General features: G+C 32.2%; 1 protein-coding gene across 2 annotated transcripts; it reads left to right on the forward strand.

The window, feature by feature from the left end:
• Positions 1 to 27,371: 27,371 nt before the first annotated feature.
• On the forward strand, positions 27,372 to 36,654 carry LOC127730442 (chitin synthase chs-2-like). 2 transcript variants are annotated; one of them, XM_052238861.1, is made up of 6 exons: positions 27,372 to 28,327; positions 30,147 to 30,302; positions 30,490 to 30,984; positions 32,652 to 32,863; positions 33,121 to 33,199; positions 35,816 to 36,654. In XM_052238861.1, the coding sequence occupies exons 1-6, from the start codon at positions 27,460 to 27,462 to the stop codon at positions 36,205 to 36,207; spliced, it is 2,202 nt and encodes a 733-aa protein (XP_052094821.1). In that variant the 5' UTR covers positions 27,372 to 27,459; the 3' UTR covers positions 36,208 to 36,654. The 2 variants fall into 2 exon arrangements, with proteins under 2 accessions (XP_052094821.1, XP_052094822.1); XM_052238862.1 differs by lacking the exons at positions 27,372 to 28,327; positions 30,147 to 30,302 and adding an exon at positions 28,830 to 29,757.
• Positions 36,655 to 72,089: the final 35,435 nt, after the last annotated feature.

The raw sequence follows: 72,089 nt of genomic DNA on the forward strand, positions 1-72,089 counted from the left end.
TTCTAATATCTTTGTTTTATTTTCATCAATAGAGAATTTAAGATTGAAACATTCATTTTTTTTTCATTTATCATGATTTTTAAGGAAACTTTGATTATAATATCTTAAATGAAAATAGTGTAATTCATTAAATGGTCTGTTTTTTTAATTTGTATTGATGGTCAACTGCCTCATTTACATATGTCCTACATATCTTAATCATATATAGAGAAAGATAATTGCATCCAAGTTCACATTATGTAATGGACTAATTTTATCATTTTTTACTGTCCCTATTTTTTTTATCGATGGACATTCCACTCCCTTTGAAAATACTAAATCGAAAATGGAGTACATGCAGGAAAAAGTTTGTCTGACGTGAAAATACTTTGTCCAATATCTCGCCGCTTCATTTACACACACAGTGCACTGATTCTATAAAATATTTTTACGAAATCATTATTTTGTTTTTTTTTTAAGAAAGACCTATATTACAGTATAGTACAATCCGCATATTTAGAGTACGTCGACATGCCGCTGTATGATAATTCATCATTTTATGAAGGCATGTCAATCTGTCACTAGTATCAAAAGATCTAGAAATTGATTTCTGCTATTATCCAATCATCTGTTCTATCGCACATAGATGGTTGATAAAATGGCATTATCATAGTTTTAGGACACTGTTGTTATCTGTATATTTTTCTGTACCAACATCAAAGAATAATGTATTTTATTGTCGAAGTTGTGGACTTCTGATTCAAATAAATGTTGATTTCGACAACGAGCTTTGTAACTGCTGAGAAAAAATGACAATTTGTCGCACCTGGGACTTACATGAAACCACTATTTTATTATTATGCTTATTGTATTTCGATATTATGCGAATAAAAGTCTTTGGTGTGTTTATCAAAGGAAAGATTTTATTGTATTGTGTGTAACATATATGATTTATATTGTACAGTGAATTATGAAGTCTTTTAAAAAAAAATTAAATTGTGATCCCGGTTAAATGCCTGTTAGATATTGACATCGACAGGACACGTACTTCAAACACTTAAGAATCTTCAACGAAAGATTATTTATGAAATAAATGTGTGTGCACTTATAAAGACACACAATCTGTGGTGAGTAAAATAATATTACAAAAAAAGTAATAAAATTATGTAGAATGTAATATAAATATGTATAAAATATAAACTATAAAATTGACTTATATAAATAATGGCGATTGTTGTTAAATGAAGGTGTAAACAATACACTATTTCAAAGCGTGCCTTTTGTATTCAAATGATAACCATAACTTTAATACTGAGGCACAAGTTATTTCATAAAAATGTATATGCACTTATAAAGAAACACAATCTGTGGTGAGTAAAATACTTTTACAAAAAAAGAATACAATTATGTAGTATGTAATATAAATATGTATAAGATATAAACTATAAAATTGACTTATATAAATAATGGCGATTGTTGTCAAATGAAGGTGTAAACAATACACTATTTCAAAGCGTGCCTTTTGTATTCAAATGATAACTATAACTTTAATACCGAGGCACAAGTTATTTCATAAAAATGTATATATATCGACAAAATGAGGAAAGAATAAGCAAAGAATAAGCAATTTGACTATTAATAGTAGTTACAATATTTGAGATAAACGATTAACTTTGTCTATTCTGAATAAGTGTTTTATTTTTTTGTTTCATTTAAAAATACGGAGGATAGATGTTTCATTAAATATTGTTTTGTTGATTTTAATGTCGTTCCGACCTTTCTAAATACTAAATTTTTCCGAAAACACTATGAAATTTCCAATATTTATTTGCGTTTTATCAAGATCTTGAACATATCCAATAATAATGTTTTGGACATGAAAGTTAAGCGCTTTATCTATGCACAGAGATAGCAATCTTTTTATTTCTTCAATGACGTTTTGAATTTTATAGCAATGATAGAATGAATGCTCTTGGGTTTCAAAACATTTGCCACATAAGTTACACAAACTTTCGCATTTGGTACAATTTAAATTCAGTATAATGTATTCTTTTTTTTTAAATATTCAATACGAATTTTTGTGTCAAAGTGTTTTAGTCAGTACTTGGCAATTGCATTCCATCTTTGTGTTGGACTTTTTAAAATTCTATAATTTGATTTTACATGTTTGCTTTTCATGAAACCTTCCAAACTGATAATTTTGCTTTCATCTAGACAACATAATTTTCTAACGACAAGGCTGACTTTAGAGCTCCAAACAAAATCTCAGGACAGAGAGTTTATATCTTATTTACACGCATTAGGTATACCCCTCATCTCAACCTCGTATCCCAAAATAGGTTTAGTTGTATTTTTATAATCAAAACCCTACCTCTGTAAGTCAAATTGTTTGCTTTCCAAACGTGAATACAGTTTTTTATCTTGCCAATTATTGAATCCCATATTTTATTGTTATTAATGTTATAACCATGGTGCACCCCTTAATGTTATCCTTGATCCAGGGTATATTTTGAACCTTGTTTTTATGCCCTTTAGCCTCCAAATAAACAAGCCTTTTGTTTTATCGAAGTTTTTTGGAACCGGAGACTTTTTCAGCCGATTATTCGGATTTGTTTATAAGTTGAGTATCGTCCGCAAACATTGACCAATAAGCTTCAATATGGCAGTTTTCCGTAGGTATTTTGATTCCCTATATTTCTACATTTGCGCGAAAGGCACATGCCATTGGTTATGCTTGTATTATGAATAAGAAGAGAACTTTAGGACATCCTTGTCTTATTGATCTGCTTATTGTAAAGGATTTAGACAGAAAACAATTTGTTTTAAAGCAAGTGTTGGCCCTTTTTATCCAGCTACAAAAAATTATTACCAAAATTGAAGCCCTCCATAACCTTTATAAGCCATCCCCATTCGACTGGTTCAAAAGCTTTCTGCTGGTCTAGAAATATAACTAATCCCTCTGTATCCTTATTTTCTACATATTCAATTATATCCTGTAAAAGTCTATTTCCATCACTTATATATTTCCCCTTTACAAACCCTTTTTGATCCGGGTGAATAATTTTATTAAACAACGGTTTTAGATGCTCTGCCAACATCTTTGATATAATTTTAAAATCCGTATTCATCAAGCTTAAAGGCCTCCAGTTTTTTTTAATAATTCTTTTTCCCCTCCCTTATGTAGTAAAGTTAAAATTCCCTGGTATTGCGATTTACTGAGTTCATTTTCGTCAAATACTTCCTTAATCCGTTTTGATAAAGTCCTAGTATATTTAATAAAATTCCGATGTAACCCCATCCCTTCCCGGAGACTTATCTTTCCTAAGATTTTTAACTGTCTTTGTTACTTCATCAACATCAACTTGATTTCTTTATTTTGTCTATCATAGTCCGTCAGTTTCCTATCAATACATCCGATAAGTTTGTCTGCGCTATTTGCGTCCCAATCCTCAGTGCTAAACAACTCGGAGTAAAATAAAACCAGCTCTGATAGTATTGAATCAATGTCATTTTTATATTTGCCGTCCGAGCATTTTATACGATTCAATAATTTGTTTTAGCTCTCTGATTTTCTAAATTAAAGACATATTGTTATTTTGAATGAGAGCAAAATTTTCCATAATGAGTCGATTAATATGATAATTGATTTAAAAATCTTAACTTGTTATAGGTACTCTTTTACCAAAATATTTGTTTTTTAATAATTGCCAAAAGACAAAAGTTGGCAAACAATTACTTTGAATGGCAATATTTGCCGATTGTCAATTGACTTATTTGTAGATCTTATTTTTGTTGAACATTGTTACTTATTACAAATTACTCTATCTTATATTGCTTTCGTTAAAAACACTTAAATCGGAGAAAATTCACTGAAGGGCAATAACTCGCTAAAGGAGTAGACAAACTGATTTTGATCATTTTGACATGTCTGTAGATCTTATATAGCTGATTGACTTTTCTAGGTAAACTTATCATTCCTTTAAATAAACTTATTCTCAAAGGTTACCAATTCAACACTGTTATTAGATCTTTGAATATTGATTTTATTGGTATTGATATTGATTTTGTTATCAGTAAATTAAAATCAAACTAAATATTATTGTTATATACATATGCACATTCATGGCTCTACAATCTGTCGATACCTGTATCTTGGCATTGCACAAGGTCATGTTTTTCTCTGACTGTTTATGACGTCTTTACATAAATCCATTGGATGTTGGATGTGTACTGATTGATAATTTAGTCTTAGATGCATGATTTTTTTTATTAGTTGTTATTGGCTTTGAAATAGCAGTCAGTAACTGCGAGTACTCTCAGATCTGTACTCAGTGTCTTTTTGTTGTTTCGATGTACAAGTACCCATCCACGTCCTCTCTGTGTTTTTGTTAGATGTATTTCTATTTGCATCCATCTGACGAGTTAAGCCTTTTTCAACTGATTTTTATAGTTTCTCCTAATGTTGTACTATTACACCACTGTCCCAGGTTAGGGGGAGGGTTGGCGTCTTCAAACTTGTTTAACCCACCAGGTGTCAAAGTTGTTGGCGCAGGCCCGCAGCTAGCTTCAATTGTATGATTTTGTTTTGTTCAAACATGATTAAAAAGGAAAAAATAAAATAATAATTCGCTATTAGAAGCTAGTTTGGTTCAATTCTGTTATAAAAAGCTAATAAGCTAAAAAAATATCGCTGATATATTAATGTATTGTAAAACGATAATTCGACCTCATATGGGTCCGTATGCATGCAACCTTTATTTGATCCATTATTTGGAGATTGATTGTGCATGTGATCAGTATATCTTTACTTTTCGAAAATAAAAGGATGTAAAATTCGGAAAGTTAAACAAGAGAGCCACAGAAGAAGAGTCGTTTAGTTGACTGATTCGCCCCACAAAACATTCTTATACAGGTACAACGATTTTTTTTTAATCTGCCATGAAATCAAACGGACCTAGAAATCTTCATTATACTTTTGTATGTGCTTGTCTGTCTTTTTATATTTATAATTATGTTTCTAGATGGTTAATTAGATAGAGATTATGCATGTGGAAAGGATAATATTAATATAAATTGGCTCTCAATAATGACGACTTCAGTATGTACACTAAAGAGATTTATCCTGACGAATTGACTTTAAATAAAGCTAATACTAACAATGAACACTGCCCTTTCCTAAATCTTGATATCTTTATCTTTAACGGGAAACTTAATACCAAAATTTATGATAAAAGAGATGATTTTTCATTTCCTATAGTTAATTATCCATTTTTAGATGGTGACGCTCCCTTGTCGCCATCTTATGGTGTTTATATATCTCAACTTGTTCGAATCGCTCGTGTATGTAACAACGCATTTGATTTCAACGAAAGAAATCTCTGTATTACTGAAAAATTATTACACCAGGGTTTTCGATATCACAAACTAGTCAAAACATTTACTCAATGTTATCATCGGTACAAGGACAGCATTCGTAAATATAAATCAACATGCAGACATCTTATACGTTCAGGTATTTCACATCCAATATTTTATGGTAATATTTTTTACAAAGCACAAAAATGTCGGCATTCACCTCAAAAGCTAACCAAACCCTTAAACAGACTTATTCGGAAAGGATATAGTTACGACACTGTTGTCAAGTCATTAAGGATTGCATATTTTGGTATTAATATTGATTCACTCATAGGGTCTTTGCATCGGAATTAAACACATTTATTCTAAAACCAGTAGTTGGCATGATACGGGTTGTGGTCTTCTCATATATTTTATGATGGTATGATACTAAACCCCTAACGGGAGGGATTGTACTTGATTTTCATATGATGAAGACATAATCTTTCAATCAGTTTAATTGAGGTTTGGAGCTGGCATGTCAGTAACTGCTAGTAGTCCTTTGTTCATTTATGTATCATTGTCATTTTGCTTAGTTTCTTTTGTTATCTATTCTGACATCGGACTCGGACTTCTTTTAAACTGAGTTTTACTGTGCGTATTGCTATGTGTTTCTTTTTTCTACATTGACTAGAGGTATAGGGAGAGGGTTGAGATCTCACAAAACATGTTTAACCCCGCCGCATTTTTGCGCCTGTCCCAAGTCAGGAGCCTCTGGCCTTTGTTAGTCTTGAATTTTTTTTTAATTTTAGTTCATTTATATGTTTTGAAGTTTAGTGTGACGTCCATTTTCACTGAACTAGCACACAATTTTATTTAGGGACCAGCTGAGGACCACCTCCGGGTGCGGGATTTTCTCGCTGCATTGAAGACCCATTGGTGGCCTTCGGCTGTTGTCTGCTCTTTGATCAGGTTGTTGTCTCTTTGACACATTCCCCATTTCCATTCTCAATTTTATTCATAAATTATGTCTCACTCAAAATGTTCAAAAATAAAAAGTCATGCATTCCAAATTGAAAAGATAAGTGATTTAATATCCAAACCTAGATTTGATAATCTCGATCAGTGGTATAACAAAAGTGTACACAAAAGAACATACAATGATAAAATCAAAAGCACTAAAATAAAGTTCTATAATATCGATGTAATGCATGACAAAAACAAAATAAGGCAAAATTATAATTATTGATAATGTCGTATAAATGATTCGTGCCTTAAAGTCCCTTAAGTCGGAAAAATTTAAACAATTGAGACATATATGCTCATACCAAACAAACAGAGAAACTGTTCTTATGTTGTACTGTTACACAACTGTCCCAGGTTAGGGGGAGGTAAGTCAGGAGCCTGTTATTGATTTGTTGTCGTTTTTTGCTGTTTCCCATATTTGTTTTAGTTTATTGTTTTGCTAAATTGGTTTTTGGTTTGTGCCGTTACCCCACTACTCCTAGATTAGGGGAGGGTTGGCGCCTTCAAACATGTTTAACCCCGCCACATTCTATATGTGCCTGTCCCAAATCAGGAGCCTGTAGTTCAGTGGTTGTCGTTGATTCATGTCTGACATTTTTGTTTTTCGATAATTGTTCTGTTATAAATAAGGCCGTTAGTTTTTTCAATTGAATATTTTCATATTTTTCATGTCGGGGCCTTTTAAAGCCGACTATAAGGTATGGGTTTTCTCATTGTTGAAGGCCGTACGGTTGCCTATAATTGCTTTCATCCACTTCATTTGAACTTTGGGGTAGATAGTTGTGTCATTGGCAATCATACCACATCCTTATTTTTATATGGTTTAGAAGAAGCCAAAGGAACATCACCTTGAATCGAGGACAGGAAGACTAACAATAGTAAGAAAAAGTCGTCTCAATTGTCATAATATAAGTGTGAAGATTACCATGCAAATTTCGAATGTCAAGGTCAAAAAAGGACAAAATTCACGAAGTATGTGACTAGCCATGAGATTTCCAGGCTTATGGGGGTACTTAGTCTAAAACGGGCTTGCATATTTATCCAGTACATACTGAAAGAAAACATCATGTCACGTTATTATGACATGACAGCTTTGTTGTAATAACAGTAATGGGTCGTTTAGGAGTATTTGATTCAACATTTTGATTCACGAACGCATTAATTCATAAAGTACCATTTACTTTATAAACTTTATTGGCGCTGAGTAATTTTTAACGGATTAATTTGTAACAATTTATAATTTACTAAAACAGCTTTTTGCTCTTTTTTTTAGAAAATGTTATTTTAACGTGCTATGAAATTAGTTTAAAGTTTGCCTCAATGACATCGTCTAGTAGGTTCTTTAAAAAAAATTCTTTTAAGTTTGACAGTTTATTTACGCATGTATCTATAACACATATCATGCGAAAAGTAATGGTCTAAGGAGTAGTTTTCAAAATGACATTTCAAATATGCACTTTATATGGTGCATTTATTATAATGATGTAATTCTAATGATTCAAACTATGGAATTTCTATAAAGCAGATAATTTTGAATTTCAAACGCCCTGAAAACGTGTTGATGCAGAATAAAGTAATTTCAACTTCAAACAAAAACATAAAACTTCTTCAGTACTTGTGTACAATTTTAGTACATTTAAAATCTTGTTCAAATATCCGTAAAAATTACTCAAAAATGTATAAAGTGGTTTACCTTCTTTACAAATACTTCGAAGCGACAATCTAACACAAGAGGAATTTGAAGGAACCATCTGAAAATAGTCTTAAATTTGTAAGTATTTGATTAACTTTCAATTTGCATATTATTTTTGCCAGACTTCAATTTATGAAGTATTTTAGTTAAAACAATATTTTATTTTCCAAAAGTGCACAAATTACAATTATACAAAAGAAATACAGGGATTCGGAAACAAGAAGAACTGATATAATTCCGTCTGTCTTAAGTAAAATTTATTTTAAATCTACCATGTTAACATATCAATGACTTCTTTGAACTTCTATGACAAATGTTGAATATTGTTTTTTATCTTTCTGTTTACTTATATATGGATATTTTGAGGATTGGAAATAATTCATCACATATCTTCACGTCTATTAACTTATATTAATTGATTAGACCTAACATAGACAAATCGTCGTGCGAGTCTTTTAATGTTCTATGTTCACTTTTGATATAAATAGAGATAGCTATATATATGTTTTCCAGGTGCAATGGTCTATCTCCCAATCTCCTTATCAGAACTATAAGAGTTAGACATCGGAAGTTCAGTTATTATTTGGAGACTTTGATGTTAATGGCAGACATTAGATAGTTTCTGTTTAATTCAATCACAAGACTATGGGCGATTTAAAACTTGATTGGTGTATATAACTACTTTTTATTCATGCTTACTACCGTTCATAAAATAAGAAATAGCTATTGCATGTTTTTGGCTTCCAAAATACTACTGGGATTATAAATAAATTACTGTTACGTTTACATAGCCAAGACAGTCATTTTTATACAGTCTAAAATCAAACAATCAAGAAAGGATAATGGTGTACATAAATTCCTAACATTCATACACAAACTAAAAGTGATTACTTCAACATGTTGGAAAACTCACACCTCCAACAACAAAAACGGGCAAAAATATCTATCAAACGTTTTTTTATTTCTTTTTTATTTGTTTTGTGGTATAAGTTGGCTTAAATTACAATTGAAACCCAAGCTACCTTTCATACCATGTATGTAGTGCATCTAACGATAACATCATAGGTTACAGATTTAGAATTAAATTTGCAGAAAAGTGGTTTTCACTGTATAATTGTATGTTTATTTCAATTGTTTAATAGTACGATAGATAGATTTGAAGCTCTACTGACACAGTCCTGATACTAAAATATATGAATTTATCTATAGAAAATATTGTCAGCACAAACGGACTGTTAAAAGGTATTAATTATGTTATAAAGAAGAAAATTGTTTTATTTCAGGTACAAAGATGTGCTTGAAAATCCTCGTGAAATTTATACTGTTCGGCCTGATTTTTATCCTCTTCTTCCTACACCAGGGATCCCTAGTTTTGTTGATAAGCCAAAGGGAATTGGAGTCAACAAACGAATGGTAAAACTTTATTATTGAAATCCTTTTTTTTCATCCAGACATTAATCGTTAATCGATCAATGTCGGAAAGTGCTGGAAACAGGTTTACTTTGTCGTAATGCTACAAATTATCTATCTGACATTATTATATATTACCGGTTTTGTCATATTTCCGACTGGCACATTCACTTCTTGATATATAAATAAGAAGATGTGGTATGAGTGCCAATGAGACAACTATCCATCCAAGTCACAATGTGTAAAAAGTCAACAATTATAGGTCAAAGTACGGCCTTCAACACGGAGCCTTGACTCGCACCGACCAGCAAGCTATAAAGGGCCCCAAAAAGACTAGTGTAAAATGACTGTTTTCACTCCTATGTTTGTTTCTTTGCCTGCCTGTACTGTACTTATGACACTTGAACTGGCTCTAATATACTACATGTTTTTTTTAATTATGCGGAGAATTCGGTGACCGAATGGTCAAAGTGGTTCATCTACTGTGATCACAACCCTGACAACATGATTGTTGGTTGCTAACGTCAAGTGGCAAATATTTCATGCATGTTCAGGACGAACTTTCAATTGAAAACCACTGAGGTTGTGAATTCAATGCAAACCGTGACGTTATCATTACCAAAAACTTTAACGTGTGGTCAGAATATGCCTCGTGTAAAGAGATTGTCACGATCTCTGCACGTTAAGAACCCTTGCAATAACTCTTTGAGGGGTCCGTAGGTGGCCTGTTGTCGGGCAAAATTCTCCCCTCATTTTCAAGTGGAAGTTTTTATTTCCTCGACTTTCATCCCAGAGAGCCTCTATTACAGGACCTGCCTTTTGTATTTATTATTAATTTGTTCTCGGCCTGAAAATGCCTGATATAATTGCCAGTGGATGTTAAGCATCCAACAATCAATCAATCCCAAAGCTTTTAATTGATTGATGGATTGATTGTTGGTTGCTAACGTCCAGTGGCAAATATTTCATGCATGTTCAGGACGTACTTTCAATTGAAAACCAACCCCCAACTTAAAAAAAATATGTTTACGAAAAATAGGATTGTTTGAAGATTTATAAAGACAACTCGGACCAGTTTGAAAGACAACTCGGACAAGTATGAAAGACAACTCGGACTGATTTGAAACACTTGTCAGACCAGTGGCTCTGTATGGTTTTTACGTTTAATATGATTTTGTTTGTTTTCGTCTAGAATTTTTTCTTTTCAGTGACCCCTAACTGACCATCATAACTTGCTGTAATAACTTGTCAGTTTGATCATGGAAGTATTATATTGTGTCAATATAATACTTCAATGGTTTGATGCATTTAAGTTGCTTGTTTGTTTTAACCATATTTTTATCACTATATTAATTTTTTTATCACGGCCTAACGAGATCAATTAAGATCCGATGATCATCTCATAATCTAATTGAAAATGAAAACAATAAATTTGTTTTTGATTGCTGATTAATGAGTTAACTGGTTGTATCATCTTATGTGTTTGAAATAGTAACGTAAAGTTGCAGATCTGTATGATAAAAATATTCATGATGATGATTTTTACGAAAGTGGTCCTGGTCGCTAAATTACATTTTTTAGAGAAAAGTTGTATGAACAGATACAGCCATAAAACAATAAACAACAAATATCTTTACATGCAATGAAAATATAAAACAGATATATGTTCGTCTTGTCATATGCCAGATCGCCTCCATATGATATGTGATCCTAGTAATCTTTCAAGAGGGTTGTAAATAAAAATAAAAGTAACTGAAGTTGCATTATAAATATACATGTACTACATTTGAAATGAATTCAAACATTTCAAAGTAATGATACGGCCAGAAATCACCTTTAAATTTTAGCCAACAAAAGAAAAAAAAAAATCATAAATGAATTTAACAAGTTTATTTATACCATTTAACAAGAAATATTATACAAATAGAAATGTCAACTGAACGGTAAAAATATCTGAATGTCCAATCCTATTCTTTTCTTTATTTTGAAATCTTCTTTGAACTGTTGCAGAATCCAAACGGAATATATATACGTCAAATAAGTTCACAAACTAGTATGATGTTGTTAACGTAAATAAAAGTTTCAATCCAACAACTCCAGAGATCTTCTGAGAATACTTCTATATATTTTTTTAAGTCTAACTCGGTATCTGTATTTATAGTTGCCTCGGAAACTTGTAAGACACTGTAGAAGTTTAAATTTACGCATCGTAGATTATGATCATTCTGGAATTATTATGTAAGTCAAATAAAATGTTCTAATCATTCCAATTCAGTTCAATTCAATGTTCTACTAAAGTCTCATCTCTCAACGAGTACAATCGATATGTATAAATTGTAAAACAATTCTACAGTACATAAAATGAGAGCCATGCTATTCAGAATTATAAGAGACTATTAAAATGCATAGACTTGCAGTAAATGACTTAAATTCAGTTCACAGAAGGGTTTCTAAAAAGTTCCAGTTTTTAACACACTTATGCTTAATACTCATATTATCAGCCCACTAATGAACTTTTGCATTTAACCGATTTGAGCTCATATTATTTAATCTACACCACAAACATATAATACTTTTCCACTGCTTATAACAAATAGGTGTTATACCTAAGTCCCCAGTAGCTGCAGTATTTGGTGTATATTTTCCTACTCCAAGGCCCTGTATCAGTATCTACAATTGTTCCAGTGATTTCTAAACTGCACAATAACATTATTTTGTAAACAACTTAAAATAGGTCACAACCCAATTATGTAAACATCTTTAAGGCCATACAAAACAGATTAGGCCAAAATAAATAATCATAATAATTACAATTCCCTTACAGTATAGACCCCCCAAGAATTTCGTTTGAATATTCTTAAAGCACTCAGGTTATCTTATAAAGTACGCAGATGTCTGTGAACCCAAATTTAGATTTAATGCAAGTCCAACCATTTCTTTTAACGATAAGAAATAAAGTAGTTATACGTTATCAAATAAAATTATATTACATCATTTTTGACTTAAATCCTCTTTGCTTGAATAGATATTTAAATGCGAACGGATATCAATTGTATCCGAATCTAAATTAAACTCATGACACATCATTTATTACGAGATATTTTTTATAAACATTATGAGCTGATATTAAAAAAAAAATCGCCAACGCATTATTTACTACATGTATGACACAAATCTGTGTTGATCACAGAATAGAGAATGGAAACGGGTAATGTGTCAAAGAGACAACAACCCGACCAAAGAGCAGAAAACAGCCCAAGGCCCCCAATGGGTCTTCAACACAGCGAGAAAATCCCGCACCCGGAGGCGGGCTGCAGCTGGACCCTAAACAATAGTGTATACTTGCTCAGCGAAATGGACGCAACACTTCACTCCGAAACATACAAATGAACTAAAATTTAAAAACAAATCACACAAGACTAACAAAGGCTAGATGTTTCTGACTTGGGACAGGCGTAAAATGCAGCGGGGTTAGACATGTTTTGTGAGATCTCAACCCTCCCCCTTTATACTTCTAGCCAATGTGGATAACCAAACAGACAGTAATACACACAGTAAAACTCAGTTGAAAAGTAGTCCGAGTGTTATGTTAGATCAGCATATAATGTTAGAATTAAAAGAAAACACTGTGTTAATACTTTCATTTTTACTTTGTCAAGACAGATGAAATTAACAAAATTTAAACGTAATTGGAAGAATTTATTAAATATAATTATTTTGCAATTTCAGAGAAAACTATTTTAATTGCTCTTATCAAACCTTTTATATCCTTCTTTGCCACCAGTGCAGGTATCACTGTACTCTTAATTATGTAATTTCATGTGATCAAATCGCGTCATTAGTGAACGTTACAGGAATTTGCCGCGAAATTACAAGTTAAAAATCTCATCAACAATAGGTTGGTTAATCGTCTAATATTTTTATATTTAAATGAGATGACCCAGCTGATGAACAAATCTCTCTGCTGTTTCTGTATTAGTAAAAGAAGAGGTAATATTGTTCTCTGCGATTACCTTATTTTTTACAGAATTTTATTTGTACCGTGAAAGTTATTTGGGATTTTTTTTTAACGTTATTCATTTTGAAGCTACCTCTATTACGACCTACTTTCAAACTTTTCTGTGTTGCCTTCATAAGTGGTCTGAATTGTCTTTAAACTAGTCCGAGTCGTCTTTAAAAGTCGTCCGAGTTATCTTTCTATTGGTCTGAGTTGTTTTACGCTTAGTCCGAGTTATCTTGGTGCGATTTGTCTATGCATTTCAAACCTGATGCCACGTTGAACCACCCTTTTTCAAACAACATCGCTTTTACTATTTTAAATGTTTACTTTTGACGTCCATATTAAATTGCATATAACTTAATACTAGTAGTTATAGTTGTTTTACTAATATGAGGCAGGCATTACCTGTGAAAGGGGACGAAGTCTGTATGAATTATTTTTTTCAATTCAAACATATTTTAACTTCAAAATCTGTTAAAAAAGAAACAAAATACCGTAACGTTTCCGATTTTGGTTCTGTTGTTAGGGATTTTAGTTGTGACGTTATTCAAGTTATGACGTCATATTCAATGTAAACAAAAAACACTATCATCAGGTAACGTTTTTTCATATCAAATAATTGTTAAAAATGAAATTGGTATTGTGTTCCTTCCTATATTTTACTAGACTGATAAATATATATTTTACTCAGAGTATCATGACAAACGAGGCCGGAAGAAGGAAGTAGATTTCTGCGCAAATGCGGGAAAATAAAAAAGTCTGAGAAAAAATTAACGATTTTGAGTTCATTAGTAGAATGATTTTTTTGCGAGAAATTTTTAAAATTTAAAATTAGATTTCTTTTTTTTCTTTTTTTTTAAATTTTTCTACCGTAATGGGGGACTTCGTCCCCTTATTATCACCATTATTATATCTATGTTTTTGTTATTTTGCAGGAAATCGGTTACTCTGTTGGTTGTATTTTTTCCATATGTTGCCTCGTTGTTATCACAAATATGGACATCATCATTTTCAACTGGAGGGAAATGGAAGGAGTGGCCCCATTGGAGATCGCTTTTATTGGTATGGTTTTTGAAAATTTATTCATGGTTCAGTTGGCAGGAATTTGTTTTAATATATTCTTTTTCCCCCCATTGTTTTCACTGTTTCTAAATGACTTGTTTTTTATCTTCTTGACTGTCTTTGTATGATCATTTTTTTAAAAACTTCAAACGTTCTTATTTACGCATTAATTGGGCAAAAAATATACATATACCAATGGTTTATTAAGGAATCTGCCAGAAAACCATGCCATTGGCTCCAAATGCAATGTTATCATATTGGCTTGCTATTTTGCATACATGATACCTTAATAACAACTACTCTCTGTGCAAAATATTTAAAAAAATATTTAATGATAGTCTCTTTATGGAGTGCCATCTTTATATAATTGATATTTATGGTGAAAATAAGGCAATTTTAGCATTTTTAGCTGATTAATATCAGTTTTTATCATCATGTTACTGTTTTATTGGAAAGATTATGTTGCAATACTGTATTTTAACTGTCAAAATATGTTAATACCTGAGGTTAATAAAATTGCCTTTATTCGCTCATACTTGTCCATATATCTTAAGTTTTACAAAACTGCCAACATTTTCTAAAGTTGCAAAAACATTTGATTTCCATTTGTTTTTTCTTCAACTATGGTTATATATCTACAAAATATAAGAATTTAATTTTGGCAAATGATCATGATAGTACTCAATTCATGCAATGGTAATATATTAGTTTGGAAGGAATTGTGATTTAGCAGGTGTTAGCCTACATTTATGGTATTTCTCCTATTTGGACCCTTCAATTATCCCCCTTTGGACACACCATGTAGAAAACAAATATATAATGCACAATTACAATATCTAATAAGTATCTTATATAACTTTCACATTAAACCCTTCAGTGGTTGGGGAGAAGTTGCGAACCGCAGGTAAATGTACTTATGTTCTATTTTGCTAAGATCAAACGAATATAAATTATTTAATGAATAAAACAACACATGGATAGGATAAGTGTGCCTACAGGTGTAGCAGTCTTTTTATATTTATCAAATTAAATATTCTTCAAACTAAAATCCTTCACTATATATAAATTCAGGCAACACTACCAATCCAAGTATATAAAGTATACACAATCAAAATCTATCTACAAAAGAGTAAACTACATATTGATATAATTCAATATATTTATATACCCACATTAACATTAATCAACTCAAAAAGGGTGGGTGGCTGGGAAAACATAATAACGAACTGCTGCTATGTCAACTATAGGCAAACTCGAACAACTTTAATTTCTCAAACGGACCCTTTAAGTTATACTTATTCATGCTTTTCACTAATCTCATAAGCTGCATATACCCGTAAAAGCCGCATTGCAGGTATATGCCATCCAATCATAACTAACATAAACACAAACCATGTGTTTAGTATAAACACAAACACGTGTTTATAGTAAACAATCACTTGACCGTTACTACATCATGTGACCACTAACTTTAATAATTATAGAATCATTAATCGAAGAAATCAAATATAGAAAAATATTCAACGAGTGATCGAACAACACATTAATTCACGAATGCGCGTAGGGCATGAGTTAATTATCATTGTTGTTCGGTCACAAGTTGAATATTTTTCGATATTTGAATTCTTTGATTAGCTATTCTTTTTATTACATTGACAATGGGCTTTTTAATGGAAATAAAGCAGAAAATGCAAGGAACTATATCTTTTACTACGCATTCACAATTTGCTTTCAAATTGATTCACGTCGTCGACAACGTCTTGACAACAACTATTGTTGTTTGGCGTCAGGGGAGTGAAATAACCGCGTTTATTTCACTTGGGAAATTATCGGTTCCTGTTTCACTGGGAAATCACGGTAATTCATTGCAACCAATGTAATAAATATATTTTTCGATATTTTAATTCTGAAGATTAATTATTCTTTTTATCAAATTGACCATATATGGACTTTTAATGTAAATAAAATAGAAAATGAAAGGAACTATATTTTTGTTTAAGCATTCTCAATTGTTTGGACGTAACGTCATCGACAACGTCTTGACAACACCCATTGTAGTATGACGTCCGGAGTTTTTCACAAATGAAACTATCGGTTTTTATTTCACTAGGAAATCACGGTAATTTATTGCAACCTATGTTATAGATATATTTAATACACAACACCACTACTGATTTTCTCCTATTTAATCCAAACTTTCCCGCATTAACCCTCAGTGCATAAAACAAATATATGTTGTACAATTTCACTACCCTTACAAAACATATATCATAAGTTTGGTTTAAACCCATTCAGTACTTTAAGAGGAGTTGAGGTAGATTTACTGTTAACCGTCATCTTGGATTGTAAAATAGCAGTACACAATCAATTTAGTTCCTTGCCTAAATCTGTAAATTTTGAGACAGAATGGCAATAAGTGTATTATATTATTTAGATAAAGTGATTTATTGCATTATTTAGACTGTTTTAACAAATATTAAGTATTTGTTTTTGTTCAATTAATTTTTTTTTAACTTAGCCATATAAGGGGAGATAACTCTTATAGTAAAAATGTTTATAGAATGTTAATACAATTTTATTTTTTACTTTTAGCAAAAAAACAAATTGGGTGACACATTTTTTTATTTTTATTTTTTAAGCATATTATAAAACATATCTTTTCATATTATAATATTTCAAAATTCTATCTCATAGATTTCTGTTATAATTCACAAAAAAGTGTTTTTTCATGATTATTACAATTTTGCACAATTTGTACCTTAAGAATAGCACGGTGACCCATATATAATACTTTTTATGATATTTTCGAAAAAAATCATGGTTAAATCTACATTTTGGCAAAGTATAGGAGTATTCTTTCTGTGGAAATATATAGTAATGATCCAACTGAAGGAATGTAGATATATTACGAACAAACAGACGGACGGACAGACAGACATCATGAATACTGTATATACCAGCTATCACTGACATGAGTATAATTGGTCTCTGTACAAAAAGATCAACTTGATTCAGGGCAGCCAATAACTAAAGGTCAAGCTGGCCTTTCTGGCCTGTGTAATTATTTGTTAATAAACAGAGAATGCTTAGGAGTTATGGTTTGATCACTATTGTGGACCCTCTTTTGAATCTTTCCAAGTGAATAAGACATGTGGAGAAAATTTATCAACTCGCCAATTACTATATTTAGATTGAAAAGAAGAAATATTGCATAGATTGATGACACAAAATCTACATGATAAAATACTAGCAAACGAACAGAGCTGTCGTTGCTGTTCTTCATCTGATAGTCAGAGTGAGGCTTTCAACATGTACAAAAAGCTCACGCCTCACTACAAGTTCACATTGACCCCCTAGCATTGTTGCACTTTAGCTAGATTTTAACTGTCTGATTTTTTATACACAAAACAACATGTTTCAATCATTTTAATTTTATATTAATTCAAAATACATGTATGAAGGCAATTAATACTTGAAAGTAAAACACTAATACACTGACAGTGGCATTTTTTTTTAAAATAACACTGTACGTTTTCTGAAAGAATGAATGTAAGTTGAATGTCTATGCTATCTGTATAATAATAACTGTTGCCAAGTCTGCAGAAACAACGTGTATGTCATCACTTTCCATTCTGCCAAGGTGTTTTGGAAATCATCATCATCAACTACATTTAAATTCTAAATTTAAACTAAAAATTGACTTTGCTGGATCTTTAGATCCAAGTTTGACAATTTGGAAAATACACTCCAAACTTAAAATGCGGTTAACCACTCACCAGTGTTAAATTACTTTGATCATGATTGTTAATAGTTTCAAACTATTACAGCTATTTTCTGTAGCACTGCATTCTACGTATATATCATGTAATAATTCTTTAGCCCTAATTACTACTAAAACGTTTCAATGGCTAATAGAAACCTTAAAATCCCATTCTTCTGCAATATTTAAGTTAGTGGTAAAAACTGATTGTTCCAAAACCTTTGTTCTCATGATCAATAACTACACACGTCTCAGAACAAAGAAGTTTCACTTTGTAATAAATATTTTCTTTGTTGGCATATTCATGCTTTCCTAGTCTTATATGTGATATTCAAAGACATGAGGTTTTTCTGTAAACCTTAATACAATTTCGCTTAGGACAAGCAAAAATTGGTTCATCATCTGAATTATCACCAGTCTTGGCTATGATATTTCCTCTTGGAAAATGTTCAGTTTCATCTGTTTCATTATATCCCCCATTTGAGTTTTCTTTGTTATATGTGTAATTAATAGAGCCTAGTTAGAAAGTTTGTTCTTAATAAATTGTAAATAAAATGTACCTACAAAAAAACATAATCATATTGTCATAATATATGGAATTGATTAAGCATAACGTAGGCAAAATTGACAAATTTTAATAGAATAGTGTTGTAGCCCAATACATCTTTTTTTTTATCTAAACAATGATTTAAGACATATTGTTGTCTCAATCAGACTAGTATTTTACTGATACTGCTTTTTTAGAACAATACACTGGTTACTACTAGTGGAGCACGACAAGCTTACCTTTTTTGAGTACCTGAATATCTGCTCTCCTTTTTGTTTTTTATGGAGTTTGTATCAATAACTTCAATTTTTATAATCCTTATATGCAATTCATTTGTTTGTAACATCGATGTTTATTAGTTATCAAAATACATTTTGAAGGTTAGATTCCATAGTCTTCCGGTCTGTAACAAAGGGAAGCCAACATTTTATATTTCTTCTTTTTTGTGTGTTATTTCTTCAAAATAAACAAAAGTATGACATCTTTTCCCTGGAAACCTCCTTTTTGTTAAGTGATATCGGTTTACCTACCGTTGTCTCATAACTCTTATAAAATGTGAGTTCATGCCTGTGGACATTATTCCTTTGTTATTTTTTGTAAGAATGGCTTTTGCCTTTAATATTTTAATGGATTGGAAAAACTGGCAAAAATATCCAATAGGGAGGAGGGGAAGGGTTAGGAAAAATCATGGATCTGCTAAATATTTCTTATTTTTGTTTGACGATTTTTTTACTAGTATAATGAAGTACAGTTTGACAAGCTACTGCAATTGAGAAGGTTTCCATGCTGCCAATGGCAATTTGTTACAATTTTATGTGATCCTTCATGAAAATATACAGATGTTTGAGTTTGACAACTCATATCAAACTCATGAATGTGTACAAGTAAAATTTATTGAGCCATCGTCACAGTACTGACCTGGACATGAAAATAACAAAAGATAAAAATCATCAACAATTTTATCCACCAAAACCATGCATATTTTCATTGACGGGTATGAAGTCATATCCTGATAAATTAAGTTTTCTCCCTTTATCAGTTGATATTTCTAAAAATTGGCACAAAGTAGGAGAAACATGGAAACAAATCTTAGTTCATATTCTGTTGAAAATGGAATCAAAATCATCATATAACTCTTGATGTGAACAGATTTTTAAAAATCATTGTGATGTGAGGCTGGTCCCGGATATTTGATACAGTCACATGATATATGTAGTATAAAGTTTACAAAATGAAACACTGAGATCGAAAAAATAAAAACCTTTAAAAGAAAACTGAAAACAATGACAATGTATTAAGCAAATATATCTCTCAATGTATTATATTATGACAAATATGAGTAATGCCATTTGCCCTGGTTAAAATAATAGAAATGTATTTAACGAGAATATATTGCCTTAAAGAAGAAACATGAATATAAGGCAAAAACTGTTGTCTAAAGGGGAATTGATTTCAAAGATGATTTTTAACCCATACTTATATATTACCAACTGTATGATAATTTGCGGTATTATTTTTTTGTTGTCATTGGCTAAATGAAACACTCAATAGATGTGTGATCAAAGTGTGGTAGATTTTGTTTACAAGAAAGGATCAAGATACAGATTCATATGCATAAACGCATGTATGTAAAATGCTTGTATTTATTAGAAAAAAATAATCAGAACAGGGAATACTTTTTGAGGAATGTTATTAGAGATTTCCAATAAAATGACATTACTTGACATGACCGACCTATCTCACCGTATCGGCCTATTGCAGTGAAGGACGACGGAGGGGAGCACAGACTGCATGAATTGTTGGCTCGTTGAATACACATACTTTGTTGGAACAAATGTTATTTAAAAATTAGCACAAACTACTATTTTAATTCTTTACATATTTTGTTATTAAATTTGGGGTGATTTCATTGACAACAACCTTAAAGGGAATAATTAGTTCAGTTACCGGTAATCAAATACACCGATCATTACTTTGTCATTTCACTTGACCCATATATTTTTCTCTCAAACGATGAATTCTTAAAGCTCATAAATCAAAATTAAGTTTGAACAAATAAAAATAATGGAATCTTAAGCGTGATCATATTCTCATTTTTAAGTAATAAGATTAAAACAAGAGTTTCAAACACGCCGGAATGTAAAAGGTTTACACGACTTGCCTCTTCTTCTTTTTTTTTTAGCATACTTCTATAATTTATTTCAAGATACTTTTGTCGAAGGTGAAAAATTCAGATCACTGATGCATCTTTCTAATAGTACTGTGTCACCTTTCCGTAGTATTTTATCAAATGGAATTTATGAGGACGCATCTGCAGGAAAAAATATGATTACACTTTACTAAATCAGTTAATTTGTTTATATCTTGTCTTTAATTATTATGATGAAAGGATTCTAGGAAGAGCCCGTACAAACGTAGGTGTAGTTTAACGTCAATGTTTTAATTATACAAATACGTATGAAAAACGGATATGTACGGACTATTTGAATGATTTTTTGTTAAGTAAGATGATCTTTTTTAGTTTTATGACCAACTTATGATAGCATGGGAATATTATATTTACTGGTCTGTGCATCCTTCTGTTCTTCAGTTCTGTTCAAAATATAAAACCTTTAAAATTATATACCAACTATTAGTTTGGAAAAGATTAAGTGGTGCACTGAACATGGAAATATTATCATGTGAAGGGGCACGGTGTCTTAAGGCCATACTTTCTTGTTGCAAATGTTCTGATTAATAAACGTTCATGTATATATATCTTCCATGCAGACTCATAACTGTCTCTTTGGTCGTGCGCTCGTCTCAACAGTAACCTCTGAAAGGTGAACAAGGGAATAGAAATATGGTCACTATTGGTCTTATTCAGTTGAACCGTTGCCAAAGTGGAGAGTCCGTTCAGATGAGCGGAATGTACAAGTACACAGTCCCGTCCGTTCAGAGTGGGGACGTTAAATCCGATGCCTCTTTTAGTAACAATGTCACGCTTTCTACATGTTAATTATGCATGAAATATTTGCCACTGGACGTTAAGCAACCAACTGTTAATCCATCGACAGTAGCGTAACTTGTATTATTTCTAGTGAGGCAAATGATTTGAATCTTGGCAGTTAAAGTCTCACCTTGGTTTAGAGGCGTCAATGCCAGTAGGGATTGGACGGTTAATTGAAAAAATGAATCGCAAAATAGGTGTAGGTGATCATACTCTTGATAGGTCACACAATGGTAAACAGATACTGTCTCTGAAAAATCCAGATTTGTGGAGTTCTATCATGAAATAATATTTCTAGTGCGCATTTAATCAATATATTTCAATGAAACTTCTGGTTAAAGGCTTAATTCTCAGTATTCGGTTAGGTATTAGAATTCAGTTAGGTTCCTGATAAAAACAAAAATGACAGAATTATATGTATGACCTCCTCTAAAATGCTTTTGTACAGATTTGGGGATACTAAGTTTAAGATCCACTACGTCTCTTAACTTATACGTTTAGCTTTTGTCAACATGTATGGATGATAATAACTGGGTGAACTATGAAGTCTTGCTTATATTAAACAAGGTAGAAGAGTACTACATAAAATGTAGGAATGCCAAGTGTCTGTTGAAAACTTTGCCCACCAAAAGTAACAAGTTCGTTGTCAAAAAAAAAGAACAAGGATCATATCAGTTTCACGGGTATGACCTCTTGTTTGGATCAGATTTTTGCGAGTTATACTTTGTCTGTTACTTAAAAAAGATATTTGTATCTACCTTGTTCATTTTAAATTGCATCCTGGATCCGCATCTGGCAACAAAATCGTATTATATTATGTTGTTCAATGTTACTTACCTTACACATTTCCGTTAATGATTTATTCATTAAAATGAATTCAGTGATCCCCTTTTAGTTGTTTATCAATAAAATGGATAAAATACTCTAATATAGTTCACTTCAAGGGATATCAAATATATTCCCTGGAAATATCTTTTGTATTTGGACTCCGATAGCATTCCTGTTAAACAAATTAATACAGAACTATCCCTAATCGAACACACCTTAATTCTAAAAATAACAACATATATAGGGATTTCTTTATCAATACATTTTATAATAAATGAAAAATACTTTTGTTTATAAACTAAATGGAAGCGATAGTTTTATCTGAATTTTTAACCTTTATAAAGAGACTGACAAATTCTGCATCCGATATTTCTGAAATTGTCAGAAACATATCCTTATTAATATTTTCCCCGCAACAAATATAATAAAAAGATAGATAAACTATAAAGTAAGACAGAAAAAAAGTATAATGAGGCGTTCATCTGCAAAGTATATTGAAAAATAATTGTCATAATCAAAACCATGAAAGATAACTCGAATCGTACGTATGATAGGTATGGGATACGTGTGTTAATACGCGATCTTATGTCAGTAAAATAAAGGCGGGAATCTGGAAAACCACGTGATAAAGAAAAATGCAATATTTCTATCATTTTTCGTCATGACAAATTTTTTTTATATGGTCGAAAATTCCAGTGTGTGATCTTATAAGTCTAGGAATACTTTGTTTGAACTTAAGCGTCGTATTTAATCAAATTCGATGGTTGGCAATAACCCGTCCCATTATGTCCGTACGTCGAGTTACGTACGTATGTCATTTTATTGGAAATCTCTAATAAGGAATAAGCTCTTATTTGCTTGGCGACCAGTGGCAAATACATGTTTTCCAAAACTTTTCACAATTTAAAGGCAATGAAATTCATGGATTAAATTGGCGCTCTATCATATTAATATAAAGAGCTGCGCCATGAGCGCATGATACGCCAGTCGCTTTTTCAACGAATAAAGTTCCATTACTCCTCAATGTCATATCAGAAATTTATAAAAAAAATATAGGGAGCTTATTTTAATAGATATAAACCAGTCACCAAAGTTTCATGAAAACTGCTCAAAGCATTTTTGAGTTATTGTCCAAAAACTGGAAAATCCCCCCTTTTTTATGAATAAAATCCCATAACTCGGAAACGTAAAATAGAGCTAACGTTAATAGATATAAACAATACATCAAAGTTTCATGAAAATTGGTTGAAGCGTTTTTAAGTAATTGTCCGACATGTTGACGACTGACAGACGGACAGACGGACGAACGGACAACGGTTTACCATAATACGTCCCGTAAACGGGCGTATAAAAATAGTTATCTGAACTTTTTTGTGAATTCGTGGCCCGGAGTTTTGAAAACATATACTTTAACATGTATCGTTATATTTTTTAAAGATGGAAGAAAAAAAAATATGTATCATTAAAAGTTATAAGTCTCAGGTTAATTTACATCGTGACAGCTCAATAATAAATTTGCATAGCAGTGTAATATTGATTGAATAACAGCAATTTTCTCTTGCCTTAGAAATGTCTTATCATACAAGGACACATTAAAAACGGAGTACTAGTATACAAATCTAGAATGATGTTTTTAAAATTCATTTAATAAGATAAACTTGTTATAATTAAAAAATAGGTATTTTAGGAACTTAAAATTATTTCTATTTTAATTTGGTTATACTTATACGCATTTATTTCTCGAAACTGCAATTTTATTCTTTATTTTAACATTATTGTGGAAGTAAACTATTATGTATCTATGATATTTATAAGGTGACCATATATTTCAAAAATTGTATCTTTTTAAGGGTGTCATATCTTCCGTTGCTGAGAGTTATATGTTGACTAGTTTAGTTTGGAGTTATCTGTGGAAAATACCAGGATTTCTGTTATTAGGTGTGTTACACTCAGGGATGATTTTTTCCTTGTTTTCAACTGGAATGGTAAGTGAATAATTTTTTTTAAAGCATACGATTCATTTTATTGTTATGTATTTTTGTATGCCCTCGCTGTAGCGGTGGGGGCATTAAGGTTTACCCTTGTCCGTCCGTCCATCCGTACGTACGTCCCGAAATTGGTTTCCGTTCTCTCACTTTAGTTTGCCTCAACCAAATGTTATGAAGCTTATACACAATGCTTCTTACCACAAAACTCAGATCAAGTTCGAATTTGGGTAGCGTAACTTTTGCCGTTCTGGAGTAATGCCCATTTATAACGTTATATGCAAGCGGGGGTATCATCTGTGTCCCATGGACACATTCTCCATTTATGTGAACATAGCTTTTGTGCCTTCTGTTTTGTGTTTTTTAGTCATCTTTCATTAATTCTTGTGTTATTGTTTTTTTATTTAAGAGTATATTAATCTCCAAATTCTGTAAACTGTATCGGTTTAAATCTCAAATTTAAGATAAAAACATGTCAATATCTTTATAGATACATGTTTGTTTGATGTGAAAACCATTTATAAGTTCTACGAAAATTTTTACGATATTAACACACACAGATATCATCGATTACGTATTCTAAATGACACAAAATACTACAAAGTTCAAACTTACAATTAAAATGTTGCAGTTACGAATGTTGCAGTTGTCAAAACTCAAATTTCAAGGGTCAGACAAAGTCTAAACAAACTGACCTTATGATAAATATAAGCTCAAATTAATGTTGGAAAAATACAAATTTAAAAGGGTGGACAATTGTACAGACATATCTAAACACTATAGTTACTAAGATGTCTGGTTCGAAGAAACCTTTAATTGAAAATAACATATACTATATACCATACCATTTTACCAAGTTAAGTGCTTTTCATATACACTCAGATAATTTCTTTTAATTTCTATAGTGTATCTTTTTTTTTTATTCCACGTTTTTCCAATGATCGAGATAAAAAAAAGAAGAGGGTCGAGAATTCAATAATCTAGTTAAAAATTGCCACATATTTATATGCCATTCCCAAGTATAAAGTTATTTTGTCTTATGTGTCGTTGGTTGGTTGTTTGTTGTCTCATTGAGATATCTCCTTAATTTCATATGCTTATTATTTTTTTTAAGAAACATGTTAACCGATCAATATACGCTTTAATCCTACGATTATTTGCCTAGTAATTGTAAAGGAAAGTACTAACATCGAGGTTTAAAAACAGTAAACTAGTCCACACTAACATGATGCTAAATCTGACCCACCATGAATGGCAATAGCTGCTCATTATTGAAGGCCATACAATGTTGTTAATTATTTTTAAATCTTTTGATGTTATACGGAATTTCTCTTTCTTTCGCATAACACAGTTGAAAGTAAAAATCACATTTACAACAATGATCGTTTCGAAACAAACAGGCAAACAACAGTAAACACAAAAGCACACAGAAAGTCCAATAGTAAAGAAACACCAATATTGCGACAACTGTCCATCAGAGACATAATGACGTAGAAGTTAGTAACTATAGATAATCATACAGCCTTCACAACGAGCAAAACCCATACCGCATAGAAAGCTTTAAACGACCCCGACATGACAAATGTTAAACAATTCAAACGTATAAACTCACGGCCTGATTTATGTTCAAAACAATAAAAGAAAAAGAAATATGATATACAGCAACTAGCGACCACCACTGAATGACAGGCTTCTGACTTGGGACAGGTAAATACAGAATATTTATGATTAATCATGTTTGCGGGTCCCATTCCTTCCCTAACCTAGGACAGTGCTGTAACAACAATATGAGAACTATGCAAATCAGTTAAAAAATATTTGACTCATCAGATTGACACAAAGCACACACAACAAATAAGAAAACGACTTAAGACACAAAGTACCGATCTCAGAGTACTCGCAATTATTAAAAGCGAGAACTAATAAAAAAATCAGCAGTCTGCTTTGCAGCAGTTAACATTATTGTTAAAGGGATATGGTATTAATTATGTTATTATAATTATACTTCATATACATAGGTCTTTTTGTTTTTGTTTCAGAAGAACAACACAAAAACTACTCGTTTCATACACACACTATTGGTATTAGTTTTTCTAAGCTGCATAATTGCTTGTTTTGTACTGCTGGTGACTACAGACAGAATGACGGCAACAGAATCTGGATTAACATTTTTCTTCCTGGTCACAATATCAATAATTATTACTCTTAAATATCAAAAATTTATACATACAACAGTAGACAGAGGGACTCAGAACTCCGCTTTACTATATATTATTTTGAAGATGCTAACTTGTGTGTTTGCTGTTTACTTTTTACAACGAAAATCAAGTACGAATGAATTGATATCATTAAAGTCATTTTTCGAGACTTTGTATTTGCCGAATACAAAAAATCTTTGTCTCTGTGTTTCGATCTTGCTGACTTCATTTCTGTGTCAGTGTATTAAGTATTTCAATGCCAGAACTAAAGTTGCAAGATATGTTGTTCATTTGCCCATATATTTGTCGTCAATTATAATGTCATCTATACTGGTGTTAACGTTTTCGTCAGTGATAGATATATCCCACATTTCATGGGCTAGTACTATAGGTCCATTTTCTAAAGAAATCAAAGTAAGTGCAGACAATATTGCACTGTACGGAACTGTAGCGGGACTACTTTTTCTACCGATATTGCTAGATATATTGAATGACAGAATTATACTGTCTAACGAGTTTAGTATGTATGAAGCCGTTTTGACAACACAGCATTTATTAAGTAGGACCTATAATACAATAAAAGCAACATCATTTAACATACCAGGTAACAATAAAAGAAATGACAGACGAGTATTTATATGTACTACAATGTATCAGGAATCACAAATAGAAATGGACAGATTACTGGCTAGTATAAGAAATGTTTCGGTTTCAAAGCTTTTGAAAAGAGAAAACGTCGTTTTAGAATCCCACATATTCTTAGATAATGGTGCTGATGGACAAAATATTAAGCAGTTTGGTCTTCAGTTACTGGGCTTAATTGAAGAAAATTTACTTACAGATAGAGATCAAGGGGTTATGTTATATACACCATACGGAATACAGCTTTCATGGAAGATTGACAATGAAATGCCGTTATTTGTTCACTTGAAAGATGTATCTAAGGTCAATGCAAAAAAACGCTGGAGTCAAGTAATGTATATGAAGTATGTTTTGAACTATCGTTCGTCTAATTTTCGGAAGTCATCTGAAAATATGTCGAAAAATTGCTCCTACGCAAGTTTGCTTTCTGTAGAATCAATGTATTCGTCTAATGAGAAACGCAAAGCCACTCAAAATAATTTGACAGTTCCTGACAACAAATCCAAGTCGCTGATAAAAGGTAATGAATCTGAGATTACCAGTGTTGAAACAGAGACGATAACCGTGCCCTACGTCGAAATATTTATAGGCGATACGGGCTCAATTGAAAAGCTTTCGGTTAAAAATGGATTATCAAACAGTATATACACCATAACAGATTCACAACAAATATATCATGAAGAGTTTGAATTTGATTGTGACGATTATATTCTGGCAACAGATGCAGACATAACCTTTGTGGATACAAGTATCATGGATGTTCTACACGTGTGTGAATCTGACCCGAAGATTGGAGCGGTCTGTGGTAGAACACGCCCAAAAGGTGTTCATATTCACCCTATTGTTTGGCTACAGATGTTCGACTATGCTAAAGGTAAATATTTTGTGTATCAAAATGAATATGTTTACCTTAGTTTTATTAGTATTGTCAGTGATCCCGTAAAGTGAACAAGTCTAATCCTGTCACATTCTGTATGTGCCTGTATTTTAGGAGCTTGTAATTCAGTGTTAGTCGTTAGGTGCTGTCTATCATATTTATGTCTTTTGTCTTTTGACTTTTTATGAGGTTTTTTTTTGTTCTGTCTGTCGATCATGATTCATGCAAGCCCTTCAACTGATTTGTGCAGATTGTTCTTATGGTGTGCTGTAACACCACTGTCCTAAGTTCTAAGATGGTTGGGTCCTCACAAACATGTTAAAAAATGTCACATTCTGTGTCTATCTAAAACCAGGAATCAGTAATTCAGTGGTTGTTGTTGGTTCGGACGCACACTATGTATAAAGTGTTATCTATATCTTATATGATTAATACAAGACAGCAACCTATATATAGGGTACTTGTTCTAGATTTCGCCTTTTTTTGGACAAAACTGAAACAAAAGTTTAAAAAAATGTCATATATTGGTAATTTCAAGAAAATGTTAAAAAAAATCAATTGCGCATTGTTAAGATCCGTAGGGTAACCTATAGTTTCTAACATTCACGTCTTTGGTCTCTCAGACAGAAGGAAATAACCGGACTGTTGACATTGTGTAATAGATTTTATTTTTTTCAAAATCATCTATCTTAGTTTCTATGTTTGATTTTTAATATAATTCGAAATATACTTCTCGAATTTCAAAACTAAGTTAATAGATGAATTAAATATATCAATGAAATTATAATAATAAGCTGACGTCATTACGTGAATTCTAATATATTCACTTCGTTAATCGTAAAGTAATGCTTATACATGTTTCCTTTTAAAAATATATGTCCAGTACTATTATTATTATATATAAAACGTTTTAAAGATAAACGAATGGTGGTTCAAGTTGCCTCAATTTAAATAATTCTTGAGGTTCAACTAGATAAACAATAGGGTGTGTTTGCACAGTAAACTTTGAGCATCTTTGTTAATTTTCTTGTAATTATGCCTACGACAATTGGAACATAACCGTGGTAATCTTTGATATATATATTTTATAACGGTCAGTCAAATCATGATGGCTTTTTTTAAAGGAATAACTTCAACGTTACCATTGGAAACACTAATTTATATAGCTTCCATGTAGCAACCCTGCACCAATAAAATCATGATAGGAAACGAAAGCAAACTAGTAGTTCATAACCTTTACCTCAAAAAAGTTGTACATGATTGTCAATTTTGTTTTTCATAATTCATATGGCAAAATGTTGATTCAAGAAGTCAATCAATAGTTGTTCACATTAGTTGGCGAAGCTTAGCGCAATTGTTGTCGGAATAATGGCAGTACAATTCGAAGTAAAGAATAAACCATTGTCGTTTGCCTAGAATAAAATATCGTATGTATCCTTTTAACAATTTCACAATTTTGTTCTTGGGTTCAAGCAATAGTTCAAATAATGAATATTCTGAGATTTTACACGTGTTTTATAAATATTGACCATCAGTATAATCATACTGTTGTATTTAGCATTGACTATGCGAAATAGTAGTCTCGGATGAAGACAAAGTGCAGCCCACTCCGGGCTGTGAACTATGTCTTCAACTTTGGTTTGTAGTTTCGCTTAGTAAATGATAAACACAAATTTATTTAAAAATAAATGGTAATTGTAGGCATATGCACTATCATATTTTGTTTTGAGCAATTTCCTTTCTTATTAGTGCACTGCACTTACATTATTCCGGTATCCTATTCTGATATTTTAATTTCGAAATATTGTACTTTTAGATTTCTGGACAATTAAAAGTTCGCAGAACATTATTGGCTCAGTTATGTGTTGTCCAGGATGTTTTAGTATGTATAAACTGAATGCTGTTAGAGAGATTGTTGACGAATATTCGGGACCAGTAGAAAACATGACAGATATTTTTACAAAAGACAACGGTATAAAAACTGTAAAATATTTTGACGACATATTTGCAATATTCAACATTTCAATTTTCTTCAAAATTAGTCCCCTATATAAATGTCCGTAAATCCATAAAGAAAAAAAAAAGATTTTGTATTAAAAGAGACAAATAAACATTGACGCGGTTTAATTTGTTTTGGCATATTCAATTTATTATTTCAGGTGAAGATAGATGGATGTGTACGTTATTGATGTTGAAAGGATGGAAATTAAGATATTCTAGTAATGCTAGGAATACTACGTTCTGCCCAGAAGATACGTATGAGTTCATGAAGCAACGTCGTAGATGGTTACTGTCAGATTATGCAAACGCCATATTGGTTATTCGGAAACTCAGAGCCTTGCTATCCACAAATGATGCATTTTCTGTTCTTTATGCCCTATATTTGTTGGAACTATTTCTCATAATGCTTTTATATCCTGGGTCTACAATCGTAATGATGAGTCTCGGTTTGGAATTGGCGACTGGTGCACCTCTCATCGTTGTAACTCCTGTGATAGTTGCCATAGTTGTTGCCTACTGCTTGATGTTACTCAATGAAGTCGTTCCAACAGTACAGTTGATTATCACAAAGATGTTGATCATGGTCTTAGGAGCAGGAACAGTCTACATATTTGTAATTTCTACTGTTATTATTTTTAAAGACTTGGCAAAAGGTAGGTACACAAAATATAGCATAACATTGTTTAACTTGCATACAATGAAAATTACACTTTCGTAGTTTGTTAATAAACATTAAGAAGGCCGTAGAAAGTTTCCCCGTGCTTGATATGTATGCTCTTCTGTATTTTTAAAGTTATGGTGTATTTATTCTTGAGATAACTTCTCTTATGCGTGCCACATCATTCTCTCAATTTTAGGACAATTTGTATACTAAAATTTTAATAGACACACACCACCTATTCTTGGTCCTCATTCCTATCCACATTAATTTTTTCACTTCAAAACATTTGATGGAAGCGGGATCAATATATCTGTATTTATACATCAGACCGTACTGCACTGGTTACCGGAATTTATATACATCAAACCAGGCACTTCATATCTGAGAAACAGGCTATATATGCCCTCATTTTTAGAATTCTTTCATAATTTATTATTGAAAATAATCAGTAAATTGTGCTTTCTACAAGGATCACCAGTCCTTCACCTTTCAAATCATACCTTAATTACTAAAATATATGCTACATAGTTTCAGATCTACACCTATGCGTAGGAACTATTTTGTTTTAAATATGTACTATTTTCCATTATTTTCTGTAATTATCGGGCCCGATTAGGTGGTGTTACAACATCTTACAAAATCTATCCAAATTATTTTTGCAAAGAATTCCGCTCTGTTTGCTTTTTGTGTGTGTTTTTTTCTTCTTTTTTTTTGCTGTGCTTGTACCGATTTTGTGTCATGGATGGATACCCAATATCCTTTGTTTTTCTATAAGAGGGAAATGGAAAATAAAATACAAATAAGATTATGATAGTCTTTCTGAATTATGTCTTGCATCAGACATGATTTTAGAAATGAACAAAAGTTTGTCAGCACATGATAGGACCGGTTTGCTGACATCGACCATGACTGCAAAATATTTTCTTAACTAATATCTATTGTACACAGTTTGAAAGCTGAATAACGGCTTACAACAGCCTACAACGAGGGGCGCTAAAAACCCTCTAATTATCTTAAATCGCAAATATTATCTAGTATAAGGTAAAAGTGGTTCCATGGTTATTATAATTTTACCTGAAAGTTATAATAAGTTTGAGATTTTGAAACTGTATTAGCCAATCAATACCAAAGTACTATGTACCTTTGTTTTCCCTTAAAATAAACACAGCATTGCTAATAAAATGTAGTTCGTCAATTTATGAATACCAGATGTGGGTACACGCCACCAGAGCAGCAAGCGAACAAAACAAATATCTCAAAAGACATCGGAAGGTGAATAATAGAAACAAAACAACATCATGTTTTTTTTCCGTAATAGGGTTTTTAACTATTGTCTCTGTCTTATGTTAAGCTGTAAATCCGCTACGATAAATTTAACAGGGACTGCCAAAGATCTGCTATCAATATCAAACTTCCTAAAAGACATACACATTAAAAGACATGACGGACTGATGAATTCTCGAATGAATAGCGTATGAACATGTGCTATGTATATGGAATTTTACAGACCATAAACATGAAGATAATTGCAAACCAATGTATACTATATATAGTAGTATATTTAAATAATCAGTATATTTATTTTCATCTGTTAACGTATATATCAGTATATATCATTCTGCAGTATATTCTATCAATTTTTATACTTCTACAAACTAGGCTTCCAAGTTGGACATTTCGAGCACGCAGAAGGTTTTTTATTTATGCTTATACTTGGTAGTTACATCTATGGAGCTATGCTATACCCAACAGATATATGGATATTGATAGCGGGTGTCGTCTATTTGTTCTTTATTCCATTTATGAATATGATACTACCTCTCTACGCTATCTGTAATATTGTGGATCAATCATGGGGAACACGTGATAATGTAAGTAAATGCTGATACATAAAACAAAATTTCAAGATGTTTAAGTCTGATTATATTTGTAAATCCTTCCATGAGTTTCATTGATTTGATACCATTTTCAAAAAGATTTTTATTTCAATCATCTTTAATAACACAAAAATTATTACACAATTTAAAGTAAGATTTCAATACAAAGACATAGGAATAGGGTTGTTGAATACTTCTATAGTAACACATATGATAATATATGTATACGCTTATCAATTTTTATGTTTTAGCAAACTGCCACTGTACCAAAATTTCTTCACTTACCGAAAATTAAACGGAGAATGAAGAAACGACGGAAATTGCAACAAGGTACTTGTGTTTTACATCTTCAAACGTAAATTATAATACAAAAATTGTCAAAGCGTACATGAAATAGTCTATTCGTTAACTCGTATTGTTGCTTTGCTTTATGTTAACGTTTACCTTCTATATTTTATTTGTATAACAAAATGAGACTTAAGGATGAACTAGAAGTTAACATTTAGTCATTATTAATCTACGATGGCACGTGGTAGGGTTAAACTAATCCAATAGCCAAAAGCGGATTTGTTTTAGATTGATTCTGCATTAGAAGATATACGTATACTCGACATGGAATTTCTAGAAAAACAATTCATTAAAAATAGAAACTTCTTGGTGCAGTGATTACCCGAAGGGTTGTCTGTGGTATAGAAATATTGTCATCCCTGGCTAATTGGGGTGTCTGTTTGACCCAGTGTGATGTATAATAAATACTCATCTACGTCTAGTCGGAATGAGAACGTTAAATAAAGGCAACAGTAGTATACCGCTGTTCAATAGTCATCAATCGATTAAGCGAAAAACAAATCCGGGTCACAAACCAAAACCGAGTCAAACACATCAACTATAAGAGGAAAACAACGGAACAACAGAAACACTGAACTGCAACAAAAACAAACGCCAACATATATAGAAACGGACTATTTGATTACAACTGCCATATTCCTGACTTGGCACAGGACATTTTAAGAAAAAATGGTGGGTTGAACCTGGTTTTATGGCTAGCCAAACCTCTCGCTTATATTGCAATGTTATAAATACCGCTAAAATGACAACATTATGTGACAGGAATACAGTACAAATAAACGCAAGAACACTCAGGACAGAGAAACACATAAATAAATCAGATGCCTCGTATACGGAGTACACCACACTCTCAACACATTAACCCTTGCAACTACTTTGAGGGGTCTGTAGTTGACCTGCTGCATTGCCAAATGTCTGTCCCTCATCTTGAATAAGATGAGATGTTCAACTTCACGTTTCGAAACAACAATCCATCGTGGAGTGATTTGTCCAATTAACATAAATTAAGTAGAATATTGTCAAGTCCGTATATTTGCCCACTCATGCAAAAACGGATATGAAAAATGAAATATTTTGTTCAAGAAAGATTTAAAATTTAATCTAAGATATTTTTTTTGTACATGTATGTTTGGCATTGTAATGATTTGTTACTAATGTCTTTGCCTGGTTTCATCCGACGGATATAAGTGTGAAGTACACTTGTACAATTTCGAAATAACCAGAAGATTTGAGTTTCGTTCATAACCGATCCCATGGAGCTAGAATTGAACGTTACAGCAGCACCTCAGTTCACCCTCCGTTTTTTGTAGGGTTCGTGTATTTCAGTAATGTTTTGTTATTGTTGTTTGATCTTCGGTCGTTTTTAATTTTTGCCATGTTATTATTATTGTTCGTTTTTATTGGATTAATGATTTTTGAATCCTTCCTAGGTACCTGATCTCTCTTGTTTTGACACGAAACCAGACATTTACCTGTTTATTCATACCACACAATCGTTTCGAGTTTTATTTCTTCAAAAACAATTTTTTCGTTTTCTTAATGGCAATTTGAAAAATACCCACACAAACTTGTCAATTCGTGCTGGAGATCACAAAACCATTCTGTTGTGAGGATGATAAAAATCAGTCTAATCAGAGTACACATTCTTAGTCATGTGATAAAAGAGAATCCACACACAGCAGAAAATACATTTCAAAAACTGATATCAAAACAGAAAAGAATGACTTTTCAAGTTTTTCATAATTATATTGCGGAGAATGTGAACACAGCTTCTGTACTTTTGCGAATATGGAAATAAATCCGCACTGAGAAATGATAACTTTAAATGAAACAGTGTCCATATAAATGACAATTGTCTATCAGAACTCTATGTTGTTACGATTTAGATTTTTTTGTAGTGCAATCGCTTTGCTTTGTTTTTAGTCCCGTCGAACAGAAAAAGATACAAATGTGTACCTTTCATATTCATTATACAATGTAGAAAAGTGACGAAACTATATTTTCATCAAACTTCGAAGTCGATTTGCATAACAACATGTATACATGTATACGATAGTAACATGCCTTTTCGGGTATAATTATTGGGCGTTGTAGTCTCACTAGTATCAATCATTCGAGCGATAGGAAAACACAAGAATTATATCAATTGAATGTCGAATCAATGGAAATTGAATTTTATATTTCAAACTGAAGAACGAAGACAAAATTTCCAAATCTAAATCGATATTAGGTGCCCGGAATCTATTTGAATTGTCCATTTAATTGAGTGGAAAGATGCTTTAAATGTGAATACAATGAATTTTAAATCTTGTTGCACTAAAAAAAAATATACTGAAACAAAATATATTCATATTTATTTAAAAACTATCTGTTTTAATCGCTCTATCTTTTATATATATAATAATAGAAAATAGAAATGTTTTATGGATTTTTATTTGGTCTGATGTCATCTCACAATGATTACGAACATTTGTTAAGAGAATATTATTGCATGCATGTATTTTTATTGGACAGGTGTTTATTGTATTTTTTCGTCATTTTTCTTTTCATTTTGTTAAATTTTTGGTCAAATTTTAACAAACTTTGTTTTTTTTTCAGTTAACACAACGTCACTTAGAAGTTTGAGTGCATCATCTGTTAGTTTGAGTGACTATAACCAATCTGAATTTGAATTCTGGGAGGAACTTGTCTCCAACGTTGTCGGATCGTCCGTATCAAAGGGACTATCAAACGAAGACAGGATATTAGGATTGAAAAGGTTGAGAAAGAAGGCGTTGATATTCGTTTTTTTTACTAATCTGATTGGCATAATTGCACTTTTAGGGCTTTATGCGTTTTTGTTGCAGACTTTTAGTAGAAAATTCACATTTACCATTATAATGGCAGTAACTCTAGGGTTATCACCCCTTATTCAAATATCCGGTAGTACTGTGTACAGAATTGATGATACCTTTAATCGTATAGGTCGATGGATTAATAATATAACGTAAAACTGAAGAAATCAGCAATAATATAAGGATTCATATTGAGATATCGAGGATATTTTACTGCTGGACGGATGTTGTTACATCGTGATTACTTTTAACATTCATATTGAATTAATTTCAACTGTCTACTTATCGGGTGAAACTTTATCTTGTATCACCATAATTTGTGAAAAAGAGGCTATCAAAGTTAAAGCAAGAAACATTATCTTGAATATTTCAGTAAACCCGGTCATATTTGGCATAAACATGATCAATCGCGTCAAATGCTTGTTTCATTTTCTTTCATTTTTATAACCAAGATTGAGATAAATATGTCATTTAAGCGTAGCATGTCTTCCAAACTTTTCAGAGGGATAATGTTTCTGTGATGGGACTATATGTGAAATATGCCAATTTAGTTCTTCAGCAGATTTGCATCAAATGCATAAAGTTTGAGGCGCAAAGGCAAATACATATGACAATTTATAATAGAAATATAGATATCTGATAGACTAATGTCTTTTGAACACAAGAAAGATGTCTTTTTGGCAGTCTGATTAAGATCAAACTTCTCACTTGCTATCGTTTATTTATATGTCACGCGTGGGCGACATATCAGAAAACGGGAGCGCTGAGAGGTTTGACTTTAATCAGACTATTTTTTGGGGTAAAGTTTTGGCTCATAATTTGGAAGTTTTGTCAGATTTGCATCAAATGCATTACGTTTGAGGCCCAAAGACAAATACCTATGACAATTTTAAATATAAATATAGATACCTGAGAGACTAATGTCTTTTGAACACTAGTTACTTAATTTGCTGATAGCCACTTTTTTTACAAATTAAAAAACTGGATGGGTCTAAGATCAATCTTTAAAGACCCAAATGTTGCAAAACACCTGTCCTGCCTCCATGACAAATATGTTGTTGTCCCCGCAGATAAAGTCCCAAACAACATCGTTTTTGTGTGTAAATCACATTACTAAACTGCTTGATAAATGAATAAGATATTGACAATTCACTTGGAAACTCAACATATACCCCCACGACACTTACCAAGGAGGAGATCTTCCTTCACTGTACTGGATACCTAAACTACATAAGTGTCCTTACAAACAACGTTATACTGCTGGGTCTTCCAAGTTTTCCACGAAACCTCTTTTTAAGCCGGGCTTCAAATTTATTGTGAAAGTACCTATTCTTGAGGTGGCGTGAATCAGATGTGGATACTAAAAATTTTCAGAGATCTTTTAGAGTGTATACAATCTAAAGCTCTTTAATCTTGCAATATTATTAAAACATTTGACTTTTCTACACTTTACACAAGTATTCCCCATTCCAAACTTAAAGCTAAATTAAGTTGGTCCTGCTGTGTTTCATAAAAAAGGAAATGGCCAACGTAGATACAAGTATCATGTCTTAGGTAGGGCTAAATCGTACTTTGTGAAAAAACACTCTGATTCAAACAAAAGATTCTCTGAAACTGACATTTTCAAGATGCTTGATTTCTTGATTGACAACATATTTGTAAAGTTTGGAGGACGTGTTTTTCAACAAACAATCGGCATGTCCATGGGAACCAACTGTAGTCCTCTTCTTGCCAACTTGTTCCTTTATTCATATGAAGCTGATTTCATTTAGGAACTTCTTAGGAAGAAAGAAAGAAGTTAGCAGTATATTTTAACTTCTCTTTCCGCTATATAGATGATTGTTCTCTCACTACATAATTCAAAACTTGGTGACTATGTTGAACGCATCTATCCTATCGAACTTGAGATAAAGGGTACAACAGATACAGTTAAGTCTGTCTCATATCTTGACTTACATCTAGAAAATTAACAATAAGGGTCGGTTGTAAACAAAACTTTACAACAAAAGAGATGATTTCAGCTTCCCAACTGTGAACTTTTCATTTATATGTAGCAACATTCCAGCAGCGCCCGCATACGAAGTATATATCTCCCATTTGATACGATATTCCAGGGCTTGTATTTCCTATCATGATTTCCTTGATAGGGGATTGCTGCTCACAAGGAAGCTATTAAACCAAGAATTCGCCATCACGAGTTGGTTGACCGTTATGGAATATCTGTTTCACAGATCACAACGGATATGTTCCAATTGTCCAAACTACAATCCCGTCCCGTTTTCCCTGAATGTGACCTACCGAATTAGACTTGTCACCGGGTTTGTACTTACATGAGCAACACGACGTGTTGCTCAGTATTTGGTTGTCTATGCTGTGTTTTGCGTACTGTTGTTTGTCTGTTTGTCTTTTTACTTTTTTAGCCACGGTGTTGTTAGTTTATTTTGTCCAAGATGTAATTAATATATTGTCTTCCTTTAAGTTTTTCATAAGCCTTCGTTGATAATATGTTGTATAAACATAAACGGTACCAATTTTACTGCGCATTTCGACAAAAATAAATTTAACATTGCATGATTTCGATCTCCAACAAGAAGGCTTGTGTATTAATTTAACTGGCTAGAACCAACTGAATGAAATGCAAGTGACTAAATTTCATTTTTGTAACGTTTTATTTAACATACATCTATGAATTATTTAACATAAAATTCTTTTTCATTGTTTTCTTCATTATTTAACAAGACTGTAACTCACAAAAACGATAATGAAAAGAAACAACAACAAAATAAAAAAAATAAATAATAACATTTCATAACATGAAATAAGTAAAAAAAAAAAACAGTTTTTTACTCCTCCTCTTTTACCATATTGCATTTTACACCATAATTAAAATTGTTTTGAGAAATGGACAAAAAACAACGAATAAAACATGGTCCGGATAGCCTTAACTTTTCGCTAACTTAAAATGTGGTGGACTTCAACCAGTTTTACAAGCGCATAAACCCCAACCTTTATTGATCTAGACCGTATAACGTAAAGGTAAAATACAACAAAAACCTGAAAAGTCTAGGTTCCAACAGGACATGTTGACTTGAAGGACAAAATAAAAGTCGGTATATAATATGAAAGCATGGTCAAGATTTGCAGGCTACTACTAAAATAGCAACAGCTATTGCTGAATACTGAAGTTGAATCATTTTGACAGACATATTTTTTTTCTGATTTGTTCCACCTTTTGAAAATACAGCAGATTTTTCACAGATTTTGAAGTAGAATTACACTTTATTGCATTCACGATACGATACCAGATTTTTTCACGATCCGATAGCAATGCTTGACCACTGTTAGTTATTTTTTCACGATCATTTTTCTCGATATACCGAATGACATCCGTGTTAACAGGTGCCATTAGTGGAGCCGGAACTTGTCATCAGTGACAGTATTTGTAAAATTTCTGTGTTTGATTTATCAAATGATTTCATTTCTCATACTTGTGTTTTACTTTAAAGATACTATATTCCTAACACCTTCGACTTACGATAATTATAATACAAAACGGGAAAATATTTTGAGAGCTTCGCAGATATTCCAATCTAATAATACAAATTTTTAAAGCATATTTCTAATATACAATTGAAATCTATCTACCTCAAATTATCGTTTCTAGATTAGACACCAAAAGGGATCAATGTCTCTTTTGAACCTTAATATAAGAATTTCTCATGATAATCGTCATACTAAGATTCACGACAACATGATCACATTGATCACATTACCTGTTCTAAATATGAACTTTCAAGAATGTTCAGTCGGTTCCTTCTTGTCGAACCTTTATATAAAAGCCGGTTCAAAATGCGCATGTTTGCAGTGACGTCTAAGTTTTCAAATAATGTATTTTTTTCTTTGATTACAAAGGCGTTTACATATCGTTATTTTTTATGGAAAATTTCACTTAATTTCCACTTTACGGTTGTTGCATCTAAACATTCATATCAAATTTGTATGAAATGTTTGCCAATTAACGTTTTATAAAGCAAACATCATACAATCAATAAAACGATATGATAACTACTTTGACGGAAATCATATATATGAAGTCATATTACAATATGAAATAAACATAAAATAAACAGCTTATAAAATTTCATGCGTCCGAAACGCTTTTCTGAATTTACCTTCACCAGAAACGATCAAACCTTAACATTTGAAATCCTTCTATGTGTAAATATGCTGCAACATTAGGAGCTATATGACCAAAAAGGACATATACAATACAAAGTATAGAAATATTCGATTACAGAAAGGGAGTAATCTTAAAAATACACGTATTAACTTATGACCAAATATTATAAAAGAGCTATTTCATAGACTGTTTGTTTTCCTAACTGTTGATCTCTTTTTACGGAACTTTGCTTTTGAGATTTCTGCGATTTTTGTAAAACCGCTTTAAAATATGGAAAGAACACTTTATAAATGTATGCGCCTGAAGTGCTTTTTGGATTAATCTTCACCAGGAATGTTCAAAGTAATTTTGCGCCATTTTGGGGATTACATTTTTTTTTACGTTTGCGCGCATTCCTTTTACAGGTAATACAGGCAAATACAAAGATAATACATACTAAATATGTCGATAGTTTTAAAACAAACTAAGAGGGCTTAATACATCAGTTGTTGTACTTAGAAGTGAGAAAGAGAAAAGTATTTGATTGAACAATACCGAAAATAGCAGAAAGGAGAAATTGACAGAATTAATTTTCTCAAAGCATTGAGCTTCAAATATTCAGCATGCACCGACATGTAAAATCTATATTTTTACTCTTCAGATTTGCTATGTTTTTACATTTTATCTGTATATATTTTCAAGACTTAATGTTTGTGCATATTAATGAAACAAATTATCCAGCTGGAAACCCAACTTCCATCTTCTCGTCGTTGAGTAGGAGTAGTATAGAGGTGATTTCAATTAGTATTTGTGGGGGATTCAGAGTTGGATATTCGTATCGTCATCGCATTGTGACGTCATATACCGAAAGTGACGTCACCCATGAGGGACCAGAAAGGAGGAGTGCGCAGGTGTGACCGGAAATCACGTGACTGGAAATGTGTAATGCGCATGCATGACGACAAGTTACGTGACCGACTGTGTGAAATCGAAGTCGCTATCTTAGAGGGAAAGACTGTGCATGCGAATTCCCGGTATTTTTGTGAAAGGAATGGGCTTTAATTTTCCCGTCATTTTTTGTTCGAATTTCTCGGGTGTGTAGGTAAAGGGTATGGGTCTCGGGTTTTTACTATTGTAAAAATGTAACTACCGAGCGAAATAGTAGAAAAGGCTGCAAATTGAACTAACAGTTCTAAATAAAATAATTTATTATGCAGGAATATTAATTTCAATACGTTCAAAGTCAACTAATTCACACACAATTTTAATCAAGTCAAAGAACCTGCATAATGTCAGTGTTTAGACAAAAATAATAAATATCAATAAATATATGCTTCAATAACAAAAGAATAATTTCAAATTTGGGCCAGGGTTGGGCTGAAAATGTTTCACGGCAAAAACACCACCGTCAAGTGAAATGTGTAACGGAATTCACCGTCTGTTTACACTAATATTACTGGAAGATGTGTAAATAAATGCTAAAACAGCTTAACTTTAACTTTTTACTAAATTCACAAACCCAAACGTGAAATGAACAGGTCAGGAGAACGAAAAACAGACGTTCTCTGTGACAGTTAAATTTCAACTTACCAAGTTGTTTACGTTAGAAACAAAAATGTCATTCTCACGGACAATTTCCCGTAATTACCTACATTTTGCGGATCTCGTATACGCGTTTATTACACTGACAAATATGCATGACTATAAATTATATACAATAACTAGTTTTATTCCATAGTAACAATATTTCAATAAGCACACGCGGAATTAAATCCCGTATTTTATAAATATCTACTTTGTTGTGATAAGAACGACAACTCTTGCACAAAACATGGAGCTACGGTTTGGCGGAAAATGTATCAACACATTTAATTCTTCTGAAAAAGTTGATTAATAAATGTAATCAAGGCTAAAATGTGATTTCTCAGATCCGTCATACTATTACAAAAATTGGGCAAACTTAAATAATACGAAAGGAATGATATTTCACATGGAATCTTTAACTTGAACACGTAAGTCTTGACTTCCATGGACTTATTACAGTTTGAAAAGGAAAATATAATTTGAGGGAGTAAAGTAATTTCCCTGCCTAGCATTAACATGTTAGGGGAATAACCTGTAGCTGGATGTACAGTACTTCCATATTTAATTAACCAATATGTAAATCCAAATCATTAGCATTTTTATTTATAAAACTTCTAATCATGCCCTCAAGAGTTGCATTAAATCTCTCTTTAATGCCATTAGAGTAAGGTCTATAGGCTGTAGATCTTGTCTTGTGTGTTTCTAACAATTTGCAAACTTCTGTAAAAATTATACTTTCAAAATTTCTCTTGATCGGAGTGAAGTTCCAAAGGAATATCGAAACGGGAAATAAATTTATGGACAAGCTTTTTGGCAACTTTTTCAGGTGTGGAAGTGGGAACGCCTCCATCCACCTGGTAAAATGGTCTCCAATAACTAATATAAATCTATTATTTTGACGGGTATGGGGTAAAGGACCAATAACACCATTAGCAACACAGTCCATTGGGTAACCTACAGTGTAACTCTGTATAGACGCTTTAGGTTTCCTATTCAAAGCCTTAAATCGATTGCAAACAGAACAAGTGTTTACATGTAGTTGAATATCCTCCCCCATCTTGTTACAATGGAAATTTTTTTATATTTTTTCCTAAGTTTTATTTACACCAAAATGTGCAGAATACAAAGTATAATGACCACTTGTCCTTACTTCTTTCCTCAAGACATTAGGAACTAATAATTGATAACTTTCACCAGTTGGTTGTAATCGTTTCTGATACAAAACATTATATTTTTTGTAATCAAGAGATCATAATTTAGCCAATATTTTCTTGTCGATGGACTATATGAAGCAATTTCATCTCTGTATGGTTTACAATTATTATCTTGCCATTTATAGATAGGTCCTAAATCGTTATCCTCTCTTTGAAAATTTCTAATTCTTGTGTAGTGTTACCATCAAACCAATTTGAATCGATTAACTTAGAATTTTGACTTCTTGTGACAAATGTTAGAAACAAATGGGTTATCACTTAAATTAGTAACATTATCTACATCAGCTTTAGGATCTATCCAATCAGCATCCATAGATTTGCAAGTTTGACACCCATGATCTCTAACTCCCTGTTTAACATGGTCACAGAGTGATAGGTCATATTCGCGTCGTGAATGCGAGTCAGCATTTTGGTGTTTAAGCCCTGGTCTGTGTTGAATTTCAAAATTGTATTGTGAAAGGGTCTCAAGCCAACAAGCCAACTGCCCCTGTGGGTCTTTAAAATTAAACAGCCATCTTAACGATGCATGGTCGGACCTTAGCAAAGATTTTCGAACAACTTAGTAATGGCGAAACTGACGAATGAATGTAATGACTGCTAAAAGCTCGCGTCTAGTTACACTATATCGTTTTTGCGGTTTTTCGACCCATAGGCAATCACCTTTTCCTTCCCATTTTGAAGTTGTGGCAGTACTGACCCAATACCAATATAAGACGCATCATTATCTAAAATAAACTGACCTTCTGGTAAGGAATATGCCAAAATTGGAGCTTCAAACAAAGCTTTCCGTAATATTTCAAATGAACTTTGACACTCACTTGACCAATTGAAAGGAACATCTTTCCTGGTTACAAAGACCCAAAAATTGCTGAATTACCTTGACTGAATTTGGAACTTGCCATTTGCTCACTGATTCAACAATTTTTGTATTTGGACTAATGCCATTTTTACTAACAGTATGGCCTAAATAAAGGACTTGATCTTTAATAAACTCACACTTTGAAGGCTTAAGTTTCAAACCAACATTTTGTAATCTACGTAAAACTTGATCTAATTTATTAAAATGGTCTTCTAGATTTGAACTATAAATGATAATATCATCTAAATAAATCAAGAGGGTTTTCCATTGCATTCTATGAAAAATTAACTCAAAACATCTTTGAAAAGTTGAGGGAGCATTACAGAGTCCGAAAGGCATCTTAGTGTACTCAAAAAGACCATATTTTGTAATGAATGCAGTTTTATGCCGATCTTCTGGGAGCCATTGCCAACTGCCAATAACCAGACTGAAAATATGTTAGCGCCGGCTAGACAATCTAGGCACATAGATATATTTGGTATAGGGAAAGCGTTCTTGATGGTAGACTCGTTGAGTTTCATGTAATCTATGCACCATTTAACCGAGCCGTCTTTCTTACGAACCAAACAAATATTTGACCTCCATGCTGATGAAGAAGGTTTAATGACCCCTCTCCAATTAGTGTTTCAAATACGCCTCCTCCTCTCCTTCAAAATGTGAAGGTGTACGTGTCAAGGGTTTCCTAGTAGGTGCTGCCCCTGCAGTATCTATTTTATGTTTTATTATAAAATAAAACTGGAACCTTACTTGAGGAGAAATTCTCACTATAGTACGACATTTCCCAGATGAGGGGTCTGTGGAAGCTAAACTAAAATTTGCTTGAGAGCAACAAAAACAGGGGCAGGAGGATTTGACCCGAAGACAAAGGTATAGAGGTAGTACATATAGGTATAAAGTTGAAAGGAAAGGGGATTACCATTTGATTTTAGGGGAGGAGGATTTTAAAAATGAATAACGTATCCAATGAATAAAAGAAGCATGCGTAGCAACAGATGTCAATTTTGATGTCAAAAATGTTTTTCTCAACAGCTTCTCTGTTATATTTTCTTTAGAATTGTATGTAAATTGAAAATGATATAACAATTGTAGTCTTTGTATGAGGTATTTATGAGGATATGTTTACTTGAATGAAGTATATCGACTGAAGAGGAAGTCCTAGTCGATATACTTCTTAAAGTTGATATACCCTCGTGTAGACTTGATACAAGGGCTACAATTGTTACATTATTATTGCCGATACGCCAGAAATAGGACAGAAATTCATTTGATTAGCTGCTACAGCTGTGTCACAAAGTATTGAAGTTTTTAGATATTTTAAAGATAACTTTGCAATATCACTTTTCATTCTACCTTTGAAAATACAGATGAACATGTGACTCTTTCTGAACAAATCAAATTGGTTAGAATAAAGAAAATAGTAATATCATGTGTGAAAGTTAATAAAAGGATATTTAGTATACACAAGCATAATGCAACATATCGACATACATGAAAAAGTGTGACGGAAATATTTTGACGAACAGACAAACCCACAGACGGACAAGGTAAATGCAATATATCCTCACTCTAGGTATAATAAAAACATATTTACATAATAATAGTTCACATGGGTTTACTCTACCAGATTACATGTACATTGTGTATATTCACCCCTAATCTTTTCATAGTTAAAATCTACCAAGCAGGAAAAGGGAAATTATGTACATATTGCAATTTTGTCTGAATTACTGAAAGTTTAAATTTTTTGTCTTTCATCAAGTCTTCTTTTGAAAGTTCTCCAATATTAGGATTTATATATAGCATGGAATGCATTTCACAGAACTTGCACTTTTTGTTGAATCTGATGAATAACTAGACATAGTTTGAGTTTCTTCATGAGAACTGTCACGAGACTTTGACTCCATACTGGAAGAGTTAAACAGATTAGCTTCTTCTTCTGAATCACCCATTTCGTTGGAATGTCTTTTTGCGAAAATAAGAATAAATTTATTGACACAACAGCATATTTTATTGAAAGTAAAATACGCAAAAATCAGGATAAAATTATCAATATCTCTCTCTCTCTCTCTTCAGCATGTTTTTAGATTTTTTGTTTGTTTTGGCATGCAAGTGCGTTCACACAAGCCTCGTCTACATGTATACATTTATCCAAAATTGCACAGACGTTATGCCTAGATGTAGTCCACACCAGTCTCGTATATATATATATATTTATCTACAGGAAAACTTGTTCACTGCTATAAATATTGATGTAGTTGCGAAAAAATACAACAGTGTATAATATTTGGAGAATATACATTCACTTTTTGGCACAATTTCACACTGATGTAAATACATGTACTAATACATATATATATTGCGATTTTATCCAACGCGTTATATATACAAGTCTAAATTGAAAAAAAACGTTCAAACCTATGATTGCGTTGGATAAAAACCGCAATTTTTATAAGTGTGCATGAAAAACAAATTTCTTGGTAGAGGGGTCTAAATACAGCACAAACAACATTTTCCAAAAGACCAAAAAAGTGAAAAAGTACATTTTAACAAAACGCATTTGACTAGCAGGTCGAACAACGGATGTTCTTAAACCCTGCTGACTACCATTGACAATTGCCAAATAAACGGATCACCAGATGTAACAAAACGGATGTAAATTATAAATTTAATACCAAACAGAAAACAATAAACTTGCGGAATAGATGGTATACCGCAAACAAAAGGTGCAAAAATTTGTTCACCATATCCGGATTTCGACAATTAATGTCTCTTCAGTGATGTTAGGAATCGAAACGGTATTTGGAAGGCCATATAATTTACCTCAATTTAGGATAGACTCTGGAATTTTGAAGAGTCACAATAGGATGAACGGATCATATAAACCCGAAGGCAAATATAATACAAGCCCAAACGACAAAATATATAAACAAGTCTAAATTGAAAACAACGTTCAAACCTATGATTGCGTTGGATAAAAACCGCAATTTTTATTCGTTTGAAGGCAAAACAAATTTCTTGGTAGAGGGGTCTAAATACAGCACAAACAACATTTCCCAAAAGACCAAAAAAGTGAAAAAGTATATTTTAACAAAACGCATTTGACTAGCAGGTCGAACAACGGATGTTCTTAAACCCTGCTGACTGCCATTGACGATTGCCAAATAAACGGATCACCAGATGAAACAAAATGGACCTTAATTATGAATTTAATACCAAACAGAAAACAATAAACTTGGGGAATAGATGGTATACCGCAAAAAAGGTGCAAAAATTAGTACACCATATCCGGATTTCGACTATTAATGTCTCTTCAGTGATGTTAGGAATCGAAACGGTATTTGGAAGGCCATATAATTAACCTCAATTTAGGATAGACTCTGGAATTTTGAAGAGTCGAAATAGGATGAACGGATCATATAACCCGAAGGCAAATATAATACAAGCTCAAACGAAAAAATATAAACAAGTCTAAATTGAAAACAACGTTCAAACCTATGATTGCGTTGGATAAAAACTGCAATTTTTATACGTGTGCATGCAAAACAAATTTCTTTGTAGAGGGGTCTAAATACAGCACAAACAACATTTTCCAAAAGACCAAAAAAGTGAAAAAGTATATTTTAACAAAACGCATTTGACTAGCAGGTCAAACAACGGATGTTCTTAAACCCTGCTGACTGCCATTGACGATTGCAAAATAAACGGATCACCAGATGTAACAAAACGGATGTAAATTATAAATTTAATACCAAACAGAAAACAATAAACTTGCGGAAAAGATGGTATATATATATATATATTGATTCAGTTGTGATAGTATACGTAAAAGACACTGAAAACATTTTATAGTTTTGAATGTTTTTTTTCACCTGATTACTATGATAAGGCGGAAGTTTGTTCTTATTTTAAGAGAGGGGCACTCCGCATATATTTATATGTGGATGTAGCGACATCTTCTTGCTTTTAACTAACTATTTTTACCACAACTTTGTATAAGTTTTATATTCATATACATTTTATTATCATATGATATGATTAATTAACATGTCTATTTTCAGGATCTCCGATTCATGCAGTTTGGCATGTTTGTTAGCGGTATTCTTGAAGGGCCGATATAACAAAGTATATCACTGGATTGAGCTCTCTGTTTAAGTGTATTATTAAAGTTCTTTGCATTGAGCTCAATTCACTGTTATGGAAATGCATTGTTTGTAAAATTGAGATAAACATACAACTATATCTACATATGAACAACTCTAAAGTAAGATCATTGAAATTGTCAGCACAAGGAATTATTGAAACAGCATCCATAGAACATATAAAGTAGTTAAAGGGAGATTACAGATTTTATTTACATTTAAACCAAACTTTTTGCATCAAGATAGCCAAATAAAAAAAAGGCATTGAAATATACAAAACATTGCTACCTGGAATTGGTGGTTTTGTAACACTTACTTTTTTAACATATGGACAAAACTCACATTGCCTAGTCAGTTACTCAAATTATCTTTCATTGTTTATCATTCATTAATTGATTTCTTAATTAATTAATTTGTGTTAATGTTAATCACCAGATTACAGCACTGTTTATTTTTTTATACCACAACAAAACTTCAACCTACAGGTTTCATTTATATTTTTATCAACATTACAAAAACATTGAAACAAGAATAATTCAGCAATACCTTTTTCATTTCAAATACAACAGAATCATAGTTCATATTTCTTTTAGTCTACACTATTTTTCATAATTTATTTCTAGATATTATAATCATAAACAAATAAATTGGATATACCATGTTATTAAAATTATTTCATACTGGTAAATTTTTCCTCTATATAACTTCAACCAGGCCTTGGAGAATCTAACAAAAGAGACATTTTCAAAGACAGAATTAAAATACATGTGTAATACAACAGGAGTGTACTTTCTTGCTCATCTAGCCCCATGTGCCTGCCAGGTATTATCATCACTTTGAACTATTAGACATTTTCTAAGAAACAATTTCGAACATTTAAACGAAATCTATCACTTATGATACTGGTATGATCCTGAACTAATTTACAGTTTCAAGTAAGAAATGACCACCACAGCAGACAAAAATAGAACCATACAAGAAGAACATACCTACAGGTTATCTTCAACCATCTTGCATATTAAAATCACATAATGCAGAAATTGAGCTAATGTGTTCCTGTACTAATTTTGAGTTTTTGCTTTTATCCAAAAGCAAAGTAGTGGAACATATTTTAACAGATTCATTTGGTAATGCATATATCATGTACAAATAGTGTCCCCTCCATGACAATCTTGAACATAAAAACTAAATATTGAATAACCGACACTGCAAGCTTTTAGTGCTTGGTACTGGTCTAATATTCAGGATGGCTGTCACTGTGCAACACAATTTAACAAAGAACACTATGGAAAAAAAAATAGAAAACTTTTTTTGTTAGAAAACACTCAAACATTCAAACATACTATCCACACTGATCTGTGTCCACATTTGTTTTCATAACGAAAAGAATTCGTATTTTTATATTATATATACATAGCTACGCAATATGTAATAAAAACTATTATATATATTGTATCGGAGCCTATATAGATTGGCAAACCACTTCTGTTATACCTGGTTTACTTGATCGGCATCAACATCAAATATGCCTAGAAATAATAAATGAATCAAATCTACACCAAATTATCAACACACCAACAAGAAAAGAACGAATTCTTGATTTTATCCTTATTAATAATACTCCTTATATAAACAAAGTATCATCTTTTGGGCTAAGTGACCTCGATATTGTGAACGCCGAAGCAGACATCTGACTTAAAGGATCAGAGAAACATCACGTAAAGTACAAGGCAAACTGGGGATTTCAAAATTCATCCAACCACAAATGTAAAAAGTAAAATAACAAAATTACCGAACTCAAAAAATTCAAAACGGAAAGTCCCTTATCAAATGGCAAAATCAAAAGCTCACGAATGAAAAACAACTGTCATATTCCTGTCTTGTTACAGGCATTTCCTCATGTAGAAAATGGTGGATTAAACCTGGTTTTATAGCTAACTAAACCTCTCACTTGTATGCCAGTCGCATATAATTCATGTAAACAACCTTTGCAAACTATTCAACATTCAATGTAAACAATCTTTGGGAACTATTCAACATTCAATGTAAACAATCTTTGGGAACTATTCAACATTCAATGTAAACAATCTTTGAGAACTATTCAACATTCAATGTAAACAATCTTTGGGAACTATTCAACATTCAATGTAAACAATCTTTGGGAACTATTCAACATTCAATGTAAACAATCTTTGGGAACTATTCAACATTCAATGTAAACAATCTTTGGGGACTATTCAACATTCAATGTAAACAATCTTTGAGAACTATTCAACATTCAATGTAAACAATCTTTGGGAACTATTCAACATTCAATGTAAACAATCTTTGGGAACTATTCAACATTCAATGTAAACAATCTTTGGGAACTATTCAACATTCAATGTAAACAATCTTTGAGAACTATTCAACATTCAAGGTAAACAATCTTTGGAAACTATTCAACATTCAATGTAAACAATCTTTGGGAACTATTCAACATTCAATGTAAACAATCTTTGGGAACTATTCAGCACAAAACTTACTGAATCAGTGGAATCAAACATATAATCAAACAAATGCTTTAATACAACCATAGATTACCTGGATAAATAAAACACTCAAAAGACTACCTACCATTAAAAATAAACTATACAAGACGTCCGGTCTGTGTTTTTGTTAGATGTTTTTCTGCGTTATATCGATCTGATGAGTAAAGCCCTTTTCAACTGATTTTAATAGTTTTTTCTTATGTTATGCTGTTGCACCGCTATCCAAGGTAAGGGGAGGGTTGAGCGCTCACACACACCTGCCACATTCTTTACGTGCCTATTCAAAGTCAGGAGCTTGTAGTTCTGTGGTTGTCGTTGGTTTATGTCTGTCCATAATCGCTTACATCCACTTCATTTGAACTTTGGTGGATAGTTATCTCATTGGCAATCATACCACATCTCCTTATTTTTATAAAGAAGAGAAAGGATAAAAGTTTCACTGATAGATATATGAAACTTAAATCACAAGTACAAAAATAACAACAGTTGCATACTGGAAATACATCTAGAAATAAATATGTGACTTACACATTAACAAACCAGAATCTTATTCAGGTCTAACACCACAATTAATGACCCCTATTTCCGTTGTCCCATAGTTCCCTTTAATTATAGTGTATTTTTTGTGAATTTATTTTTTCCCTAAAGAGCCTTTTTCAACTGATTTTTATAGTTTGTTCGTATGTTGTACTGTTACACCACTGTCCCAGATTAGGGGGAGGATTGAACGCTCACAAACATGTTTAACCCAGTCACATTCTTTATGTGTTGTCCCAAGTCAGGAGCCTGTAGTTCAGTGGTTGTCGTTGGTTCATGTCTGTCATATTTGTTTATCGTAAATTGTTTTTGTTATAAATTAGGCCGTTAGTTTCTCAATTGAATTGTTTCATATTTTTCATGTCGGGGCCTTTTATTGCCGACTATACGGTATGGATTTTTCTCATTGTTGAAGGCCGTACGGTTGCCTATGATTGCTTACATCCCCTTCATTTTAACTTTGGTGGATAGTTGTCTCATTGGCAATCATACCACATCTCCTTATTTTTATATAAAGTCATCGGCCCAGATAATATCAGTGGACATATCGTAAAAGAAATGCAAGAACAGATAGCACCAATCCTAACAATCATATTAAAAAATCAACCAAAACTGGACAGACACGACAGGATTGGAAGCATACTAATGTTGCACCAGTCTTCAAAATGGACAATTTCATTGACTTGCATATGCTGCAAGTGAATGGCACATATTGTTATAAAAACGATTGTTAACCATCTTGAGAATAATAGCCTCTTGTATATTCAACATGGCTATAGACGGTCACGACCATGCGAAACACAACTTCTATATTTTATTCAAGAACTATCAGCTGCAAACAACAATAGCACATTATAATGGACTTTAGTAAAGCATTCGATAAGGTTCCACATCACAGACTTTAATATAAATAAAGCTGTTATGGCATTTCTGGACTTACAGTAAATTGGATCTCCCCATTCCTTTTAAAACGCAAACAAACAGTTGTCATGGATGGAAAGTCATCAAACACTGTCCCAGTCACATCAGTGGTGCCTCAAGGTATGCTACTGTCTTAGAACCGGTCGTATATTTAGTCTAAATAAAGGACCTTCCATACTACCTTAATCATAGCAAACTTAGACTATTTGCAGACAACAGTATAATTATACATAGTCTGATCAGATTCCAAAGTGATTGCAACAAACTTCAGGCTGTTCTTGATGCAGTATCAAAGTAGGAACATGACTGGTTGGTGGCTTTTCATCCCGAGAAATGCACAGTCTGTGGCGCAGAAAAAAAAAACAAACAAGAGAATCTGAATCATCTGCTAAATACCTTGGTATCACACTTCAATCAAATATAAAATAAGACAACATATAAATGATATAACACCTAAATGTAACAAAACTCTTGGTTTTCTAAAACGAAACCTCAAAACATAAAACCATCCTACCAAGAGCCAGCCATACCGAACACTTATCCGCTATAAACGCAGTCTAGCTCAGTCTGGGGACCAATAACCGCAGAATCAATATCAAATTATAAATATTTAACTGGTCCATTAACGAGCAGCTAGGTATGTCTATAGTAGGTACAGGTATCATAATACGAGTAGTGTATCTGACATGCTGAACATTCTAAATAGTCACCACTATCAGTCCGTCGACTGCGCACTAGACTTGTGATGATGTATAATATCTCACGTCATCTAGTCGCGATTCCATCAGACACCATTCTTATTATTTAAATGAGTGATAAAACAAACTTTTATAATAATGTTTTAAAATATCAACAATCCAACCGAAAAAAAATAATTAAATAGATAACACATCTTACAATTTAACTTAAAATAAATTGACGAACAAATCTGTGGACTTTAATTATAAATAAAGAATTACAATGACAAGGGAGGATTTTGTTTGCAACAATTCTTTATTTTGCATGCATAACAACATAAAAGCTCAATAAACAATTAGGCAACGCCAAATTAATACCACGTTCGTCGGATTCCCAGCATGTTCTGAAAGGTCGACGAGAAAAAAAGTACTTTTTTTAAAAACCCGCGTCCATAACGGAGCCGCTCGCATCCGTGTCTAAATTTATATAACTAAAATTTTAATCAGTTGTGCGTTTGAAATTAATATCTTACAAACTAACCCGAATAATGTCAGTCGCTATATTCCGCCGATCTCCGACTAATCTCCGATTGCTACATTGCCTCGATAGGCCATAGGCCATTAGAGGGCGCAGAATTATTCGAGTTAATTACAAACACGGAAATTGACATCAATAACGATCTAGATCTGACATTCACAACGTTTATTATGGCCAAATATGATATGATATATATTCTAAACGTATGACATGAGTGGAATATTTATAGTAACAGTGGAAACGCAGGCAAAGACCTTACTGCCAAACACAGCAGTGGACTGTGTTTTGGACATTTCTTTTACCGATTTGTTTGAAGTGCTACTTGCACCGCCACCGAAAGACCCAAATTATGACAATATAACATGCTTAGAATGAAAGAAAATCCCGAAAAGGTGTAACATACAATGAAAGGGCACGCAATGAAACTATATTTTTTACTCTTTTTTTATCTTTTAGAATAAAAGGATTTTTCCTTGAATCTTTCATTTATTTTTGCTAGTATCAATACAAAGTTATAAAGCATAGAATTTGACAAGAAAGTTTTTGTGGTAATTGAATATAATACATCAATCAAACTTTACAATTTACAAAATCTTCTAAAAATAAGAATTTGTATGATTGTCAATGAGACAAACTTTCCACCAGAGACCACATTTGTTGAGGTTTGCAATTAAATTCTTCGTCAAAGCAATTAATAAGAAGTAATACCATCATTGTTTTTCTCCTATTAGTCTTTGCTAAATTGGCATTTTTCCGAAACAAAAAGTGCAGAATTTATCTGTGTTTCAAATAAAGAATTATTTGAAATGAGTAAAGTTTTATCCTGTCCAGTACTACAATGAAAATTTCAGATAATATTTCATTGCATATAATATAATAACCAACACCGGAAGTAAACCAATCAAATATCACCCCTTTTTTGTCTCGCCTTGACGGAGTCAAAAAGCTAGACATAGGCATTTTGTTTCATGCGGCGGCGATGTCAACAATGTATAATTAATTTATGATTAGGTCAGTTTATGGAGAAGTTCAGAACCACTAGGGGTAAGTCAATGATATTTAATATGCAGTTGTATAAGCACTGGAATATCTCATGTCCATAGAGGTTATTTGAAGGACAGCCCTTTATCAATACACAAATATGTATAGTTGTACAAATGTATATAAAAGCTTTATACATGCATATACTAGTATGCTTTGCATACGTTTATTTGAAACAGCATACCATTCTATCTGTGTCTGTCTCAAGTCTGGAGCCTGTACACAGTTCACTGGTTGTCACTGGTTCATGCCTGTCAAAGTTGTTTTTCGTAAATTGTTTTGTTATGAATTAGGTCGTTAATTTTGTCAATTGATTTGTTTAATAATTTTCATGTCAGGGCCTTTTATAGCCAAATAAACAGTATGGGTTGAAGGCTGAACGGTTGCCTATAATTGCATACATCCACTTCATTTGAACTTTGGTCGATAGTTGTCTCATTGGCAATCATACCACATCTCCTTATTTTATAATACATCAATTATAACTTACATCGAACATGGATGTCTGCATGTTTAAAGCTGTTGCACTTTTTCATGTTTAGAAGGATATTTATTTGAGCAGACTATACAAAGTTGTAGGTTTTGCTACTAGTTAACCTTTTTTGTACAAGTAATGTTCTGAAAAGTTCAACAGGGTGTTGGAAAACAAATTGAGAAGCAAAGTAGGGTAATATAAGAACTAGGATATGAGATAAACAAAAACATGAAGCTCTAAAACTGTGTAAATTTCTGATCGCTCGCTTGCATAAAGTGCTTTTCTTAGATTTTATTTTTTTAATATTTCAAAAATAATATAGCTCGCTAGTAAAAATTTCTTTCGCCTGCCAAAAATAAAATTTCAGAAAAAAAGAACAAATAAAAAAGTTTCGCTCGCTCGCTACAGGAACAGGAAATAGACCGAAGGACTAGAAATTAATTTGGTGTGGCCTTAGGGGTAAAAGTATTAACAAAAATACCGAGCTCCAAGGTAAAAAATAAAAAAAAGGGGAAGTCCATAAAATCTGACAATATCAAACGTTAGACTGAAACCAGCGGAACTATTGGAAAACAACTGTCATATCCCTGACTTGGTACAGGCCTTATCCGAAAAAAATATTGTGGGTTAAACCTTGTTTTATAGCTAGCTGAACCTCCAACTTGTATGCGAAACAGTTTGTTAGCTATCAAAAATGTTTGAACTTATCATATAGATATATTTCAATTTGATCCGCATAATTTATTTCAAGCATAATCATAAGTCATACAGGAAATGACTTATATCATGTTTAAATATTCTTTTTGGTACTCATCTATTTAGTAACCGAGAAATCGAAGTTAAATAAAAATCTGCTACTAATTTTACCAAAAAATCTTCTGAAATCCACAGAGTCAAATAGTAAATAATCATGTTACTACCACAGCTCAGCCTGAGGCCCCCTCATTTGAAGGTCCCCACTATGTATTGGTTACCTAAACTACACAAAACACCCGTACAATATCATTTCATCACGGCTCTAGTAAGTGTTCTACTACAAATCTTTTAATGCTTTTAACGAGTTCCTTAACTACTATTAATAACTTTTGTAATAAAACATACGAAAATAGTGGAATAAACTATTTTTGAAGTCTTAATAATTCTTTGGATGTTTTAGATAAATTACGTGCTTTTGATTCGGTTGACAGTTTAGACTTTTCCACTCTTTATACTACACTTCCACACAATCTTATTAAACTATTTAAATAAATGGTCGTTTGATAAATCTGATTGCAAATTCATTTGCTGCAACTCATATAAAACCTTTTTCTCTAATGAGAAAGGTAAATATGCTAGAAAAACTTACTTGAGGTGTGATGATATGATTAAAGCTGTAAATTTTATATAGGTTTCGGCAATAAAGTTTATCGACAGATTGTGGGTATTCCTACGGGCACCATTTTTGTCCCTTCAATGGCTGACAATGATAATTAATATTACAACTCGTTCGCTATGCCCGTGACAACTGTCATATTCCTGACTGGGTACAGGCATTTCCTTATGTAGAAAATGGTGGATAAAACCTGGTTTTATAGCTAGCCAAACCTCTCACTTGTATGGCAGTCGCATAGAATTCCATTATATTGACAACAATGTGTGAGCAAAACAAACAGACATAATAGGTAAAAATGTCTAAAAATGGGGAACAGCAGTCAACATAATAATCTTAATCACTATAAAGACAAATAACTATTACAACAAAGAAAAACAAATATGGCATATAGTCACTCTACAGACAAAATACATGAGCAAAAATGAAAGACAAGAACATAAAAATAACCATAGCTCAATAACATCGCGGCGGGATGTACAAATACCAAGCCACGCCAAAAGTATATTACAAAAATGGACTAAACAGTAAAGGTCAAAAATATACAAAGACAAATGAAAAGAACACTATAACACGTTACTAAGATGATAAAGAACGTCAGTACCTAGAAAATATACTTCAAGACCATCATGTATTATTTGTGAAGTTGATATGGAATATTTATCAATAAGGTCTTTGTATCTTCCGATGAACTTTTTTTTTTAGAAAAAGGAGGAGACGTTCTTTGACATAACCCTGGTTCATAAACTTTCTGCTCAGACACTGGTGACGTTTTACAAAGTCTGAGTAGCAGCTGCAAGCTCTTGAATACCGAATGAGTTGGGAAATGTTTATCCCATACGCAGGTGAATTGCTGCTAAGGTGGGGGGAATTTATAATTTAGAAATTAAAATCGTCTCGTTTGTCATAGATTCTGGTACTAAGATGACTGCTTATGTCAAATTCGAGGTATAAGTCCAACAATGAGGCGGAGGAAGCCATGTCTGTTGTTTTTTTATTTCTAGTTTAAGAGGATAAATTAATGGAACCCAATCAGAAAAGTTTGGATTGTTAGTGGAAAGAACATCATCAATATATCTGAATGTAAAATTAAATGATTTGACTTCTTTGATCTTTTTGTTTTTGATGAGTGTCTGAAGGAACTCCGACTCATATGAAAATAAGAAGAGGTTGACAAGGAGAGGTGCACAGTTAGTTCCCACAGGAAAGCCGACAATTTGTTGAAAAAGTCTACCTCCAAATTCAACAAATATGTTGTCAATAAGAAACTCCAGCATACTAATAACTTGTTCATCTGTGTAGCATGTTTTATCTTTTTGTTCACTTTTAACAAAATATGCCGTATAGTATCCCAAAGCAATAAATTTATAGCGTATGCTATCATTTTTATATTGAAAAGTATTGTGAATTATTTCTTTTAGATGATTTTTCAATTTCACATGGGGAATGGTGGTATACAGGGTTGAAAAATAAAAAGTTTTGATAGAATAAATGTCAGAGAAAGTTGGAGATTTAAAATTATTCAGAAGTTCTGTAGAGTTTTTTTTAGAATCCACATATGGTTAATACCACTACGCGTGTAAACATTTTCACACTATTTCTGAAGACCACTTTTCACTGCGGACAGATTTTTTGTCAACCTAATGGACAGTTTCTTTGTAGAACATGCAGATGAGCCGGCAATATACCGTTGTTTGAACAGAATTTTGTGACGCTTAGGTATCCAAAACTAATAAGGTAAGTCCTCAGATTTGCTGTTCAATGTAATGTTCATCGAAGCCATGAAGGACTTATGATTCGCGAAAATCTCATCCTTGTCAAAATCTGTTTTTGTATGTGGGATTATCTGAGTGCTCATTTATACCTAACTATTTTACAAGACACTAGTAGTAGTACAATTTACATACAAAAACAACATTATTTGAAGCTTTGTCCGCTGGAACAACAACATATTTATCGTGAAGAGATGATAGACATTTCACAGCTTCTTTGTCTCTGAAAACGGACTTTGGTCGATCATTCACACAGTTTTTCAATTTATGAATTCGACGTTTTATCAGAGACCTGATTGTTTTGACTTATTCTGACAAAGTGTTCAGTTCAACTTCTTCTCGTTTTGCCCATGCTCTGGTGTAGTTCTCAATGGAATCCATAATTATTTTAAAGTTATGGTGTCAATTGATGTGCTGGGGTTTTCTGAACTTAGGACCATGAGATATAACCATTCGGAGATGTTCATGTAGAATACATGTTTAGATCCCTAGTAATAACATGGCCAAAGGGGCTGTAAATATAAGGCGAGTGGGAATAATCACATGTCAAAGGTTTTTTTTTATGTATTCTTGTAAATCAAGGAACTGTAATGCTTGCTTATAGTTGAATACTTTAGGTGCAATGGTTTTAGTGTAACTGTAGGGTACAATAGGATCAAACTGATTTTGAAAATAAAGTGTAATTTTAGATGTTACCTCTTTGTGATGAAGAACGTTGCTGCTATTGATAGCATCAATTCTATACCATCGATCGTATTTTGTTTTTCATTTAAATGCAACGTTTCATAAATAAAATCGTATGCTTGCATCGAATTTTCCAATTTAAGTAAAAATCTAGACCCATCATTTACAATTTAGGCAAACGTAATGCAATACAACATTTATTCGCAAACCATGCAGGATGATAACATGTTCAAATGCAATATACATAAACCTGGCTTTGTACCAGTACAACTAGAATTAAAAGGTAAATGAAAAGTATATTTAAAAAAGCAAATCAAATTAAAAGTGTATGCAAGTATCTAAAATTATATCTGATCTACAAAAATTGCACATTGTTTGTAAAGTGAAAAAGCAAGTCTGCAAACCTTTCGAAATTACAACTCGATTTTTTTAATTTTGTTAAAAAATACTACCCAAACAAAGACAGTTAAAAATCAGAATGAGGCCACATGTTCTGTATAAGTAATCCCTCCCAAAAAAGAAGGGAAAATAACGAGTAAAGACTTCACAAAGTATTTGTGTGATTAGAATGGGTATTGAATCAAAACAAGTAGGTTTTATCACCAAGGAAAGAGATGACAATATAAATAAGAAGATGTGGTATGAGTGCCAATGAGACTACTCTCCATACAAGTCACAATATATAAAAAGTTAACAGTTATAGGTCAAAGTACGGCCTTCAACACGGATCCTTGGCTCACACCGAACCGCAAGCTATAAAGGGCCCCAACATGACTAGTGTAGAACAGTTCAAACAGGAAAACCAACGGTCTAATCTACAAATGTAATAATAGTATATAAAAAACGAGAAACGAGAAACACCTATGAACCACACCAACAAACAATCACTGAACAACAGGCTCCTGACTTAGGACAGATGCATAAAAATGCAGCAGGTTTAAACGTTTTAACAGGCGCCAACATTCACCCTAACCTGAGACAGTAGTGCAACATAAAAAGACACACTATAAAATATCAATTGAAATGGCTTAACTCGATCAAAAAGACATTTAAACAAAAACAAGTAAACATACACTGAACAACTAAGTTTTATCTAATAAGTGTGTTTAAAGGGTCGATGAGTTTACACGGATCACATAGTGATTTCCGCGCTTTTAGTACAATATTGCCGTCAAATTTAGGATGTGAAATATCATTTTTAATAAGTTTTCTACAGGTGCAGCAAAATTTACTAATCTATAGATTTTATAGTTAAGACTATAGATACTATACTGTATCAATTCCTCATTGCACCCATCCATGCCACCATAAAATGAAAATTTGGGAAACCTCGTACAATTATTGTTATCAACATTTGAAAATTTAACTTTCTTAGGTGGATAAATATCGCATTTAATGGGATGGTGTGATAGAATCAATTTTTAGATGTATATTTACTGACAACTATGAAAAGGAACATGGTTCTATGTTCATTATTTATACATGACAAATCCTTTGTTACTTTTAATCAATCTCCTTTGCTTTAAATCAATGTCAGACCAAACAAATAAATAATAATAATAGAAAGTATTGGATAACAGGAAGTGCCTTTATACGTTTTCTCCTATAATAAGATGGAGTTATATATATAGACAAGAAAAGAAAAAAAAAACACAAACAAAAACAAAAACAAGTATAATTATCATTAATGCATACAGAAAGGTCACTGCCAAGTATATAAGACTATTCATAACAGTAAAACTAAGGAAATTATGTAAAGAACATTATTAACATTCAATATTTTATACTTGAATACATTATTGGCAAAGTTACTATAATTCTAATGTAGATAAATTATACAGTATACAATTATACAAGATGGCTGGTAAAACTAAGGTTGGTTGGCAGTATTAGCCACAGCTTTATTATAATTGAAATACAATTTAAATACTTATACACAGATAGATTAATAGAAAAGATAGATATTGTTTCAATAACACATAGATTCATAGACAAGATATATATTGTTTCAATAACACATAGATTCATAGACAATATATATATTGTTTCAATAACACATAGATTCATAGACAAGATATATATTGTTTCAATAACACATAGATTCATAGACAAGATATATATTGTTTTAATAACACATAGATTCATGATAGATATAAGATGAAATAATCGTTAACTCATTTTTTGGTTACTTCACTGTTCTGGCAACCTAAAGAATTTTTAAAACTATTTTTCTCTGTTCAATTCTAATGTCCAATCTGTATGCTGTTCAACGCTAAAAGGATGTTAAGTCACAAATTTGACGTCATAATGCTACACCTATATTTCTACTACAAAGAAGCACTGCAACGGACGATATAAAAACCGGTCCATTGAATAACCCAACAGGCTATTTCTCGAATCATGTCTTTCACCGGAAAAGATCGTGAATTTCGCTACACTATTAAAGCATCAAGCACTTTCAGAATCGTCATTCTGCAGGGTAGTCTAGAAATATTTTATGTTCCGCAAGTACGTAATCTTAATTCCCGTACGACTGAAGAGATGGGGATCAACTTATTAGATTTTAATTTCCCAAATATTTTGTGCAATTTAAGATCAAACTTTTTCACCCGTTCGCTCAGCATGTGTTGGAAGTGACGATGCCTACATTTTGGTCACGTGGTGATGGAAGTTACATGGCAGATTCAACTAACCACCGTATCCCGGAACTGGCGTTTTTATACATAATACATAAATTCTATTAATTTCGAACAAAATAATTCAGTAAATCCATCATATTAATTTGTATCGATTTTCAAAAGATACATCAAAGTAAAGAAATTGAAAACCAAATTAAGGAACTAAGTATCTGAAATGAAACGGAAACATTTTAGAAAAAAGGAGATAACGAGTGGGGATTAAATATTATAACACAAATAAACAGACAACACAATGACAGCAGTCAATCAGGTCGTCGAGTAAAATTTCACTATTTTAAACGAAACTATTAATATCATATTCATTACTCATTTAAAAATTCTATCAAAAATAGAAAAGTTACATATTCATTAAGAAATAGATCCATCAATTAATTTCACATCCATCGGAATATCCCATTGGTACTCGTTTTCATCACAAAATTTACCGATTTTTGTCTAAAATTTCTTTGAACTCCCACAAGCATGATCCAAATCATGTTGAAACAAAATACTAGTATTGACGTTTTAATCTTATCCGAAAAGTTCCGTTTATTAAATGAGAAATATGAAACTCTTTCGGTTGACTTTGATTTAAAACTTCACCCACTTTATTTTGCAAAATTAAACATTTAATTCCAGCGAACCGATAGATCATCATTCCACCATTGCTTTCTACACTTTCTCTTTTTATTACTAATTCCATCATGTATACGTATTGTTTTCGAAGGAAGTCTTGACGTCATTTCTATTTTGATAACACTCAAGAAATATTCATACAAGCGGTCAATGTAACATAAAGGAATGATCCCGAACAATTCTGGCCAAGTAATATTTGTGACTGTTTTATTCCATTCAATATTCAGCATATTTGTCAATTAGAAAGTCATAAAAACTCCTACCAGAACAAAAAGTCAAAAAAAAAAAACAAAACAAAAAAAAAGAAAACAAAAACTTCTGCCATAACCATAATAACAAAAGTAACTACCATGACCATTACGACGATAGTCACAAAAACTACCATGACAATTATAACAATAGTAGCAAAAACTGCTACCACAACCATCATAACGAAAGTCACTAAAACTGCTACATCATTATAACGAAAGTCACAAAACTACTACCATGACCATTATAACGAAAGTGAAAAAAGCTACCATGACAATCATAGCAAAAGTCACAAACACCTGCTACCATAACAATTAAAACGAAACTCACAAAAACTACTACCATGACAATTATCAAGAAAGTCACAATTACTTCTACCATAACCATTAAACCGAAAATCACAAAAACAGCTACTTCATTATAACGAAAGTCACTAAACTACTACCTTGACCCTTGTAACGAAAGTCACACAACTACTACCTTACCCTTATAACGAAAGTCACAAAACTACTACCTTGACCCGTATAACGAAAGTCACAAAACTATTACCTTCACCCTTATAACGAAAGTCACAAAACTACTACCTTGACCATTATAACGAACGTCAATCGCAATCCTTTCATTGACATCGACATAGTATGAAATTTTAATACTCAAAATTAAAAGTTTCTGCAAAAGCATTAAATATTTACCATATGTATGAGAGTATGAGTCGGAATTGAAGTGCGCAAGTCCCTGGTTTCTTTTTATGCATTAGAAATGGCAGAACTGAAACGATCTCTTTCGATTTAAGAATTAATCTAAAATGTACCTTTGAAAGGACATGTAAAGTAAATGTTTGATAGAAAAGTAGAATAAACATACTTGAAATAACAGAGTTGAAAGGTTGACATTATGTATATTTTTCTGATGCTGACATATTTCAGATTGACTTTTACGGTAGATAATTACATTGAATATTGATGGGACTGGTAAATGAGATTCGTGTGTAATTTGATAGTCCGAGAGATTAGTTTGTAATGAGGGTTTCCTAGCATGTCAATCTCGTTAGTTCAGATGTCGTTTGCCAGATTATTTGTCACATTTTCCAATAAATATCAATTGTATATGATTTCGACCAATGTAAACTAAAGAAGTCGAGCAAAAACATACTGGTACGTCATTTCTGATTTTATCATTCATCGGACTCTATGAAAAGTTAATGGTGTCTAATTATACTAAAAGGTTAACATCTGTAAGAATTGAGAACAACAAAGGTACAAAACTACAAGTTATAACAACGACCACTTTTGGTAAAATCACTGCACAATTATAATTATTTAACCAATTAGCAATAGACTTTCATATAAAACATAAGAAGATGTGATATGCATGCCGATGCGATAGTTATCCATCAGAGACCAAATGACGTAGATGCAAGTAACTATAGGTCGCAGTTTGCTTGGATCAAGCTCTATCCATACGAAAGTAACCAGTTTTCATTGCAAAAAAAAAATATATTTTTCTGACAGTATTATTTTGTTCCAATTTATCTATATCTCCGTGGCAAACTAGGAAAGGACAGTTAGAAGACGTATAATATAGATATTTATTTTACCTTCATCCAAACATATTCAAGTACATTATATAAAAAGTAGAGACAATTTCAGGAAGAAAGATTTCATACCGCTGAATCCTTGCGATAACATTTGACATAAATGTCTCTCTTCAATGATGACCGAGTCTAAAATATTTAACATGCAATAAATAAGGGGACGACCATTTGATATTCTGGGGGGGGGGGGGGGGGGGGGGGGGGCCAGGAGGATTTGTTTTTGATCGGTTATTTATTTTTGTAAACTAAGAGGACAGATTATCTATTTTCTGCACTGTTGAAGCAAGATTTTTATTTTCATTAAAGCAAGGGACTGATTATTTATTTTCACAACTATATTTATAATATTTGAAAACATACAATTTTAAAATTTATTTTTTATTATAAATAATACATGAATAGTCCAATCATTATGTACCATTTAATCAGAATTAATCATCATCATCTGTAGAAATGAATCTTCTGAATTCCCAACTGCATATACATGTATTGCATACATACAAGATATCAAAGTTTGGCTGTAATTAGTGTCTTTTGAAAGTATTGCAAACCATTTATGCCGAGCGGAGCGAGGCTAAAAAAATTTGAAGGGTTTTGGAGCCGCTGAAGCCCCATGCAAAATGTGTTTCCCATACCCTTTCTTAATCTGAAAATGAAAGTTCTGTTTTAATCATTTTTTGACAATATTTTGGTCTCAAAGCAACATGTATAGATTCAGTGTAAGACTTAAGTTTTTAGGAACAACATCAAAAGACAAAGATAAAGCAAAAATTTAATTCACATAGTTAAGTATGTGGCTGCTGTTTTTTTTTTAAACTCTTGATCAAGTTAATAACAAAATTACTAAATTACAAAAGGAATGCAACACTAACAGAATACAGAAGGGCAATCAATGAACAAAAGACAAATAAATAAGAAACATTGGTCCCCAAAAAACAGGATCTACGTCTGAGGGAGAACAGAACTTGCTTCTTGCAAGACACTTGATGTGAAAACAATTTGATATGAAGACAAGCTTTTGGTTTTGAAATTTCCTACATGAGGCATTTGCCTGAATGTAGTTACTGCCATATGTAATAAAAGTGAGTTAAGTGTTCCTGAGACAATATACCTCAAGTTAAATGAAACCCATTTTTCAGACATTTCAAGTATTTTAAATAATATTTATACTTTTATTATTCAAAGATTTGGGAAGTGATTCCCGATTTTTTTTGAAAAAAAAAGTTGAATTTTATGAAGAATCTGGTGCAATCTCATGCTCTCAAATAGACCTGCCGAGTTATTTATTTTTAATACATTGCAAGTCAGGTTATTTATTTTCAAACTACCACAGAACAAACCATTTATTTTTGTGATTATCAAGGCTGAGTTATTTATTTTCAAAATCCTCCTGCCCCCCCCCCCCCCCCCCCCCCCCCAGAATATCAAATGGTCGTCCCCTAACACCATATTTTATTACTCTTGGCCATTTTCCAACATGTGTTTTGGATGGTTCTGCAACATGTAGAGAATTATGAAATAATTCAATAAAAAAAGTTTGGTATTTATTTATCTTATACCTACCTTTTTTGTGTTTAATTTTGACTGTTTAAAAATGTATACCTGTATTAATGTCCACGCTCACATGCATATTTGTTGTTACGCTTTATCATGCAAAAAGGAAGACTACATAGCATTTACCACTTTTATCTGTCCTATTATATTTCCGTGCAACTACATTGTACTTGGACTTTTTCATTTACCCGTCATTTTGATTTCCTACATCGACAAGAAAAACTGGTAGTTTAAATATCCATGAATCTGCTTGGAAATATGTGAATCTTCAGTTATATTTCGACTTCTTTAGATCAGTCGTAAAACATCTGCAGAATACAGTAAAATTGCCGACTTTCCATGTATTCACTGAATTACAACTCAATGTCTAACTTAAATATATCACATCATTTTTTTAATAATAGATAAGACAAAATACGATGACGTCGGTACAGCAGGACAACGTGAGTTGAAACAATAAGTCAATATCAAACATACGATATCATTTGTACGATACTTTGGACAAAAATAAAAAATCACAAATCTACTCAATTATCGTTTATATTTTTCCATAATCTAAAGTATGAATTTGAACTTTCACATGAATACTTATTATACTTTAAAAAATTAAAGGAAAAAGGACACCCTGTTAGACGTTTAGTCTCATTAAAGGGGCATAAGCTGCCAAATCCATCACCACCGAGTTGACTCAAACTTTGAGCAATTGACCATATCATATAGAAACATCTTGAAAAAGACTGACATGGTTCAGGCATTTTTACACATTTCTTATTCACATTATGTTAATCCATGGCTAAGATGCCTTACTAAACGTTGGTTACATCCTTATATAAATAAGGAGATGTGAAATGATTGACAAATAGATAACTCTTTGCACACAAAAAAGCAAAAGATAAGAACAACTACAGGTCACCTTACGATTTTCAATAATGTGTAAAATTCATATCGCATAGTAACCAATAGAAGGTCCCGATTTGACAAAATGTAAAATAACTCAAAAGAGAAAACCAATTTTAAATTATAACAATGAACGGAAAACAAATATAGTAGACACCGACCGACATCAACTGAATAACTGATTCCTGTCTTGAAACAGGCTCATTTTGCGGGATTTAATATGTTTTGAGCGTTCACTCCCTATCGTTGGAGAGTGTTGTAACAACACAGAATAAGAACATACTGCAAAGCCAGTTTGAAAAGACTTGAATCATCAGATTGGTACTAAGAAAAACTTAAAAGACACAAATTACCATTTAAGAGAACCTGCAATATACTGAAATCTATTGCAAAGCCCCATTTCAACTAATAAATAAACCATATTCTTCGGACTTAATTGACAATCAGTACTCTTCCAAAGAATTATGTATAATGACGTCATAAGGAGTATAAGAAGATCATGATCTTGTGCGCTATCGACAGGATGTAGGAGCATCATTGTTAAAACATGGATAGCAATATATGTTTAGCTATCATGTATCAAACTTTAAAAAACAGAATTAAAGTAAGTCCGTGGTATTTGACTAATACTTCTATCAATTGTTATCATACTATATCTCCTTGTTTTAAAGTTAAATCATACATTGGTTCTACTTGTCCGATTTTAATGACTGTCGAAAGCTGCCTGGACGTTCTTGCCGCCGTGCATCTCGTGTCTTCTTTGATAACAGGAAGTTATATCACAAAAATAGTCATGGCCATTCCAATTAATATCTTTACAAAAAGGTCTTTGCATCGGAATTAAACATATTTATTCTAAAACCAGTTGTTGGCATGACACGGGTTATGTTCTTCTCATATATTGTATGATGGTATAATACTAAAACCCTAACAGGAGGGATTGTGCCTGATAATCATATGATGAAGACATAATCTTTCAATCAGTTAAATTGAGGTCTGGAGCTGGCATGTCAGTAACTGCTAGTCTGTTGTTATTTATGTATTATTGTCATTTTGTTTATTTTCTTTTGTTTCCTATTCTGACATCGGACTCGGACTTCTCTTAAACTGAGTTTTACTGTGCGTACTGTTGTACATTTGTTTTTTCTACATTGACTAGAGTTATAGGGGGAGGGTTGAGATCTCAAAAAACATGTTTAACCCCGCCGCATTTTTGCGCCTGTCCCAAGTCAGGAGCCTCTGGCCTTTGTTAGTCTTGTATCATTTTTAATTTTAGTTGCTTGTGTATAATTTGGAGTTTAGTATGACGTCCATTATCACTGAACTAGTATACATATTTGTTTAGGGGCCAGCTGAAGGACGCCTCCGGGTGCGGGAGTTTCTCGCTGCATTGAAGACCCATTGGTGGCCTTCGGCTAGCTAGCGCGCTGTTGTCTGCTCTATGGTCGGGTTGTTGTCTCTTTGACACATTCCCCATTTCCATTCTCAATTTTACTTTCCAATATTTGTATATTAACAATCTTCAACTGTTACAATATGTTTCTTTGGTGTCTTCTGCCTCTTTAAAAATAAATTTTGAGGATTAAATGATTTATGAATTTCTTTTGGTGTTAGCTTTAATTTGTTGTATCAAAAACTGACAACTTTTAAATATATAACTGCTTTTACCCATTTCTCCCTGAAAGGATATGTGACATGTATATAAAAATGAGTTTAATTCAAATCATGCACCTTTCTTTCTTTCTTGTTGAAAAGTGTCCAGTGGATTATAAATAGTATTTGCCTTTGTCCATCTCTCGTTCTGGTGTCTTTTGGATAAGTCACAAATTATCCACTAACCAATTACGGAGACGACACACAACTAATACGGCAATCTGATAGCTTTTTAATCAGATCTTTACATTCGTATGTTGATGGTTTTGGAGTGTTGTTCATTTTACGTTGTGGCAGCTAATGTGACGAATCAATAAAACATTACTACATACTGATGATTTTATGAAACTTCATTGAGTGACTGGGGAGGTGATAATGGACTTATTAAGTGAGAGGATAAAAGACTTACAACAAAAATGTATGACAAACATACGGAAATATAAGCCACCGGTAGATGGTAAGGATTTTTTCTCTAAATTAATCAGTTACTTCTTTGTCTTGGAAGAAAATAATGTTCCCAAAACCAATATCGAATAAAACTTGTATACTACCAGGTAAAGACGGGAACTCTCAACATACACACAAAAGAAAAAAATAGCGAATGGTAAGCTAAAAAGAAAAGTTTTATATGTGAAGTACTATAGGTTCGTTTGTACGTTCTGTTTCAGGTAAAAGTTTAAGTTTAAGGTTGTTAAAAGTTGTGGTCACATTAACTTGAACAGTGCAAATTGTCATTATTATGTTAATTTTTAAGAAATACACATGGATATGCTGAATAAGTTTTCTCTGAACATGAAATTTGACAATGAGCACGGGGCATTATGTCATTTGGACACATACTTTTGCTTTTTCTTATATGTTTTGTTGGTGGAGGTTTACATTAATTTACAAATCTTTTTCAAATGAAGGATATATTTCCTTTAATTGTCTGTGCAAAAACTTTACTAAAAGGGTAATGAAAGTATCTGAAACATAGTTCGCAAAATTATAGAGTATTAAGTGGATTGAGTTACTTTGTTTCGTTGGCTATGCTGGTGTTAGTGATGATGTCTTTGATGTACGCCATATTTCGTACCATATTTCTCACAACTTTATATATATATCACATAGATGCAAGTTAAGAGTTCAATTTTAATAGTTAGGCCAAGTTACTGTGGATAATGTAATGTCATAGATTTTCAAAAGGATAATGCATTTATTCCTTTTATTTTCGGAGATATAGTTGAATGGATATCCTTTAACATAATTTATAATTTGTAAAGAAAATATGTTCAAAACGTTTCTAAAAATATATCAAATTCATAATTTCTCGATAACTAGTTCATGATTTTTCTTTATAATTGATATGTTGTTGTTAGATAAAATTTCCGTTTAATTGATGAAAAAATAATTACACGCATTTGCCATTTACTTACTATGTTAAAAACTGCTTCTCACGGCTTTTACGGTTTGACAGGCGTGACAAATTTACTCCTTTTCGGCTTCTTTCGGATATACTCATATCCATAATTTTACTTCCAGACCAATCGTGTTTATGTCTGGGTTTTAGCTGTTCCTCTAATGAATCGGTAGTTTTTTTGTGGATATTTTCATACCCATAACTGTACTACTCCCACACTGGACTTAGTACTGTACCATAGTTATCAATATCTTTAAACGAATAAACTAACCTGACGTACTTTTCTAGCATGTTTATTTGTACATACAGGTAGATATACCACGTAAGTAAATCTGAGAGCACTTGTCTCAATTTTATTGTGTTATCCATTCTGGTGTTAAATTACAAGATGTAATTTTTTCTATAGCATTTTTTTTTGTGTTGCCCATTCCAGTGATTAATAAAAATTTATTCACAGTTTGTTAAAATTCAAGGTATTATATAGTATGATTGATGAATTGATCGGTGTTTTACGTCCAGTGGCAAATATTACAAATATACCATGTTGGTTTGATATGATTATGAACCCCTGCTTTGTACTAGGTCGACACAATGTGTCGGTTTTTAACCTGCAAGTTTGCAAGGTAATGGTAAAATTAATATTCCGCAGCAAAATATGTCACATTATCCAAACGCGTTATACTGATAGCGAGTCGACCAGACTTTGCTCTTTCTCCTGAATGCCGTGTGCAAACCTATGCAAAACCTCTCGAATCCGAGGCGAACACACTACCACGAGCCAACGAGGCGATTCTGTATAGTATGCGGTAATATCTATGATTAAAGAGGGTTGTTAAGTATCTTTTTTAGTAATGTACACCCGATATATTTTAATTGTTTCAAATACTGGTTCATATCCGAGGTATCTCACATTGTTAAAGTAAAAGGGATAACATGACAGACTTTACAACAGGTTAGACGGAAACCAAAAGCTGAAGCCATTTTCCAACTGATTTTTGCAGTTTGTTCTTATTTTGTACCGATAACCGTCCCAGGTTAGGAGAGAGTTGAGCACTAACAACCATGTTTTACTCCACCGCATGTTTTAAGAATTGTCTGTCCAAGTGAGGAGCCTATTATTCAGAGGTTGTCATTGGTTGCTGTCTGCTATATTTGTTTTTCGTTTATTGCTTTAGTATAAATCAGGATATACGTTTTCTCGTTTGAATTGTTTCACTCTTGTTCATGCGATGGCCTTTTATAGCGTACGATAAGGTAAAATTGTTGCTCATTCTTGACAACCACAAGATGACCTATAGTTTCTGATATTCAGGTCATTTGGTCTATGGTGGACAGTTGTCTCGTCGGCAGTCATAACACGGCTCTTTTTTTATTTAAAATTAAAACTTTATCAATGTATTTCGCATATAAATGTTCACCTTTCATCATGTGCTCTGGGAAGCTTTTTTCTGTAGTTAAACTTAGTTTTGGTAACACAGACGGTTTCAGATACTAATAGGAGAGAGATTTGTGACGATTTGCATTTACTAGTGTTTTTAAGCTATTGAACAATTTTGAAAATGCTGTTAATAAACGTAACTGACGAGGATGGTTGATCTTGAAAAGAACTCTAAACTACACTTCTACATAATCTTATAAAACAAAAGTTTTACTATTTAATAAATACAAGTATACTGCCCAAATTATTCTTCTATTCTAGATTGAAAAGTTCCTGAACATTTTGACTCACGTTAGCGTTTGTGATAAGATGATACTATTGAGCATACATTATTCTGAGTTATAAAATTAAATATATTCTTAAAATTCGTATATTCGAAAATATGAAAAATAAAATAAAGCCGTTGTTATACACATACGAATGCAAAAATCATAGGAAATGCATTCATAGATGTGTATTTGATTTCCTACCATTTACACATACTGTACAAAAATAATTGATACTGTAGAAAAAAGAATATTTCGGGAGTAAATTAAATTTCATAAGACTGTCAATATTTTTCTACTATGGTACAGGTTTTATTGAAGTAAATACACAAAATTCAGATAGGTTGAAATGTGACATACTAACGCATTTACGTTTGAAAAATAATGAAAAGGTTGAATCTAAGTTCTTTTTAAATATAGATATAAAGCACATACAAAACAATTGTTTTAGACGAGTATTATAATTCTGTTTTGCACATTTCATAAAAAAGTATCGTGTATAAGGTGTAATATGCTACATCTATGAGCCATGTGTATGTGTTCTTTTGCCAAATTACGCAGACTTGGCTTTGAACTAGCTTTCTCAACTATGTGTACTCTTTGGTCGCTATTTTGTGCCATTTGTTGTTTTTTTTGTGTGCTACATTTATGTTTTTTTTTTGCATAAATCAGGCCATTAGTTTTCTTATTGAAATTTTTCACATTTTGAAATGCCAGGGCCTTTTATAGCTTACTATACGATTTGTGATTAGCTAATTGTTGAAGGCCGTATGAGGACCTATAGTCGAATACATCCCCGTCCTTTGGTCGCTGGTGAAAAATTGTCTTATTGGCAATCATGCCACATATCCTTATTTTATATTAATACTTTTATTTACTACTTTGCTTAATGGTAAAACATATTTTTCTTTTGTAAAACAGGTGTTCTATTTTTAGAAATTTAACGATGTTTATCAACGAAATTTAACAAATAACATTAACATAATCAAACAAACGTCGTTTGCGCACGTTTTACTCATATTTTGTTTCTTTTTTCTTAAAGGATTACATGAAAGCTTATATGTTATTATATATTTGTGTATTTAAAATATACATTTAAATCAATTTAAATTTTACTGCAATTAAACTTAAAGTTTTTGACAAATTATACTAAATAACAATATTTTTCAAGAAT

This window comes from Mytilus californianus, unplaced genomic scaffold (assembly GCF_021869535.1).
Source record: "Mytilus californianus isolate M0D057914Y unplaced genomic scaffold, xbMytCali1.0.p SCAF_2, whole genome shotgun sequence".
In the NCBI taxonomy this organism is placed as follows: domain Eukaryota; kingdom Metazoa; phylum Mollusca; class Bivalvia; order Mytilida; family Mytilidae; genus Mytilus; species Mytilus californianus.

Bases quoted from the DNA above. Each gene is read 5' to 3' on its own strand.
- LOC127730442 (XM_052238861.1), top strand. From the start codon at position 27,460: ATGTATCAGGAATCACAAATAGAAATGGACAGATTACTGGCTAGTATA. The intron at 30,985-32,651 runs GTAGGTACACAA...TCTACAAACTAG, and splicing joins TTTTAAAGACTTGGCAAAAG to GCTTCCAAGTTGGACATTTC. The intron at 33,200-35,815 runs GTACTTGTGTTT...TTTTTTTTTCAG, and splicing joins ACGACGGAAATTGCAACAAG to TTAACACAACGTCACTTAGA.